This window comes from Cricetulus griseus (assembly GCF_003668045.3).
Source record: "Cricetulus griseus strain 17A/GY chromosome 1 unlocalized genomic scaffold, alternate assembly CriGri-PICRH-1.0 chr1_1, whole genome shotgun sequence".
Classification (NCBI taxonomy): Eukaryota; Metazoa; Chordata; class Mammalia; order Rodentia; family Cricetidae; genus Cricetulus; species Cricetulus griseus.
This window is the reverse complement of record NW_023276807.1, coordinates 201,325,104-201,396,547: the sequence shown is the minus strand read 5'-3', so window position 1 is coordinate 201,396,547 and position 71,444 is coordinate 201,325,104. Positions and strand designations below refer to the sequence as shown.

Below are 71,444 nucleotides of genomic sequence, written 5' to 3'. Positions count from 1 at the left end.
CATGTGGAAGTTCAATCCCAGGGATTGAACTCAAGTTGTCAGACTTAGCAGCATGTGCCTTAACCCACTGAGCCATCTCACCGGCCATGATTTTGGCATCTTAGGTGTGTACTGGAACCAGTGCCCCTTGGCTACCACAGGTTTTTTGAGGCAGGGCCTCATTATATAACCCAGGCTGGCCTCACAGTTGTGATCATCTGCCTCAGCCTCTCTAGTGCAAGGCTTACAGCTCTTCACTGCTGTGTTGCGCTGCTGCATCTCTGACTGCACAGGTTTAAATCTAGAGGCACGAAGCCTCCTGGTTTGATCATCACTTTCAATATCATTCTGTCTTTTTTCATTTTTTCAATGTCTGTTTGTTCATTTTTTTTCAAGACAGGGTTCCTCTGTGTAACAGTCCTGGCTGTCCTAGAACTTGCTTTGTAATCTGTCTTTTGATTTATACTGATGGTGCACACCTGTAACCACAACCTTGGGAGGCTGAGGAGTAAGAACTTTAGTATGAGGTGGTTGTGTGCTGCACAAGGAATCTGAGACCAACCTGGGCTGTGTAGTGATACTATCTCAAAAAAAAAAAATTCCTGTCTGACTCCAATGCCATATTTTCCGTGTGTGTGTGTGTGTGTGTGTGTGTGTGTGTGTGTGTGTGTGTGCGTGTGTGTGGTTAATTACTTGGCTAGCTAATGATTTTGGAAATTCAAGGGCCTAGCATTGATGTTGCCTCAGTATTGGTGATGACTGCCCTGTTAGCAGAATTCTAAGGTGGCACATGGCTTCATATTGCAAAAGAAAGGGAGCATGCATGTCTTTGTATCTGGCCTGTCCCTCTTTTAAAGTTACCAGGACTCAGCCATGGGACTCTACTAGAGAGGCCCTTTCTAATCTGAATCACTTTCTACAGGCCCCACCTAGAAACGCCAGGGCTGGAGTAGGTTTAGGCCCTCTTGACTCCATTAACTGCAGAAGGTCAAGGGGACACATCATGTCCAGTCCATAGCTGCCGGTTACAAATCAGGGTGGGATCTGTTTGGAGTTCCTACTTTTGTTTGATTATTCCCTTCCTCCTCTCTCCTCTTTCTTTCTCTTCCTCTTCTTCTCTATTCCTGAGCAAGTACCTGGCTCAGCTTTTTTTCCACATTGGGGATTGAGCTTAGGCCATACATTCTACCACTGAGTTACACTCCTGCCCTTCCTTTTACTCATTTTTGCTCTGACCCAACACATGAGTGTATTGCTCACAGAGACCAGAAGAGGGCACTGAATACACTGGAGTTGGAGTTCAGGCAGTTGGGAGTCACCAAATGAGGGTATTGGGCCTTCTGGAATTGCAGTAAATGTTCTTAACCACTATGACATCTCTCCAGCTCTATATGTATGAGTGCTAAGCCCACATGTGTATATGGGCACATGGGCATGCCTGGTCCCCACAGAGGCCAAAAGAGGGAGTTGGACCTCCTGGGACTGGCATTATAGACAGTTGTGAGCTGCCATGTGGGTACTGGGAATCGAGCCTGAGAACAGAGAAAAAAGTATAAAATAAGTACATGTGTGGGCTGGATAGGTGGCTCAGCAGTTAAGAGAACTGGCTGCTCTTCTAGAGGACCCAGGTTTAATTCCCAGCACCCACATAGGTTTATGATTCCAGTCCTAGGGAATCTGACACATTTTTCTGGCCTCTTTGGATACCAGGCATGCACACGGTGCACAGACATAATGCAAACAATTGCCCCCACCAACAGATGAACAGTCGCATCAAGACAAGCAAACAGAAGCTGCAGTGCTTTTTCATTAAGCCCAGAATAAAGACCAACAATCAGTTTTATGAACTCTGGGGGTGAGGACTCTCTACAAGGCAGCTGTGTTGGCTTTTCTTTCAGTACCTCAAAATCAGTTTATATTTGAGCTATTTCCTGTCTAACTACTCTCTCCTCAGCTATGTAAGGAATATCCTTAGCCAGCTCATGTTTTTTGTTTAGTTCTCTCTCTCTCTCTCTCTCTCTCTCTCTCTCTCTCTCTATATATATATATATATATATATTATATATATATATATATATATGCTTTCATACACCTTAGGTTGGCCTGGAATTCACTATGCAGATAACACTAGTTTTGAAAGTCTAACCCTCTGCTTCTACCATCAAAGCACTGGGATTCCAGGCATAAGCCACCAGACCAGGCCTTGAGATCTCTAAATCCTGCTTTGACCCTCCACATATGGTCACATAATACTTTTTTATAGTTCCCATAGCATCTGGTATTCCTCGACATATTTTTATTTTTCCTCCAGTGCTGAGATCAAACCAAGGCCTGACACATGTTAGACCAGCACTCTGCACTAACTCCATTCAGGGTCCCAGTATCTGTGTGTTTGTAGGGACCTACCTATTGCAAAGGACTGGAATTGTGCCTATCTTATTACTTAGAATTATTAGCTTCTAGCCTGGAGTTGGTGGCCTATGCCTTTAATCCCAGCACTCGGGAGGCAGAGGCAGGCAGATCTCTGTGAGTTCGAGGCCAGCCTGGTCTCCAGAGCAAGTGCCAGGATAGGCTCCAAAGCTACAGAGGAACCCTGTCTCAAAAACCAAAAAAAAAGAATTGTTAGCTTCTAGCATTGTCTTTAGCATGAGTTAGGATGAAAGAATAGAAGCATAAGCTGGGATACAGCAGAGCTGTGGATCTCATGTAGACCAGGAAGGAACTCCTCCCCAGGGAGGAGGGCTAGAAGTTGACAGAGTAGCTTATTTCCTTTATTAGTCTTTCTTTCTCTTTTTACTCAGGTTTCTCTTTAGAAAGACTAGGCCTGTGTTCTTGCTGTGAATCTGCCAATACAATACAGAAGGAAGATAGACTGTGTGATGGCTACTCTTGGCTGCCAACTTGACTATATCTAGAATGGACTACAATCCAGAAATGGAGGGCACATCTGTGAGAGATTTTCTGCTTGGTTTGGAGTGGGTGAACTCTTTTCTAGTCCAGACCTTTGAGGTAGGAAGACAGAGATGTTGGGACAGGAAAACATATGCCTTTGATCCAGATCTTAAGTCTAAAAGACACATGCCTTTAATTCAAATCTTGAGGTGGGAAGACCTACCTTTAATCTGGACCATTCCTTCTGCTGCAGGTCTATATAAGGACATAGAAGAAGGAGTCTTTTGCTCTTTGCCTGATTGCCTGCACCTTGCTAGTACATCCATTCCTTCACTGGTATTGGAGCCTACTTCTTTGGAATTCCAGCAGCTGAGACACCCTGTCTTGTGAAACTAAAAACTGCTAGATTCTTGGACTTTCTGTTCACAGCCATTGTTGGATTAGCTGAAAAATAGTCTATAAGTCATTCCAATAAATGTATGTATGTATGTATGTATGTATGTAGAATACATATTTATTCCATAAATTCTGTGACTCTGGAGAATCCTGACTAACACAGACTATATCTCCATTTTTCAAATGGGGGGAAAAATCAAGGTTCAAAGACTAAAAATTGCTGCTTCTCTTCTCAAGGGGGTTTGGATGACTCTGAGTCACCATGAAACCATGTGTTTTCTCTGTTTGACATCAAAGTGTGTCCTGCCAATGAAATTATTTATCCTAAACCCTAAACTGCCCACAGCCAGATGGTAGTTTAGTGCAATTACTGTTCCTTCTTAAGGTGACAACATTCTCCAAGTAGAGATTTTTGTCTCACACAAAACAGATTAGGGTAAACTGTGTAACCAAAACAAAACAGGATTTTAGTGTTACTAGTATCGTCAAGTTCAACCAGGCTGGATCACTTCCACATTCTCCCGGTCCCCTCATGCTGGGGCTGGAGCCCAGGCCCTCACACATGCTAACAGATATTTTTCACTAAGCTACATGCACCTTGCCTGTCACAACTGTTTTAATACTTCAACAAGTGGTATGTTTTCCTTCAGACACTATGTTACTAACTATGACAAACATGTCTGTGACAAGAGTTCTTTCTCACTAAGTGACCATCCTGTTCCACGACACTCCCTGTGCATCTGGGAGTTAACCCCACTGTAATCAGTCCAGTGAGAGCTAAGCCAATGCTTGGGGCTCAGCCCAGGCTGATCTCATTTTCTGTTTCAGTCATCATCATCTAGCTCTTGAACTTCTTAGTCATTTTAGCCAAATATGATGGAAATTATTGAAATGTTTGTGTGATGAAGCTGATTTCTATGACAACGGAAATCAAATAATGTAAGAACTTTTTTTTTTTTTTTTTTTTTTTTTGGTTTTTTGAGACAGGGTTTCTCTGTGTAGCTTTGGAGCCTATCCTGGCACTTGCTCTGGAGACCAGGCTGGCCTTGAACTCACAGAGATAAGCCTGCCTCTGCCTCCCGAGTGCTGGGATTAAAGGCATGCGCCACCAATGCCCGGCTTGTAAGAACATTTTAAAAGTAGAAGAATCAAATATGTGACTAAGAAAAGTTTCTGAGTCAGGCAGTAGTTGGTGCATGCCTTTAATCCTAGCACTCAGGAGGCAGAGGCAGGTAGATCTCTGAGTTCAAGGCTAGCCTGGTTTACAGAGTGAATTCCAGGACAGCCAGGGCTGTTACACAGATAAACCCTGTCTTGAAAAACCAAACCAACCAACCAAACAAACAAATAAATAAGCAAAACAAACAAAAAGAATATAGAATATAGCAAATAGTTAGAAAGCTAAGACCAGCACATATACAATAAGCATGTCCTGAAAAACAGCAAGCTTGGTTGCCAGTTAGCAAGAATTAGAGAAACAAACAAGATAAAGCATTGTTTCTGGGGAGATCAGCTGGTGCCAGATAACCCACTGAGGAATAAATTTGTTCAAGGCCACAAGTTAAATGGAAGCCTGATAAAAGAAACCCAAGAAATCTGAAGAGGTATCTGTGAAGCAGTTCACATAATCCTCACTCTGCAAGTGAAGTTATAGAGACCAATGGCTTCTTATCTTGCATTTCTTTTTCTTTCTTTCTTTCTTTCTTTTTTTTTTTTTTTTTTTTTTGGTTTTTCGAGACAGGGTTTCTCTGTGTAGCTTTGGAGCCTATCCTGGCACTCGCTCTTGTAGACCAGGCTGGTCTTGAACTCACAGAGATCAGCCTGCCTCTGCCTCCCTAGTGCTCGGATTAAAGGCATGCGACACCACCGCACACAACGTTTAATCCCAGTATTTGGAAAGCTGAGGAGGCCGAGCCAGCCTGGTCTATAGAGTAAGTTCCAGAACAGCCACAGATATGTAGAGAGACCCTGTCTTAAAAAAAAAAAAAAAAAAAAAAAAGATACGAGGGAGAATAAAAAAAAAGTCCAGATGTGGTTAGATGAGTGGCCCCAACTCAAGTTTCTAGAGGACAAGAGCCATGTCTCAGATTTTTGGGAATCAGGGGCTGTGATCCCCAGTGAACAACCTAAGTCCTGGTTAATGGACGGCTTGTGAGGGGAGAAGACAGAGCGGAATAATGAGGCAAGAGCCTTAGGGCTCCGAAATATCAGGAATCACAGTGGTCATCGCAATATGCTGCTTATACTCCTAGGAATTTATTTTTAGATAAGGAGTGAGAGTGACAGTGGCACAAGGGCGCAACGATCAAGGGGCACACCTGGAAGGTAAACTGGTGATGCAAGCCTTGCCCTGGTCCTAGTACCACGCCCCAAAGTCGCCTAGGAGCCCCGCCCCGCCCCGAAGCCCCTCCCTTCCCCGGAGCCCCTCCCCGCCCCGGAGCCCGCCCCTCCCCGGAGCCCCGCCCCGCCCCGGAGCCTTGTGCGTGGCTCGACCTCTGCTTGCGCGGCTCATGCGTGAGGGCGGGGCAGGGTGGAGGCGTTAGTTCGGCCACGTTTGGCCCGGCCGTTCCGGCTGCCGCGCGGGGTATAAGAGGGGGTGGAGCTGGCACTGCAGCCGGATCCGGATGCGGCGCCGTGACCCGCTGGGAGACTGACGCGTCTGCAGGAGAGCGTGGATCGCTCCGGTGCGGTGAGGCGACCCGGGGCTGGGACGGAGGAAGGGCGGGTTTGGGACTGCCTTGAGACTGCAGACTGCGGAGGTCGGGACGTCCCTGCCCAGGAGCCTGGTGGCTAACCATGGTGACCCACGGTCCGATTGGGCAGGGTCCTGGAGGGCCTAGGGACCGAGTGCCCGTGGCATGGGACTTGGGGGACAGTCGTCACTTTGCCGCCATTCCTCTCAAAGGGCGCTAACCCTGGGTTCCCCTTTACCTGTCCAGCAGTGAGAGTGGCTGAAGATAAGCTCCAGCTCTGAAGAACCCCACCTGCCTAGAGGGGGACCTGGGACTTGTACCCCTAAAAACACTGTGATTTGTGTTGTGTGTAGGAACTGATGTTTATGTAAGGCAGACACAAAATTTGTTCATGTAAAAACAAATGGGGATTCTTTTTTGTTTGGACAAATAACCTTTAATTAATCCAAGCGTGGGTCTTAGGAAATTGAGATATCTTAAGCAGGCTTCGTATGGTAGAAACAGATACAATGATGCAAAGATGTTATTCTTTTGTTTAAATTAGGATGAGACATAAGATGAGAGTATTAACCAGTTTATTATAGACCCGGGAAAGCTATTGAGAGAGAAATAGAAGAACAGAACAGGACAGAGAGGCAGAGAGAGAAAAGCAGGGAAGTTGGAACTTTTAACATAATGTTATAGAATCCATTTATATATTAACTTTCTCATCAAGCATACTTCTTTACTAATAGACCCTCTTAACATTTGAAATTTTATTTTAGACTTTATTGGAAAGATGAAACCTGATGAAACGCCTATGTTTGACCCAAGTCTGCTTCAAGAAGTGGACTGGAGTCAGAATACAGCCACATTTTCTCCAGCCATTTCTCCAATGAATCCTGGAGAAGGCCTGGTTTTGAGGCCTCTCTGTACTGCCGACTTGAATAAAGGTACGGGCCCAACTTTAGTTTGTGAAAGCCCCTGAAATCGATGCTTGCTTTCTTCATAAGCATGATGGTAACTTAGAACAGCACTTGATGATTTTGTTCTTAAAATAACTGGAGCACTCTGTTGTAAAGGTGTATTATAATGGAGGCCAGATATTGCTATGATGTATTTAAAAATGCGTACAATAGTATTCCTTCCAAAAGGACATTATCATAAACAAAATAAAGTTATAATGTATAAACACACGAAGAGTTTTCTCCAAGAAGCAGATAGGCAGAAATAACAGGGTTTTTATTTAGGCCAATTTAATTATTATTTTTTGTTTTTCGAGACAGGGTTTCTCTGTGTAGCTTTGGAGTCTATCCTGGCACTCACTCTGGAGACCAGGCTGGCCTCGAACTCAGAGAGATCCGCCTGCCTCTGCCTCCCGAGTGCTGGGATTAAAGGTGTGCGCCACCAACATCTGGCTAATGTAATTCTTTAATATCTAAATTATCCAAAATAATTTCTGAAACTTTGGTAATGAAAATCAGCATTTAGCCGGGCATTGGTGGTGCACGCCTTTAATCCCAGCACTGGGGAGGCAGAGGCAGGCTGATCTCTGGGAGTTTGAGGCCAGCCTGGTCTCCAGAGCTACACAGAGAAACCCTGTCTCAAAAAACAAACAAAAATTTATAAAGTCGTTTCAACAGTGTTATATTAGTTACACATTAGCTTACAAATGATATTCTGTGGAGGTGAGAATCTTGCACTTGAAGTGTTTAAGAAGTACACGCTTGTTCTGTAATTATTGATACTAAGGTCTGCATTATTGTAAATTCTGTTTTAATCTTTTGCTTTTCTCTTGTCTTGAAATGTTTTAAAAATAGGTTTTTTTAAGGTACTGGGTCAGTTGACAGAGACTGGTGTCGTCAGCCCCGAGCAGTTCATGAGTAAGTACACAGAGTACCTTGTCTGAATAATCAGAACTGTTCAATACCTGCTCATTCAAAGAGCTGCAATTTAGGAACTAGTCATCCTCACTTAGAGCATCCAGATGTTTGTACAATAACTTGATTATTACTGGAGGACAATAAAAGGAGTTAATGTCCTTCTCTTGTAGTTATCTCCTTCTGTATGGTTATGTTAAACACAGAAATTTCATTACCAAATTAAACTTAAGAGTTTATGTATGTTCTTACTCTCCTTTTGTTCTTAATTAACTTGAAATTTTTGTTACTTTTATATTGTATTTTAAGGTTGGCAGGGATCTTAGAATTAGTCTAAACAGTCCCCTTCCTGGTTTGAGACATGAGAAAATAGGTTCCCAGAGAACTAGTCATTCCCAAGATCACAGTTAATCATTGGCAGGGAGAGCGGGAACCTTCTTTCTTTATCCAGTGTTCTAACAGCCTGTTCCCATTTTCACCAGCGCACTTCCTTTAGTAGGTAACTTCTCCAACCAGGCTGAGTGAAGGTTGGTCTTTACAGTTGTTGACTCTCCTTCATTGGATTTTTTTTTCCTACTTCAGACCTGTATAGAGTGAGACTTTGAAAATAAATAGTATCTGAGAGCTACTGAACTTGGCTTTTAACTCCTGGGTTTGCATACAGATCAGATTAGATGAAAAGTGTAGCTTTTCCAGCAATATAAAGTGCTAAACATTATTTTTGGGAACATATCTTTGCTTTTATTTGTTTAACTTTGGAAAAACTGCTTAAGTTGGGGATGTATCTGTGTCATCTTTGTAACATGCTTTCAAAGCAAACAAAGATCCTGTTTCTAAAAGAACAAATATGTAATCATGAAACATTGGAAAAACAAACGGAAAACTGTTGTCAAAATATTTTGAAACCAAGACTATGGATTGTGGATATAGTAGGCTCTTGTAAAAACTTGCAGTATTGTTCTTTGAGTGTTTTAAATGAGTGTAAATTGGTGGATATTGAAATTTTAACTAGTTTGTCACAAAAATGTCAACATGTACAATATATCTAATACAGTGTTCATCTAAAAGATCCCCGAGTCTTACTTTGCTAACAGATTTGTATGTGTCTGTTTCTGGACACAGAGGCAAGCTCCCCCTTAGGGTTACATCTCCATGCTGTAACAACAGATAACTTTAAAAGTGTGAATCACTCAGTGCTGATTGTTGGTATTTCAGCTCCTTGATATTTTCAAACGCATAGTAGTTGTAGAAGTTCAAACTAGCCAGGTATAGTGGCATGCACACTTTTAATCCCAAAGTTGGGAGGCAGAGGCAGCCGGATCTCTTGAGTTCAAGACTAGTCTAGTCTTCATAGTTTTAGGATAGCCAGAGTGATACAGTGACACCCTGTCTCAATAAACAAGCAAGCAAACAAACAAATAAAAAAGCTTGTGCTCACTCTACTTTATTTGTCTTAAAGTGGGGGTTGGAGAGAGGTTCACAGGTTAATAGCACTACTGGCTGCTCTTCCAGAGGTCCTGAGTTCAATTCCCAGCAACCACATGGTGGCTTACAACGATCTATAATGAGATCTGGTGCCCTCTTCTGGTGTGCAGACATACATGAAGGCAAAACACTATATATCTAATAAATGAATATTTATTTAGTTAGGTTTTTGAGACAGGGTTTCTCTGTGTAGCTTTGGAGCCTGTCCTGGCACTTGCTCTGTAGACCAGGCTGGCCTTGAACTCGCAGGGATCTGCTTGCCTCTGCCTCCCAAGTGCTGGGATTAAAGGTGTGGGCCATCATCACCCAACTGAATATTTTTTTTAAAGTGGAAAATAAAGCCCTGTGGCAATATAGCTCTAGTATTCAAATGAAGTCTGACAAGCCTGGTGCTTTACTTGAACTTAATAAAATAGAATGTCTACCACCTAACACTTTTTTGACATTTCCACAGAAACTTTTGAGCGTATGAAGAAGTCTGGGGATTACTATGTCACAGTTGTGGAAGATGTGACCCTAGGAGAAATTGTTGCTACAGCAACTCTGATAATAGAACATAAATTTATCCACTCATGTGCTAAGGTATGTGCTCACACCAATGCCTATGAATAAAGTGAACAGATGATCTCTAAGGAAACCACCTTGGGAGCTTCATTAGCAAAAGCAGTTTCCCCATGATTTTCCTTGCTGGAATTCCTCAACAGAAGACACTTTTCTCAAGTTTCTAAATTACAATCCAATGAAAATCAAAGATGGCTCAGGGGGTAAAGGTGCTCACCACCTAGCCTAACCACCCAAGTTCCATTCCTGGGACAGGACCCACATGGTGGAAGGAGAAAACTTCTATAAATAGTAATCTGACCTCCAGAGACCCAAGCCATTCACCCCCCTCCCCGCCCACACACACACGAACACAATCTCTGAATGTAGAAATGTACTCTGGCCGTGTGTGGTGGGGCATGGGGCACACCGTTAGTCCTAGCAGCACTTGGGAGGCAAAGGCAGGTGGATCTCTTTAGTTCAAGGCCAGCCTGGTCTACAGAGAATTCCAGGACAGCCAAGGCTACACAGAGAAACCCTGTCCCCCCAAACCATAAATAAACTAAATAAATGGTACTCTGTAAGTTATAGGTTTTGGTTTTTGCACTTGAAATTGGTAAATTGTTTTTAAGCAACAAGTTGGATATACTATGTTTACCAGATTATATTGTGGTGATTGGGATTGGATCTTTAAACAGAGCAGAGGTTTGGGTATAGCTGAAAAATGATGGAGGCACAGTTGGCTTTGTTTCCTCCATAATAAAGACTGTAATTGTAATTGTTACCAGCTGGCTTAGTGGAGAACAGGCTGGAGGCTCATCCTGTCCACTGTGATTGTTTGCAGAGAGGGAGAGTAGAAGACGTGGTTGTTAGTGATGATTGCAGAGGGAAGCAGCTCGGCAAACTGTGAGTAAGCACTCGGAACCTGTACAGCCTGCCCAGTTTGGTCTTTTGCCAAGAAACTTATCGCATAAGGTTTTCCTGATTTAAGTTATTTCTGATCTTTGTTTACTTTGAACTCATTCTCACTCTGTATCTTAAACTGAATTTAATGAAAATTAAGGTCATGTTAGTTTTCCCCAGAGTTTGAGAATTGAAAACCTATTCCATTTACAAGAGTAACAAGTAATTGAACTATGTTCTACCACTGAGTTGTGTCACTAGCAGCCCCCCTCCACACCATTCTGTTTTTCCAGACAGGTTTCTCTGTGTAGCCCTGGCTAACTTGCTTTATAGACCAGATTGATTTTAAACTCAGATTCTGGAGTAATGGAGAATAAGCTTGGCTTATGAAAAGTAACCTCTTTAGCTTAATATTAGCATTTCAGACTTGAGCAACTTAGAGTATCCAACATTTCTGTCAGATTAAAATCTGTATTGGTTTATTGCCAGGTTACAAGCAGAACTTGCATTTAAATATAATCTGAGTTTTAATGAGTCTGCACAATAAACAGACATCAAGTATGTATCAGTATCCTAGGTATTTGGAATACTTGACGATATGAACTATATCAGTTTTTACTATTCTAATCCATTAACTAGTATGCCTAAAATCTTCAGGATAGGAAGTCCCCTCCCCCACTCCACCCCCAATGATAAAAGGATTGTTTATTCAAACATGCAGCTGGATGTGATGGTGGTATCTACTATAAAACTGGCACACAGGAAGCTGAGTCAGGAAGATCACATCTAGTTCAAAGTCATAAGATCTGTCTAAATGTACACACAACAGGGGAAAATCACTCAGCACTCATTTCTTTAATCTCAAACAGTTAAATCACTTTTATATTTTTGGAACAGGGCTTCTCTATAGTAGCCCTGGCTGTCCTGGAACCCACTCTGTAGACCAGGCTGGTCTGAACTCAGTGATCTACCTTCTGGTGCCACCATTGCCCAGCTTAGATCACATATTTCAGGATTTTGATTCCTTGGGCTTTGTAAGATGGTTTCTGAATGATGTATCCACATATTATTCAGACTAATCTAGTTATCAGATCCACATTTTCATGAAAAGTAGCTTTTAAAATGATTAAAGCTTGGCATGGTGGCATGCCTTTAATCCCAGCTCTCAAGAGGCAGAGGCAGGCAAATCTCGGAGTTAACTTGGTCTACAAGGCCAGTTCCAGGCCAGCCATAGCTATATGAGACTGTCTCAAGAATATAGCTATTACCCATTTTATGTGAACATGTCAAGTGTGTAGTTGGAATAGACTTAGAACATAGGTACCTCACCTGCAGCCTTTCAGTGTTAAGATGGGAATTCAGGGCATTCTGCATGTTAGGTGAACCTATCACTGAGTTACATCCCTAGCCTCTGGGACAGGGGTTTGTCTTTTGATTTAAGGTCTCATGTTGCTACAGTAGAAGAAGACCTTCAATTCCAGACCCTCCTACTTCTACCTCTTGGGTACTCTGGTACAGGTGTGTCACCACAGCCAGCTAGAGGCCTTTCATAAAAATAATCCAGGCCATGTTTTCACAATTTGATAGTCATTAGTGTTAAAAAATGGCCTTTTTTTGGTTGTGTTTGGGTTCCCCAAATTTAGTATTGGGGATTGAACCTAGAGCTTCACACACTAGCTTGGCAAGCACTCCACTGCTTTCTCAGCCTTTGGTATTTTTAAAACTAAGTCTTATACTCTGAGCCTATGCTTGTCTCAAACATGCTGTGTAGTTCAGTTGGCCTTGCCTAAATTCAAAGCAATCCTCTTGAGTCTTTTTTAAATTATTTTTACCTGTGCACCACTTGTGTTCCCAGTGCCCTCAGAAGGCAGCATCAGGTGCCCTGAGACAGGAGTTACAGATGGTTGTGAGCCAGCTCTCTAGTCCTGAGTATTTTGTCTGCATGCATGTCTTTGTACCACTTGCATGTCTGGTGCCTGTGGAGGCCAGGAAGCCAAAAGAAGGCACAGATTACCTGGAAGTGGAGATACAGTTAGTAGCTATATGAGTACTGGGGATTGAACCACAGTCCTCTGGAAAATAACCCCTCTAGCCCCTCATAAATTCTTACAATCTTAGAAGGTTTAGAAACTGGTAGATGAGAGGGTGACTTGCAGTGTAAGCCTGAGTTTGATTCCCAGAGCCCATCTAAAGAAAAGAACTACACAAAATTGTCCCCCGACCTCCACTCGTGGACACACTTGTGTGCCGCCTCCCATAATAAAGAGGTGTAAGCCAAGTTAGTTATTAATAGGCTGGGGACTGTTTGAAGCAAAATAAAAATGCTTCAGTAATTGAAATGCTTACCAATACTTAATAAATACTATTTTATTTGTATATAACACTAATCTGTATCATCATCAAGGCCCATTTTGGTTATACTGTCTCCCATACTTCTCTTTTGAAATTTTAGGTTGTTATCAACTCTCACTTTGCTAAGCAAGAAGCTTAACTGTTACAAAATCACCCTTGAATGTCTACCACAAAACGTTGGCTTCTACCAAAAGTTTGGCTATACAGTGTCTGAAGAAAATTACATGTGTCGGAGGTTCCTAAAGTAAAGACAACCACCAAGACAATGAATGCTCCAAGGCTTACTGTTCATTTTTGTTGCTGCAACCCAGTGAGCTCCATACCTACTAGACTGAAAAACTGCTGTAGTATGCAAGTATAAGCGACACAAGAGCATGCCTGTGGCTGCTGGGACTTGCTCTGAGTTAAGAGTACAAATGATCATAAAGGGGATGATTTTTAACCAAAGGAATATATTTTCAACTTGAATCTTTTCTTGCATTGTATTTTTCTAAAGTTTGTCTTCATTTCTTGGTAGGCAAGAGTATGGGTAGTAAAGAGTTACATCTGCTCTGTGCTGCTCATTTTTAAATATATGTATATATATTAAATAAGGCTGTTTTTTATCACATAAAATTATTTTGTTTCATCTCAATAGACTTAAGGGTGCAACATTTCTCACATTACAGGGAGTTAGACACATCTGTTATAACCAGATAGATATTTGCACATCTAAACATTGTTGATCCTAATACTGCACACAAAGTGGACAATCTTTTAAACTATTTTACTAAGTGTTCGTATACTTCTATGCAGACACTGCCCCACCTGTCTCATCCAAGGGCAGACCTAGAGACCTAGGGTTCTTTTCATCAGTGAGTGAGCAGCTCTCAGTGGAGGTACTTTTACCCTGGTTTCTTTATCATGGGCACCTGCATCTCAAAATTCGTGGTACTGCCTTTGTTATACATCCTTAAAACAGCTTTTCTATTCAATGTGATTATAATGGTACTATTACTCTGATCATTGTCCTGTTTTATTTATTTATTTTAATGATTTTGTAAAGTAAAATTACATTGTTAACAATGGTTCTAATCTTTTGCATTCCATGTTACTACATTAAACTTGTTTATATGACTAGTCCTCTGTTTTCCTTGTTGAGACACAGTGATCTGTAACCCAGGCTAGCAGGAACTCACAATGTAGTAGATGTACCTTGAACTCCCCATGCACATTCCAAGAGCTGGTATTACAGGCATGCACCACACCATGATCAGCTTGAGTCTTTTAGATTACATGGCTCACAGCAGCCTAGTTTTATGTATTTTGGGGGTCATTTCAATTGGTTTGGGTTACCCTCTAATTATTAGGTTGACTTTCCAAAATAGAAACTTTTACTGCATGGTGACAGACTTTATCTGACAGTTCAGTTAACAGTTTTGTCTTTAGAATCCTGTAACCTTGGCAGGGCTTCATTAAGTTTTACCCATGCTAAATTAAACTCTGGAGCAAAACCACCTACTATGTTAGTATTTCAAGAATCCCATGGAGTTTTGAGACAGGGTTTCTCTGTATTGTTTTGGAGCCTATCCTGGAACTCGCTCTGTAGGCCAGGCTGGGATTAAAGGCGTGATCCAACAATGCCTGGCTTGAGATCTTTTAAATTCCCCTTTAGGCAAACAGTTGTATGCTAAATATTCACCCTTCCTAGTCTGCGGGAGTAAAGCTGGGTTACTTTTATCTAGAAGGCAAAGAAGTTTTGAGGCATAAGGAGTACGAATGAGTTTCTCAATCATTTGTTGAGGTACAATGGCACAACAGTTTTAATACAACCACCAGTCTTCACAAAATAATTTTAATACTTTGTGCCCCGGCTAGCAGCATCTTGCATCTGTGACATTCCTATACATACAGAAGCATTTTGTCTGAATACAAATGTTAAAAGCAGAGTAACGTAAGCAATTGTCTATACACAGGTAAACAGACACTGTATGTTATTTTTCTTGAATCATTTTTTTGCTGCATAGTAAATTGCAATTACATGTCAGTATGTTACTGATTGAGAAAACACTTTGAGCTGTGAGGTATGGCAGCTCCCTGTGAGAGAGCCTAACATGTAAACCTGAATATTTTGAGTGATTTTTTTTTTTTTTGTTAGCTGCCATGAATGGGAAAGACAAAAAATATCCAGCACTCAAGACTCTAGAAACTTATTTTCCTAATTAAAAAAATAAATAAAATCCTTGAGAAAGTCTCTGCTATTTCCTATCATTTCCTTATTGGAGTGTTGTTGAATGGACAAAGATAACGTAAATACTGAAGTGAAGCTATGCTTTAGGATTATAGATTAAACCAGTTATTTAAAAAAAAATTCCGTCAGGTAACTGCTCATTTACTTTACATCAAGTTGAGATCCTAATATATACATCTCAACTTCATAATTCAAGATTGCACTTAAATACTTGTAATTAATCTGAATTACCATAGTAATTAAACATTTAGGAACTTTATGTTTTCTTACAAAGGACATGCTTAGCATTTTCTGACATAACTTCTAGACTCAGATTAAGCACAACCCCACACCCTGCAAATGAATATTCTGCTCTACAAGTGGTTGAAAAGTTGGTAGCAAAGTCATCACACTTGAACATTCCTATCACAGTTGGTACAAGTCAACACCTAATAGACAAGAAATTAACATGAACCAGTTAAACTAAGAGACGACCCCCCAAGATTTTCAGTATCTGTCTCAAAACTTTCAAAATGTGAAGTAATGAAGTTCCCTATGTTTTGATAAAAACTTACTTTTAATTCTGAACCCAGATTACATATTTAATGTTGAAGCTGGGTGGATATTCATACATCATTCCATTTCCTTAGAGAATAAGACATGATTGGTTAAGTTTATCATAGTTGACTGATAAAAAACACCACTGGGAATGAAACCTAAGACAGCTACTTAGTAAATACAGTGGAAAAAAAAACAAAAAACAACTTGCAGGCTTCTTATGAAAGAACAAACCTTAAACCTTATCTGTTCACATCAACTGTGCTCAACATGATGGCAGTCCCTAGTGTCCGAGACTGTCTCCAGTATATCATGCTGGGTAGGCACTTTACGTGAGAACATAAAAAGACTGGTTAGAAAAATGGAAAATTACCAGCTATAAATGACTATCAACCTACTTTATATTTTTGGCTAGACTCCTAAAGAGTATGTATTTTTAAAGAAACTTAATCGTAGACTATGAGTTGACTCCAAGAGAGATCTTTGTTGACCTGTCCAGTGATAATGTATACAGGATTTGTAATCTTTACTAGCCCACCACACCAGTGACATGATAGAATAGTGGATCACAATGCTAGTTTTAGGGTGGAAAGGTAGGAGATGGGATGAGAAGTCCAAAGAAGAATTAACAGTAATTCTGGTTTCTATTTGGGCTCCCACTGTGCAGGACAAAGAGCCTTCTCTCTACTGTTATGCCATAAGGTGGAGGGCAAAGCAAGTAACTGAGTATAACATGCTACCTCACACAGTCCCTCATGGTACCCTGGAAATGTACAGATACCATTCCCAACAGTAAAGCACCTTGAGAGAGGATTGAGAAATGTGAACTATAAAGGAGCTGTGTTTGTGCTACCCTAAAGTCATCAAATACAAAAAGTTAAAAACACTCCTCTCTTCTGCACATCACACTTAAAATAGCAAAGTTTTTTTGTTTTTGTTTTTTTGTTTTTTTTTTTTAAGAACAACTTTTGTACATATAGATAAAAACATGGAAAACCAAAGAGCCATAAAGTGACTTTGCTAATGCAAATTATGGAATAAATTTGAACTAATTTAAGAAGTTAAAACTGTAATTTACAATACCCTGAAGCCACCCAAAAATTACTTTATCCAATGAATCTTCAAAGCAAAGCTGTCAGCTGAACAACCTCACAGAAGCAAGACAACATGAAATGAAGAAAATGTCTCATATTATTCCAAAAAATTTACATTCTTCAAGCTTCACAGATTCAGTTTAATTTATGGTTTAAAAACAAAAAAAAAATTACAGAAAATGTTAATAGCTTTTCACTGCTCTATGTACTAATTTAGAGGTCATGAGGATTTAATTGTTGGTTGATACAAGGCACTTTTCTGTTGGGGGTTTCATACTGAAGAAACAGTGCTACATTGGTTTGGTTTCTTAAAAGAGTCTACTTTGAACCATTCTGGACTAAGATAAAAAGGGCCAGGCAACTCTGAAAAGACCAAGTCAACATTTGGCTTAAACAAACAGCAAAAAGAAAAGACAGGTGGAAATATAACACTATCCTTATTTTTGAGCATCTGGTTCTAGAAAGTGAGACCTTTTTGATCATTACAACTCTTTTTTTTGTTTAGAATGAGGAAGGCAATTGGAAAGGAAGTGCTAATTGGATTAAATTAGTAAAGTATTATAGTTGGCTAAAGTCATGATTTAAAACTAAGGGACTAAGAAGTTAAAAAAATAAAATGGTTAAGTTACTGAATTGTATTAAAAATGTGAAAGAGTTCTACATTTTGTTAATGTTTCTGGTAAGAGACTCCATCAGAAAACTGAACTGTAAAATTACTTTAAGTGCAATATATATGACACAAAATGAGTTTTTAGGAAACATTAGGAAATTTGTTATAAATTATCCAAAATTTATAAACAAATCCCCCTAACTTGCATTTTGCTTAAAGTAATAACTTCATATCATACAAATAAACTTCAAGTATGAAAAGTGCATTATTGCAATAATACCTCTTTGCAAAGTCCAAAATTCTTGGTTTATGATAAAACCATAAAGTGTTTTTTTTTTTTTTTTTAAGTAAATCCATTACCCATCAGCGCCATCTACTGTAGAAGTCCACCATCTTAAAGTGTTGCTCAACAAGTTGCAGAGAAACATGTCTGGAAGCAACATATAATTGAAAAGAAACTATTTGTGTTTTTCCCACTTTACATTATTACTACGATTTTCTCCTTTTCAAATAGAAATTCATATCCATGTAACAGTTCTCAGAGGTCAGCCATTCTGTGCAGTTGCCACTTGCATGTTTCCAAAATCATCCTCTTCTTCATGTGTTCTCTTCAAACTACCTAAAGGTCATTGATATAAAAGTGAAAGCTTACATAAATTGATGTTAAAATACTACAGGCAGCAAAAATCTATTCTTCCACTAATTGATATTATACAAGTGTTATGAAAATTTCATGATTGAATTCACAGCAAACACTTTAGAGTAAATTCTTTTTTCCCCCAAGACAGGGTTTCTTTGTGTAGCTTTGGAGCCTATCCTGGCACCCACTCTGTAGACCAGGCTGGCCTCGAACTCAGAGATTTGCCTGCCTTTGCCTTCCAAGTGCTAGGATTAAGGGGTGTGCCACCAACGCCTGGCTTACAGTAAATTCTTTATGTTGCATCATGAAATAAAGTTACTTGGGTAACTTAATGTCTTAGGTAGTGAACATAATAAACATTAGGTTTTATTTTGGTTTGGTTTGGTTTTTCGAGACAGGGTTTCTCTGTGTAGCTTTGGAGCTTATCCTGGCACTCGCTCTGGAGACCAGGCTGGCCTCGAACTCACAGAGATCCACTGGCCTCTGCCTCCTGAGTGCTGGGATTAAATGTGTGCGCCACCAATGCCCGGAAATAAACATTAGTTTTAAAATAGCATGAAAAGTAAAACTTCAAGAGTCAGTGGTACACTAAATCTGGTTACCACCAACTTTATGCTTTTTAGGCAACATAAACATGTCATAGAACACCACATCTAGTAGGTGAGTATGTTTGTATGATTTTTAGATACAGTTTTTCTGTTCACACAGATCCTGTTATGATGAACAGCTGAAAATATTTTTCTGCTAAAGCTGTAGCTTTATCACCCAGATCTATGGGTTAGGAACAAAGAAAATATATAACAGATTAAGAGATCTGATTTATTCCTTACATCAGAGTTAACTCTACAAAAACATCCCACAAAGAATCAGGATTATCTTTATGTGCCTGTAGCTACATTCAGAAAGGGGTCTTATGGAGGGGAACCTGAAGAACAGTTAAAATGGCAGTCGTCTGTGCTCTGTGACTAGCAACAGCTTAGCTGTAGAGTTAGAATTGTGCTAAGTCACAATATAATTCAAATTTCAAATTCTAACCAAGTTATTGCTTCAATAGAAGAGTAATAAAGATGTTAGTACCAACAGTAACAGTAGAAAGAAACAGTGTAAAGAAACTCCTCAAGGCCAAATATAGGTGATAAGAGTTTTAGGTTCAGTGAAGCACTTCCCCAGGACTTCATAACTGGTGGTTGCAGAAGAGTGCACTAACCCTGACTTATTTGAGAGGGCATCTAAGTTATGTTTAAGAATAGAGAAGATGGGAGCTAGAGAGATGGCTCAATGGTTAAGAGCACTAGCTGCTCTTCCAGAGGACACAGGTTCAATTCCCAGCACTCACATGGCAGCTTACAACTGTCTAACTCCAGTTCCAGTGGATCTGATATCTTCACACCAATGCACATAAAGTTAAATAAATTAAAGCCGGGTAGTGGTGGCAAACATCTTTAATCCCAACACTCAGGAGGCAGAGGCAGGCGGCTCTCTCTGAGTTTGTTCCTGGAACAAGAGCTAGTTCCAGGACAGCCTCCAAAGCTACACAGAGAAACCCTGTCTCGAAAAACCAAAAACCAAAAAAAAAAAAAAAAAATGACCACAATGTACAGAATATATCAGTATTAATATGGTTAAGGGGCTGTGTTGCTCTAACTAGCCTTTGTTTAAAGTACTATTTAGAAGGAAGTGTGCTTTAAAGATTCTGGCAAACATTATAGTGTTTAAAAAATGATTAGAGAGAGGGTCAAGATTAAAGAGTCAAGGATAACAGGGGAAGCTGAGCACAAGAACGGACCATGTGGCCTGAATGTTGTGTTCTGGACTTGGGCTTTAAATGCCAGCTCAACAGTAGGCACATAACCTGTTCTAATCTAAGAACTGTTAAAAATGAATAGCAAGAACTTGGAAGATGAAAATTTGTGAGTTTGCTTAGACTGTTAACTAGGAAATAAGTAGATTTGAGTGATTCTCGCGTTCACAGTAGAGTAGTTGGGTATGGTGGCACACACCTTTAATTCAAGCACTTGGAAGCAGAGGCAGTTTCTCTCCTATACCATGCGGGTCCAGGATATCAGACAGGTTGTCAGGTTCAGTAGCAAGCACTTTAAGCCACTGAGCCATTTCACCAGGTAAGTTTCAGGTCAGCCTGGTCTACATAGCAGTCCTGTGACAGCCAGTTCGACACAGTGAGACCCAATTTCAAAACAATCACTGAGTAGGAGGGATGGCTTAGCAATTAAGAATACTGGCTGCTCTTGCAGAAGACCTAGGTCTGGTTCCTAGTATTTATTTGGTGGATTACACCAACCTATATATAACTTCAGTTCCAGGGATATCTGCTGCCACCTTCTGATCTCTTCAGAAACCAGGCATGCACATGGTGCATGTAGGTACATACATACAGGCAAAACACTCATACACATAAAATAAAAATAAAGCTTAAAAACAACAAAAACTCAAAATAGTAGAAGTGAAAGATTGAGGTATCTCAAGTTAGTTACACTGTTGAACTTGAAACACAGTTTTATGTATAATCTTTTTTTTTTTTTTTTTTTCATTTTGTTCTGAGGCAAAATATCTTCCTACCTTCATCACCTAGTGCGGGATTATAGGCATATGCCACTACACCTAGCAATCAAACTTTTAGTATCATCCAAGTTATCCAGACTGTATTTATTTATTTAGGTTTTGAACACAGGGTTTCTTTGTGTAGCACTGGAACTAATTCTGTAGACCAGACTGTCCTCAAATGCACAGAGAGATCCACCTGCCTTTGCCGCCTGAGTGCTGAGATTAAAGGTGTGCACCACCACCGCTTGGCCTATTTATTTTAATCTTTACAACAGACTGAAAAATTAAACCAATATTTAAGTGGCTATAATAATTGGCTATGCATTATAGTTTATGTATATCAGAGGTACATTTACTGTTTATTCACTAGACAGCTAATCCTTTTGAAACCGTTCAACTAGTTTTTGGTTTTTAGTTTTTGTAAAGATTTATTTATCATGTATACAGTGTTGTCTGCTAGTATGCCTGCAGGTGAGAAGAGGGCTCCAGATCTCATTACAGGTACTTGTGAGCTACCAAGTAGTTGGTGGGAATTGAACTCAGGACCTCTGGAAGATCATTCAGTGCCGTTAACTGCTAAGTCATCTCTGGAGCCCTGTTTAAACTAGTTTATTCCAAATTTTTAAACAACTTAGATTGCTTAGTAGTACGTGTAATGTGTAACAGATTCTTCTTTTCTACTTCCCCCACTATTTCCTTTCTTTTCAATTTTCCAAAAGAAAACACCCTTACCTGTGGTACCAGAATGAACAGTTAAGGATCTTTCTATCTGGAGTGGTGACATCATCTGTATTGTTAATTTTGCTAAGTAGATGGCTTCATATTCCTAAAATTAAAAAAAAAAGTTTTTTAATTAGTTCAGATACACATTTATATATATATATATATATATATATATATATATATTATATTTTTTTTTTTTTTTTTTTTTTTCTGGTTTTTCGAGACAGCGTTTCTCTGTGGCTTTGGAGCCTATCCTGGAACTAGCTCTAGCTCTTGTAGACCAGGCTGGTCTCGAACTCACAGAGATCTGCCTGCCTCTGCCTCCCAAGTGCTCGGATTAAAGGCGTGCGCCACCACTGCCTGGCTCACATTTATTTTCTTAAATATCTAAAACAATGACTAATGTAGACATTTGTATTCTTAGTTTACAGCCAAGGGCTGGTACCATATTCTTGCAAAAGGACTGAAGATTCAGTTCCTATCTGGTAACTTGTCAGTTACTGATAATTAGAAATTAAGTATTGCCAATCACTGCCAGACAGTATGCATCTTCTGTCACTGGGGCATTAGCTATAATGGTCTAATTCTATGTTAAAATAGTATAAAGGACAGAGCGACCTAAAACTTTAATGTAATCTTATTAAGTGGTTCTAAGAATCAAAACCAAAATTCTCTTTTCCCAGTTTTTTTCTGAACAAACTGCAATCATGACTATCTTCCCCATCCCATAGGGACTTCCAATTTTTTGAAATAGGGGATCACTCCTTCCTTTTGCAGTCTTTGCCTAACATCTCTGGAACCAGAACACCTGGATCTGCTTGGTAGCCATCTTTTTTGCTAGCTTTATTTATTCATCCCCGCACGCCTGAATGCTGTACTTTCTGCTTTTGAAATAGTTTTTGTTTGTTTGTTTTGGAGGCACAATCTCAAAGAAACCAAGCTGGCTTCCACTGTGTCATTTAGTCAAGACTGGCCTTGATCTTCCTTTCTCCTTCCTCTGTAACAATGATGACTATCTTGGAATTGTTCAATCAAAAGGCAGATTCATCTTTATCCCCACCCCCTCAGAACTTATATCCATCAAGTATCAAGTTCTGTCAGCTAGCAATGCTTTCAAATAAACCCTGTACCTAGTCTCTTTTCACTCTGCTACCACTTTTGTTTAAACCAGTCTTTTTTTCATTTATTTTTCTTGTTTGTATGCATGTGCACATGGGGGCATGCCTGCTACAGCACACACATGGAGGAAAGAGTGCAGAAGTGCAGAGCTGGTTCTCTTTTACCTTTACAGGGATTCCAGGGATTAGAATTATATCCTTACATTTGTACTGTCAGGTGGCAAGTGCCTTTACTCACTAAACCATCTCACCAGCTCCCAGTGTTCTCTTTTGACTTCTCTATCTTTTAAACGGGTCTACTTGCTTCTGGCAGCTGCCCTCAATTTTCTCCACAGTCTGCACTAAAGATAGTAGCCACAATGACCTCATAAGAAACCACTCCTCCACCTGAGTGTCAGCTATGGCAGGAAGGTTCCTACCAGCATCACCACAAACCCCAAAGTAACGACTTGTGGGGGCTGAGAGATAGCTCAGCAATTAGGAGCACTGCCCGTTCTTTCAGAGGACCCGGGGTTCAGTTCTTAGCACCAATGCTGTGGCTCACAGCCACCTGTAACCCAGTCCCAAGGCATTCTAAGGCACCAGGCACATACTTGCAACATAGAAAAATATACAAAACAAACAAAATCCCACCAAGAGTAACACACTGCACCGAAATGGTATGGTGACTCCAAGGGCATTATGTAATAAGATAGATGTAAACATTCTGTGACCAATGGCTGTGCATTTCAAAAATATGTTCAATATGTCTCACTAACAAATTTATTTAAATGTTTAATTTCTCTATATAATTATTTTATACTATATGCATATATAGTATTATATATATAATTTTTCCAGAGAGTCTTGCTATGCAGCTCTGGACAGCCTGAACTTACTATGTAGACCAGGCTGACCTTGAACCTGCAGTGATCCTCCTGTCTCTGTTTCCTAAATGGGATTATTGCATAGGACACCACACTTGATTTCTTCAAGATATATTATTAAATAAAAGGACTTACTTTACATCTGATTCTTACATACTGCTAAATTTTGATTTTGTTTCTCATATTATATTCTTTTTCAAGTACAAAAATATGCTGTAAAATGAATGTTTTCATACAAGTCAAAAAAAAAAAAAAAAAAAAAAAAAAAGGAGCAAAGAAGCTTATATGTGTCAGGCTCAGCAAGACCGGAGATACACCAGGAGGTGGTGGCGCAAGCCTTTAATCCCAGCTCTTGGGATGCAGAGGCAGGTGGATCTCTGGTCTACAGATTGGTTCCAGAACAGCCAGGGCTACCCAGAGGACTGAGGAGATGGCTTAGTAGGTTAGGGTGCTTATAAGCAAAGAACCAAATTGTCCAGAAAATTTCAAAATTAAAGGTAGTAACTACATGCTAAGTATATCAGCTTTTTCTTCTGTATTAGGGTTTGCTTGTTTGTTTTGTGGGGATCCTCTTACCTTATATTTAATAACGTATGTTTAGCCCATTTTCTTGGTAACTGCAATTGCAGCCCAGGCTTGCCTAGAATTCATGACAATCTTCCTGCCTTTAGTCTCTTGAGTACTAGGATTACAGACATGAGCCACCAGGGCCAGTTTAAGAGAAAAATACTTTTAGGAGCTGGAGAGAAGGCTCAGAGGTTAAGAGCACTAGCTGTTCTTCCAGATATCCTGAGTTCAATTCCCAGCAACCACATGGTGGCTCACAATCATATGTAATGAGATCTGATGTCCTCTTCTGGCATGCAGGCAGAGCACAGTATATATAATAAATAAATCTAAAAAAAAATATTTTTAAGGGCTGGGTGAAGTGGTACATGCTTTTAATCCCAGCTCAGAAGGCAGAGGCAGGAAGATCTGTGAGTTTGAGGATAGCCAGGAATACATATTAGAAAGAACCTATCTCCAAAAAACTCAAACCAAAAACAACAACAAAAAAAATTAAATAAAGAAGCAAATTGGAGGGCTGGAGAGATGGCTCAGAGATTAAGAGCACTGGCTGCTCTTCCAGAGGTCCTGAGTTCAGTTCCCAGCAACCAAATGGCGGCTCACAACCACCCGTTATGAGATCTGGTGCCCTCTTCTGGTGTGCAGATATACATGGAAGCAGAATGTTGTATACATAATAAATAAAATCTTAAAAAAAAAAGCAAACTGGAATAATCATCAGTTTAGTCAGATTATAGTAAGATCAAGTATTTACAAAGTAAATTCTACACCTAAGATGCATAAACAAGTCATTTTAATCTTTAAAGACAGTGGATATATGAGTTCATTACCTGAAGCTGGTGGACAAAACCAGCATTAGGATTAATACAAAATCTCCTTTCTTGGACATAAGCAAACGCATCTCTGAAAACACAGAAAGAAAAATGAATGTAAGGAAACTATTTTATGGAATAATCTAATTTTTTCCCCATTAAAAGTGTTGAATCCCCAGAAACTATTAACAGACAGTTGTAAGCCACCATATAGTGCTAGGTACTGAACCCAGGTCCTCAGCCATTTCTTTCTTTTTTTTTTTTAAGGTTTATTTATTTATTATATATATAGTGTTCTGTCTGCATGTACCTCTGCAGGCTAGAAGAGGGCACCAGATCTTATTACAGAAGGTTGTGAACCATCATGTGGTTGCTGGGAATTGAACTAAGGACCTCTGAAAGACCAGCTAGTGTTTTTAACCACTGAGACATCTCTCCAGCCCATCCTCAGTCATTTCTCTAGCCCAAAGAGGTAAATAAATAATACAGTTATTAAATATGGACAGGATTTCTAGCTTTCATAAGACTAAGTAAGTTTGGGTTTTGTTATGAAGGTCCTAAATCTTACTCTCTATGAAAAGTCTATGTACTTTGAATGTAAAAGATGGTATGAAAAACCATGCTGATTTATAAACAGGTGCTACAGACAATTTCTAATTAATTTTTCATTCAGTTCTTAACAAAACGGTGTGGCTTAAGTTTCTTTTCTTAGACACAGTCTCAATTTGTAGCCTTGAATGGGCAGCCCAGGCTTTGGCTTAAATTTACAGTAATCCTTCTACTTTAGTCTTCTGAGTATTTTGATTATAGGCACATTCTACCACACCTACCTAGTATATACATCAACTGAAATGAAGTAAACACCAAAATTTGTATCCAGACTTTTAACTAATTCCCTACTGGCAAGTAGTTTTCCAGTTTTACCTAGTCAATTATGATTACGTTTTTTTATAAAGATTTTATTTATTTATTATGTATACAACATTCTGCTTCCATGTATATCTGCATACCAGAAGAGGGCACCAGATCTCATAACTGATGGTTGTGAGCCACCATGTGGTTGCTGGGAATTGAACTCAGGACCTCTGGAAGAGCAGGCAGTGCTCTTAACCTCTGAGCCATCTCTCCAGCCCATGATTACATTTTTTAAAAAAAGAATTTTAAGGCTTAAATTTCCAACTAAGCCGGGTGTTGGTGGCACATGCCTTTAATCCCAGCACTCGGGAGGCAGTGGCAGGAGGATCTCTGTGAGTTTGAGGCCAGCCTGGTCTCCAGAGCAAGTGCCAGGATAGGCTCCAAAGCTACACAGAGAAACCCTGTCTTGAAAAACAAAATAAAAAAATCCCAACTATTTCTATTAAGTCCATTTAAGTGACTGTGAAGTGCTACTAGATTTGAGTGTGCTTACTTACCTGTACTTCATCCCAAATGTTTCCATGATGTATGCAATAACGAAGGCAGCACTGAAGATAGAGAAACAATTAGAAAATATAACTCATAACTAAACACAAGAGACAAAGATTGTCTACCTTCATACCTTCTGGAGATGCCTGCATTCCCATGGACAAGAACTTTTCCTGAAAAGGTTTAAAAAACAGTTACTTATCTGAAAATACCACAGTTCAGACATAAAATATACTAAAACCACATTATCAGGTTGCAGTGAGTCTTCCTTAGATATTTTAAATCATGTACATGCCACTTAGCTATTAATTTTCAAGTCTTTATTTTAATTATGTGGGGAATACAACAGATTGAGAGAAATTGAAAGTAGTTCATTGGAAAAAATTTAAAAAGTATAACAGATAAAGTAAGCAGCTGGGAAACACTGAAAATTGTCTACCATACAAAAAATAGAACTTCACTATCCTACATTTAGAAAAACTATAAACTGAAAGATCACTGCAACAAAATAATCTCCTAAAAATAAAACAAAACACTATAGCTTGGAGAAATGGTTCTGTAGTTAAGAGCATTGTGTCTCTTGCAGAAGACCAGGTTTGAGTCTCCACAACCACATGGCAGCTTACAACTGTCTGTACTCCAGTGACCTCTTCTGGCCTCTGCAGACACCTCTGTCGCACATGTTTTTGTAGGCAAAAATTAAATAAATAAATAAATAAATAAATAAATAAATAAAAGAAGTAAATCTTTAGTGACAGAAAAAAATATTTACCTCCATTTTGTAAGCTTCCATCAATAAACTCTTTAGTCTGAGGACAAGAGACAGTTATGTTACAATGTTACAGTAAAACATGTAGAGTAAGATAAAGATACAATAGAGTAAAACAAAAAAGTTCAGCCTGTTGCTCTCAACACCTAATCTTTAAAAATCAAAACTCCTGGGCTGGTAAGATGGCTCAGCAGGTAAAGGCACCTACCATCAAGCCTGAATACCCGAGTTCTATCCTAGGACTCATGGTGGAGAGAACAGACTCCTAAAAACTGTCCTCTGATCTTCCTATGTACACCATGACACACTCAATGGTGTTCATGCTTGAACACAGGCACATAAAATGTAATACAACTAAAAAAAACCCAAAAAAACAAAACCTTAGGGAGGGGGCTAGAGAGATGGCTATCTGGTTAAGAGCACTTGCTGCTCACTGCCCATGCTGAAGACCAGGGCTCAATTCCCAGAACCCATATTGACTCATAACTCCAGTTCTAGGGGGTCCAATGCTTTCTGACTTGAGGGCTTTTGCACACATATGGTACACACAAGTACCATATTCAGTATATTCAGGCAACACATATAAATATAAAAATAAAAATAAAAACTTGGTGATACTTTAAAGTTTAAGTACTTCACTTTCTTTTTAAAGTAAACGTAAACTTTTTTCCAGTCATAATGAAGTAAAAGTAGTTTTAGAATCTAAATACGTCTAAATCATAAATTTTAAGTGATATTAAAATACTGATACCTACCATAGGGAAAAAGCGTATTATGTTTTCAACTGGATTATCTGCAATATCCAAAACTAAGTATCTGTAAACAAAATATTTATAGTAAGTATACTCAGACAAATCACACAAAAATGATGTTTTAAAACCAAAATAACATCCTATCTCTTTATTATAAAAGATAAATTATCATCCTCAATTATATTTCTATTGATCTTCCATGCAAGCAACTCATGTATATGATATCTGTGTATTGACAGTTTGACCTTCCTTTTTTTTTTTTTTTTTTTTTAAGTATTTTATGTGCATTGGTGTTTTGCCATGGGTGTCTGGTCCCCTGGAACTGGAATTACAGTTGTGAGTTGCCATGTGGGAGCTGGGAATTGAACCTAGGTTCTCTGGAAGAGGAGTCAGTGCTCTAAGCCATCTTTCCACTGTCCAGTTTGACTTTTTTGTTTTGTTTTTGTTTTTCAAGACAGGGTTTCTCTGTGTAGCTTTGGAGCCTATCCTGGCACTCGCTCTGGAGACCAGGCTGGCCTCCAACTCACAGAGATCCGCCTGCCTCTGCCTCCCGAGTGCTGGGATTAAAGGCATGCGCCACCAACGCCCAGCTCCAGTTTGACTTTTTAAGATATACTTTACTCTGTGAGCTCCACTTCCCTATATAACTTTAATATGTGAAGATCTGTAATTATTTTTAGTATTCTATTAGTTCTTTGAGAATTTCATACATGCATACAGTATATTTTAAGTATATTCATTTCCCAGTCCCCCTCCTACTCCTCCCAATTAGAGACTCCACATCCTCCTCCCAAACTTTATACCCTTTAAAAAAAAAAGATTATTTCTTAACCCTCACCCCCACCCCTTTTCATTTTCTTTTCTCCCTATGTAGCCCTGGCTGTCCTGGAACTTTGCTTTCCCAGTACTGGGATTAAAGACATGTGCCACTATGCCTGGTCTGATAATTTGGGGGTGGGGGGTGGGGGGGTTGGTTTTTGAGACAGGGTTTCTCTGTGGCTTTAGAGGCTGTCCTGGAACTAGCTCTTGTAGACCAGGTTGGTCTCAACCTCACAGAGATCCGCCTGCCTCTGCCTCCTGAGTGCTGAGACTAAAGGCGTGCACCACCACTACCCAGCATGTATATATGGTACATGTGTGTCTGATACTAGAGAAGGCCAATGAGGGCACTAGATCTCTTCAAAATGGAGTTATGATGGTTTGTTAGCCACCTTGTAGGTGCTGGGAACCAAACCTAGGTCCTCTGCAAGAGCAGTCAAGTGTTCTTAACCACTGAGAGCCATTCTCTCCAGCCTCTGATAATTTTTTTGATATAAAAAGTGAAAATTAATTTTCAAAGTATCACATCTCTAAAGAGATTTATGTTGCCATAGATTTATGTTGCCTTGCAATACAGCATCTGAGATGTCAGTATAATGTGTTTATCCAGTTAAAAAAACCATCAAGTGAAGAGAGCTTCAGAGAGGACCTAGAAAATTAGTACAAAAAGTATATATACTCCTCACTCCTATTTCCCATTTCTATCTGAAGAGCAGAAGATGGTTCTCTAGAGTTCTGAAGGTGTTCCTTGTCTCTGAAGGTTCTAGGACATTTCAAAGGAAACCTAGTGTTTGATTCAGAGAGAGGGAACTAAACAATAAGATGGTGTGGTGGCTCAGTTCTACAGTTTCAGCATTTGGGGGGCCAAGGCAGCAAGACTGCCGAGTTCCAGACCACCCTGAGCTCCTGAGACCCCAGTTTCAAAAAACAAAACAAGGGGGTAGAGAGATGACTTAGCAGTGAAGAGCATATGCTGTTCTTTTGGAGGGCCCAGGAGTTCGATTCCCAGCACTTACATTAGGTAGCCCACAACTGCCTCTATCTTCAGCTCCTGGGAGACTGGATGCCACTGGCCTCCAAGGGTACCCTCACTCACATGCACCTACCCACATATCTACACATAATTGAAAATAATATTTTTTTAAAGTCTGATGAAACACTGAGTCAACCATTCATCTTTAGTAAAGCAAACAAAACAAAAAACAAACAAAACAAAAAAAACATGAGAATTCTCACCCTGGGGTTTTATGCTAGAAAACAAAATATGTTGCCACCACTTAGCATATTTGCAAAAAAATTCTAACTTCATTCATCCTACCCAACATTACTTGTTTAAGGACAAAACTGTAGCTAAATTATTGAATCAGTATTATTGGTTTTATTTATTTATTTATTTTTGGTTTTTCGAGACAGGGTTTCTCTGTGTAGCTTTGGAGCCTATCCTGGCACTCCCTCTGGAGACCAGATCTGCCTGCCTCTGCCTCCCAAGTGCTAGGATTAAAGGTGTGCGCCACCAGCTATTATCTGTTTCTTAAAATATGTTTTTTTGTTTTGTTTTGTTTTGTTTTTTAAATAAAGTGGGGCTTGGTGTTGGTGGTACACACCTTTTTTTTTTTTTAAGATTTTATTTATTTATTATGTATACAACATTCTGCTTCCATGTATATCTGCACACCAGAAGAGGGCACCAGATCTCATAACTGATGGTTGTGAGCCACCATGTGGTTGCTGGGAATTGAACTTAGGACCTCTGGAAGAGCAGTCGTGCTCTTAACCTCTGAGCCATTTCTCCAGCCCAAATATGGGTTTTTAATGACCCTTTTAGAGGTAACAACTTAAAAACATCCAGGTATTAACAGAGATGTTAAAGCTCTGGATCAAGGGAAGATCAAGTACAAACCACAAGGATCTATCAATGGCGGTGACCTACAGTACTCAGATAGGTCTATGGTACCATCTCAAACATCAGCAAACAGTACAACTATCAACCTCCTAGGACCCCATGAAAAGTCTGGGGGGGGGGGAAATGTCTAATTTCTGAAGTATTTCCCCCAATTGTAGAGGACAGATGACTGAACAACAGCCTTCCTCTTGCTGTTCTGTACTTCCCAGGCTCCTCCCAAATTTAACACAATTACCCCTGAAAAGAGGAGGAAGGCAGCACCATCAACACCCAAGTTGCAGCCCAGTGCATATCAGGACAAAAGCCTTTACAGGAACAGAGTCAGCTCGAAGCCAGTACCTTCTACCATCCCTAACCCAGGTCAAAACCCACACATCATTTTAGTTTCCTGCCTCCTTTTCGGATCTTGCCATCAACACCTTCTACGCTAAAACTGTAATAAGTCAAACATTTCCTGCATGCCTACAAAATTTAAGAGGCAAACATTCCTCGAAGTTGAAAACAATTCTAAAATAAAATAAGAAAAAAACCAAAACATTAAAATATTAAAAAACTGGAGCTAGAGAGATGACTCAGTGGTTATTAAAAGCACTGACTGTTCTTCCACAAGTCCTGAGTTCAATTCCCAGCACCCACATAGTGGCTCACAATCACCTATAATGAGGTCTTGTGCCCTCTTCGGGCCTCCAGGGATAATGCAGGCAGAACAATGCGTACATAATAAATAAGTAAATAAATAAAATTTTTAAAAATATTTAAAAACTTGGCTGGGTATGGTGACCCATGTCTTTATTATTCAACACCCTGAGACAAAGGAAGGCAGATCTCTGAGTTCAAGGAGAGCAAGAGGTACACAAAGAAACCTAAACTTTGGGCCGGAGAGATAGCTCAGAGGTTAAGAGCACTGACTGCTCTTCCAGAGGTCCTGAGTTTAATTCCCAGCTACCACATGGTGGCTCACAGCTATGTATAAAGAGATCTTGTGCCCTCTTCTGGCAGACAGGCATCCATGCATGCAGAAGACTATATACAGAATAAATCTAAAAAACCTAAACCTTGTCTTGAGGGAGATTTTTAAAATTTTATTTTATAGTACAGCACAATGCAGCAATAACCAGTGATACTTCTAGCTCCCTGGGAGGCTGAGGCAGGGAAATAAATTTGAGTCCAGTCTAGGCAGCTTATTGACTTACAGAAAGAAAAAAAAAAGAATTCTAACAATAGAAAAGTTGTATAGGATGAAAAACTGATTCCTTACCATTCCCTTCTCAGAAGCAAGTACTCAAGCTTCAAGTGTACATATAAGAATATGTAAACTTGGGGCAAGAGATGGCTCAGCAGTTAGAGCACTCACTGCCTGCTCTTGCAGAGGATCTGGGTTTCATTCCCAGCACCAAGGCAGCTCACAACTGTAACTCTAGTTCCAGGGGATCTAATGCCCTCTGACCTCTACAGGTGCACACATGCTATACATGCAGGTAAAATACCTATATACATAGAGTATAAATATTTTAAATACTGAGAATATACATCTACATGTATTCTTCTAAGTTCTTGTAATCACTAAGATCAACAGACATATCTATTTCATTCCTACTTAGTTACATAATATTCCTTTTTTTGTATTGTTTTGTTTTTTTGTTTTTCAAGACAGGCTGTTCTGGAACAAGCTCTGTAGACCAGGCTGGCCTTGAACCCATAGAGATCTGCCTGCCTTTGTCTCCTGAGTCCTGGGATAGATTAAAGGAGAGCCCTGCTGCCGCTGCCACCACCACTGCCTGGCAAAAAAAGATATTTTTAACAAATACTTTTATATAGACACAGAGTATCTCTACAGACATTAGAAAACACTGTTAATAGTTATCTCCCAATAATCTGGGGGGCTCATTTGCTCTTACTACTGTTATACTACTTACTTAAGAGTTAGTCTCTGGGCTGGAGAGATGGCTCAGAGATTAAGAGCACTGACTACTCTCCCAGAGGACCCGAGTTCAGTTCCCAGCAACCACATGGTGGCTCACAACCATCTGTATGCAAGCATGCATGCAGATAACTGTATACACAATAAATAGATAAATAAATAATTAAAAAAAAGTCTCAGTATGAGCCCAGGCTGGCACTGAATTTATAATCCTTCTGCCTCAGTCTCTGAGTAGGATTATAGGCATGTACCATTAAGCCAAACTTTATTTTTAAAATGAATCCAAATTAACAAATATTAAGATCATTAATTATTCAACTGTACTTATCAGAAGATAAATGAGAAGCTGGGTGGTGGTGATGGTGGTAGTGGTGGTGCAGCACACCTTTAATCCCAGGAAGCAAAGAAAGGTAGGTCTCTGTGAGACTGAGATCAGCCTGGTCTACAGAGCTAGTTCCAGGACAGCTAGGGCTGTTATATAAAGAGAAACCTTGTCACCAAAAACAGAAGAAAAAAGAAAAATGAGAAAGTTAAAATTATATGAAGTATTTAATTCCATTAGACTGGAAACAAATTTCCACATTTTATAACTTTGTCTTGGAGAAGTACTAAGAGAACAGTTACTCATCCTTGAGATTAAATGTAAACTGATATATTACACTGGAGGGTAATTTGCAACCTATAAATGTAACATGCTCATATTCTTAGATATGACAACTCTACAAATTTATCCTATCAGTATATTCACATATAAATTAAATGACATGCACAGGACAGTCATTACATGTTTTACAGACATACAAATATATAAGAAAATCTGTAAATATAGAAATATCCAATATGACAATGACTAAAGTTGGTCATAGTATGCATACACATAATCCCAGCCCTTAGGAAGCTGAGGCAAGAGGATCACTCATTTAAGATCAGCCTAGGCTACAAAAGACCCTGTCTCAAAAAATTAAAAAAAAAAAAAAAATGGGGGAAGACTGGGGAGATGGCTCTGTGGGTAGTGCACAAGCCATGCCAAGTGTGAGAACCTGAATTTAAGCTCCTAGAACCATATAAAAAGTTGGTTGTGGGGGCTAGAGAAACAGCTCAGTAGTTAAGTGAACTGGCTGCTCTTACAGAGGACAGATGTTTGATTCCCAGTATTTACACAAAAGCTCACAACTGCTTTTGTTTTTCGAGACAGGGTTTCTCTGTAGCTTTGGAGACTGTCCTGGAACTAGCTCTGTAGACCAGGCTAGCCTTGAACTCACAGAGATCCACCTGTCTCTCCCTCCCAGTGCTGGGATTAAAGGCATGTGCCACCACTGCTTGGCGTCAGCTCACAACTGTAGTTTCAGTTCCAGGGGCTTTGATGTCTTCAAGCCTCCATGGGCACCAATCACACAACTGGTATACATGTAGACACACATGCAGGCTAAACACCGATACACATAAAAGTGTTTTCTTTAAAGACGACAGACAGACAGACACACACACCCCTCCCACATACACAAAACAAGTAATCAAAAACCAACAAGACAAAATATACCAAAGCAAAACAAAAAGCACATACAAATCATGGAGTTTATTTTGTGTTGGCATGGGGCCTACCCTGAAGTGTAAATAAACATTTTTAAAAAGCTAGGTATGGGGGCTAGAGTGATGATTCAGTGGTTAAGAGAACAGACTGCCCTGGAAGATGACTTCAATTTGATTCCTACACTATGGCAAGATGGGAGGAATACAGGCAACTAACTCCCCACAGACTGTGGGCCAACTAAGCTGGCATATGCTGCTGTGAACAAAAGACCAAGTCTCAACTCAGTTATTCCTTGACCTCCATGTGTAAGCAGGGGTAGGGAGTGGGGTAAGCAGCAGACTTAAGAAACTATTAAAACAACCTTCTACCTATAGAAATTAGCTTGTATGCTCCTGAATGGACATACAATGAAGAGATAACTGATGACTTTGGGGAAGAGGACTGAATAGGACATGAGTACAGAAACATACGTTTAAGTATACATTCTTTAAGACCTCTAGAATTATGAACATGATTTAAATATTTTAAATAAATTATACTAAAATATGTATCATATACCTGAATTTTGCAAAATAGGTGGGTACACAGGAAAGTTATATTGTGTAACAAACTGGAAACATGTATATTACAGGACAAGCAGAATGCTTACCTAGCACTCTTGAGGCTCTGGGTTCAATCCTAAACACTTCAAAGATCAGTAATAATAATAAAACATTACATATTTGACCTTAACATTTTTCTATAAATCACAGCAATAATTCTTACCTAAACAATTGCTGAAAGTTTGGTTTAATGAAGTTTGCTTCAATATTTTGCCGTATGCAAATTATATGAGTTATCCCATGTTTCTGTAATATAGGTAGCTATAAAAAAAATGAGGAGAAATAATAGTTTAAAGTACAAAGCATCCCTTTACAATAATATATAAGTTTGAAAACAAAACAGACAAGACTCATATCTAATCCTTAAGTATAGATAATTAAAGCTAATTTAATGGTAATTGACGGATGTGATCCACAAGACAATTCAATGATTCAAGGTTAACACACAAAATGTTCTTCAAAGTTTAATATGCACACTATTTATGTTTAATTCTAGAACTTGATGAGGACTTAAAGATAACTTGTCAAGAAGCCAGTACTATTAACAATCATGGCTAAAACCATTGAGTGTTAGAATCATGAGAACCTAAGCTAGAAATCCCAGCTCTGCCAATGACCCTTGGCTCTGTGGCTCAATTCTGTTATGTGAGAATGGGAAAAAACATTACCCTTATCTGAGCAGTTATAATTATACAAGAAAACATATGTGTACTATACTTAGTTTAAAAGGCCATGAGATGGAAATCCCATGTCAGAGCATGACCTTCATATGAGAAAAAGAACCTGCTCACTCTGTCCTCATGACTATAAAGCAAAATCAGGTTCCCAGGAGCATACTGTGTGATGCAGGCACCACAATTGTAGGAGGCAAGTCATCCATGCCATGGTATTTTATCAGGGGTGTCCAAATTGACTAAGACAACAATATGGTTTTCAAAGTCTTTTTTTTTTTTTTTTTTTTTTTTTAGATTTATTTATTTGCCAGGTGTTGGTGGCGCATGCCTTTAATCCCAGAACTTGGGAGGCAGAGGCAGGCAGAACTCTGAGTTCGAGACCAGCATTGTCTACATATCGAGTTCCAGGACAGGACTCAAAACAATACAGAGAAACTATGTCTTGAAAACCAAAAAAAAAAAAAAAAAAAAAAAAAAAAGATTGATTTATTTATTATTTTTTCTGTCTGCATGTATGCCTTCAGGTGATAAGAGGGCACCAGATCTCATTACAGATAGTTGTGTGCCACCATGTGGTTGCTGGGAATTGAACTCAGGACCTCTTGAAAGACCAGCTAGTATTCTTAACCATTCTAGACCTGGTTTTCATAGTCTTAAATGTTAACTTTGACAGCAAATTTTCTTGTGAGTATAGAGTTCAGTTATCTTTTATTTTCTGAGTATATCCTGTAATATAAGCAGGAGGAGTGTTTAATAGATTACTCAGAAGTGTTTGAAAGGATTAATAATAACCCAAGTTGTATATTCACAGGTATTCGACCTCCTATATTAATTCAACATTCATTCCTTAATTTACACTTAATGATCAAGACGGGGTTTCTGCATCTATTCAATTTTGCTAATTTGAAAAACTATAAGAGAACAAAGAAATCTGCTGTAACTGGGCATGGAGGCAGAAACCTTTAATTTCAGTCAGCACCTGGGAGGCAAAAGCAGACTGTACTGGGTGGTTGTATGTATCAACTGGATACAAGCTAAAGAGGAAGGAGCCTCAGATGAGGAAAGGCCTCCTTGAGATCCAGCTGTAAGGCATTTTCATATTTAGTGATCTACGAGGAAGGACCCAGCCAATGGTGAGTAGTACCATTCCTAGGCTACTGGTCCTGGGTTCTATAAAGTGGGCTAAGCAAGCCATGGAAATCAAGCCAGTAAGCAGCTCCCCTCCATGGCCTCTGCATCAGCTCTTGCCTCTAGGATCCTGCCCTGTTGGGAGTTCCTGTCCTGACTTCCTTCAGTGATAAACAGCAACTGAAGTGTAAGCCCTTTCCTCCCCAACTTGCCTTTTTGTCATGGTGCTACATCAGAACAATAGAAACCCTAACTAAAACACAGGTAGTGGATCGGAGTGGGTCAGCCTGGTCTACATAGCAAGTTCCAGGCCAGCTAGAGTTACATAGTGAGACCCTGTCTCAAACAACAACAAAAAGCAAAGCAAAGCAAAAAAATCTCCCTTAAAAGCTCTGAAGGCACATTCAACTAAGTAAGGCAAACCTTATCAGAAAGAAATTCTAATATAACAGCAAAAAAAAAATTATCTGTACCTTTCAGCATCATAAAAAGAAATAGATAACTGGATACCAAAGCACCTGAATTTATCTTTTATTTCAATGGTGTCTGAATGCAGTAAATAAATCTTGAAAAAGGAATTTATCTCTCTAGGTTTCTTTATCTTCATTATTACTTTTTACTGTTGAAAGGTACTTTTTGGGGGCTGGAGAGATGGCTCAGAGGTTAAGAGCACCGACTGCTATTCCAGAGATCCTGAGTTCAATTCCCAGCAACCACATGGTGGCTCATAACCATCTGTAATGAGATCTGATGCCCTCTTCTGGTGTGCAGATATACATGGAAGCAGAATGCTGTATACATAATAAATAAATAAAATCTTTAAAAAAAGAAAGGTACTTTTTGGGGAGGTGGTATGAGAAGAAATTTGGGCTATATTAAGCAAAAACACAAGACATCATGAGAAAAATAAATTATAAAAACTCGCTTATAATTTGTGGTGAAACACTCCAAAACTTTTTTTTTTTTTTTTTTTTTTTTTTGAGACAGGGTTTCTTTATGTAGTCTTGGCTGTCGTGGAACTTGCTCTGTAGACCAGGCTGGCCTTGAACTCACAGAGATCCACCTGTCTCTGTATCCCAGTGCTGGGATTAAAGGTGTGCACTATCACTGCCCTGCTCACATCAAAACTATAAATGGTCCAGAAAATTTGGAAGTAGGTACAAGTAGTATGAACACAGTTGTATATAATAGTCCCCAGTATAAAACTCTATTAAAAACGTTCCAAATAAAAAGTTGGTTTACTAAAGCCTCTTGGAGAGCCTAAGCTAAAGTTCATACCTTGCTTTTCATAGCAGAAGAGTATGGGCCTAAGAACAATCCAGGCAAAACTTCCTAGAGAAAAAAAATATATATATGTAAAGTTTAAGCCTACAGCAAATACATACCATATAACTGTGTGTGAAGGGGTTTTGCAATATTCTGTTTAAAACTTTATTCAGGGAGCATTTTGTTGTAGTTTAAAAAATGCCTTGAATAGAAGTCACACCATACAACAGGACTCACAAAGGAGGTTTATTGGAAGAGGAGAAGGGGCAGAAAAAGGAGCATAGGTGGGAGCAGAGACTGGTCCCTGGGGACAGGAGTGGTGGAAGAGAGAGAGAAAGAGAGAAGAGATAAAGATGGGAGGTGGTCAGGGCCCTTTTAAAAGGAAACCATAGTGAATGTGCAACAGGTAGTGGTCCTTAGTGGCTGCAGGTGAGGGCATATCCTGTCAGAATCCCCAGGGCAGGCCAGTACAGATGCCTGAATACTAACACATTTCCCAGCCACATTTAGCAAACTGGTATGAGAAACACAGGTGTGCCTTTATAAATTCAAGTGAGATGTTACAAATTTAAATTTTATTCTAAAAAGTCAGGTATCTGAGATCCTATAGTGCTTTTTGTAAGTAGGCTGGACAGAATCAGCACATTGTATTATTGATGTTCACATTAACAAAACCTTTCTAGGTTCTACCCTGCTACAGCTTAAAAATAAAACAGGAATAAAGAAAATCCTCCCTTTAGAATTATACTTCCACTAACTTTTTATTTGGTGAAAACAAAAGTAATACAAGAGCCAGGTATAGTGGGATATATCTATAATCCCAGCACACAGGAGACTTTGACAGTCTGGGTTACATAGTAAGTTCTAGGCCAGCATTTTACAAACATGAATTACATTTTACTTATATTTACATTCCCCATAGCATCAAGTTAGTTCTCATTTGTACTCACATTTAGTTAAAAGTTTAAAAGGGAGGTTTATTTTCTCTCTCTCCTTTTTATGAGGCAGAGTTGGGGTTTGATAAATCATGAGGGTTGGGAGAAACTCAGAAGGAAAGCTAAGACACTTGAGCAGCCAGTGCTTTTAAGCACAGAGCCATCTCTCCAGCCTCAAGCATTTCATCTTTTTAAGTGAAAAAAGCAGTGTCTCCTTAAGCACATCCATATATTGTTCTGACCTTGAATCTAATCCAAGAGAGATAAAGAATTCACTTCACATACTAAAAATGTTATTGACACAAATAGCATGTATTTACCATGTGATATTCTAATGCATATTTGTTATATAATATTCATAACTAGATAAGTATGACAAATCTATAGATCATGAGCCAGCAGGTCTCCTTTGTGAAGTGTTATTTAATAAAAGGGGGGCGGGGTTGTCTTGAATAAATTAAAAGCTGTCCTACCTGCATCTCCCGTCTCATAGGATAAGTCCACTCCTTGAAAAGGAAAACAAAAAAATAAAAATAAATATGAAAAATATCATGGTCTAGTAAGATGACTCAAGTCAGATAATCTAAATTTGATCCTTGGAAACCAGGTGATAAGAGACCGAAATCCTGAAAATTATTCTCTAACCTCCAAATGCTTCCTAAGCATTCCAGGACACAACTCAAGCACACATACACACAAAATATAAAAATAAACACAAACTTTATATAACAATAAAACACAAAGATGTGACCAAAAAATTAGATTCACAGCCAGCAAATAGCAAGCCTGTATGTAAAAGGTGCTTGCCACATACGAGCCTGACTGAGGGAAGTCAAGGCAGGAACTCAAACCAGATGGGAACTGGGAAGCAGGAGCTGATGCAGAGCCTGTTGAGGAGTGCTGCTTATTGGCTTGCTCCTCACAGTTTGCTCACTGTGCTTTCTCAGATAAGTATGGCTTGTGTCAAGCTGATATAAAATTAGCAGCAAAGTACCTTAACTATCAGTGCTACAAGCTCAGAAAATCCATGTTTTTCAAGCACAAAAAAACAGAAGGCAATGCCATATAAAAGCATCTCTGGAAAGGTGGCTCAACCATCAGGACCTGAGCTCTGATTCCAGTGCTCGTGTCACAGGCCAGGAAACCCAAAATCCATGTAACTCCAGCTCTGAGGTAGGCAGACACAGAAAGACTGCTTGGGTTTCCTGGTTTCCAGCTTTGCCAAGAAAACATGAGCCCCAGACTCAGGCAGAGACTGTGTGCATACACATGCATATCCATTTATGCACACAGGTAAGATTTTATAAATTATAAAGATTTCTTCCAAGATGGGCATAGTAATGCACACCTTTAATCCCAGCACTCTGGAGACAGAGGCAGGTGGATCTCAATGAGTTCGAGGCCAGCCAGGACTGCATAGTAAGATCCTGTCTCAAAAAAAAAAACCCAAACAAAAAATCCCCAAACTGCCCCCCAACATATTATTTTTAACTCAAACTCCCAGTGGCCAACAGCAACACAGGCCAAAACATCAACATGGCCTCTGGGGCAATATAGGTCAAGAACAACAACATACAGAACCCAGCCTAATGAACAGCAACATGGCCCACTGACATCAACAGCACAGGCATGGACATCTGCATGGCCTTTGGTAAGTCCCTGCACATCCAGACTCCCCCCTCATTGGCAGCACAGACAACAGACATCTGTATGGCCCTCAGTGGTAACACGAAGTCTTCTGTCACACCTGTCATCACTATAGAATCTCTAGTTAGCCTCTTTCTACTGCACGTGCACCTCTCTGTCTCTCCATCTTACATTTCTTCCTCATAATGACACTGGAAACTACAGTGTGTCACACAGCACATCATTTTGCCCCAACAGCTTTACATGCAAATATGACTACAAGTCCTTGGTCTGGTTCAAGGTCTCTGGTTTCTGTTACACCATAAATATTGGACCATTGCCAGAACTCATTATGGATACTCTGCTGTTGCCCAGAGTCAAGGCAATCCTACTCTACTTTTGTGCTTATAGCCTGCAAGCAATACCACTGTCTCCCCTCACATCTCTAAAAAGGGCAGGCTGCTCTAAGCTGGGGACAGCCAGAAGGCCCAGGACCACACCATTCAGTGATGACATCTGGTTCTGTAGGACTGGCTCCTCCATGTGCTCCAGAAGCTTGTAGATGGAGATGTTGAGGTGAACCAACTCAAAGTGCTGGATCTGGGTCTTCATGGCAGCAGAGTTGGGTCAGCCTTTGAGGGGCTTCCACCACCCTTAAGGGCCTCCAAAAAAATTCATTTATTTATTTATTTACTTTTTTGTTTTGTTTTGAGACAAGGTTTCTCTGTGTGGCCCTGGTTATCCTGGAACCCACTCTATAGACCAGGCTGGCCTGGAATGCAGAGACCCACCTGAGCCTGCCTCTCCATTGAGGGGATTAAAGACATGTGTTACCAGGCCTGGCTATGGAGATAAATCTCGAAGATGTATTTATCAACTTTATGTATAAGGGTGTCTTGTCTGTGTGTATACTTGCACACCAGAAGAAGGCATCAGATTCCATGGGACTATAGTTATAAATGGCTGTGAGCCACCATGAGGGTGTTGGGAATTGAACTCAGGCCCTCTGAAAGAGCAGCCAGTGTTCTGAACTGCTGCTGAGCCATCCCTCCAGCCCCAAAGACCAATTTTATAAGCAGACCCTTATTAAAAAAAACCTTGAAAGAATGTTTGCACTGTGGTGGTGGCTCAAGCCTTTAATCCCAGCACTCAGGAGGCAAAGGCAGGCCGATCTCTATAAGTTCAAAAGAGAACAGCTTGGTCTACAAGAGCTAGTTCTAGGACAGCCTCCAAAGCCACAGAGAAAGCCTGCCTAAGAGAACAGTTGCTGTATAAACAAAACAAAACAACCTGGAGGTGGTGGCGCATATTTCCAATCCCAGCATTTGGGAGGTAGAGGCAAGCAGGGCTCTACGAGTTCCAGGCCAGCCTGGTCTACGGAACTAGTTCCAGACTGCCAATGCTTACACTGAGATACCCTCGAAGAACAAAATCAAGACAAACAAAAATCACTATCATTGTGTCTTTTTCATTTACATTTCTATTTTAGACAGATTTTTTGTTACCATCCAGGTAAATGAAAACCTGACCCCACCCCTTTGGGACCTGGCAGAATACTACACCCTTGCACGCATGGCAGTCACCCCTGACTCTCTAAGCAGCCACAAAAGGTCTGTTTGAAAGACAAGCTCCACCTACTTTCTCTTCTTTCTTTAGTTTCTCTGAAGAGGCAAGTTACTATCTCTCTTTCACACCCCCCCTCCTCTTTGATTATTCGAGACAGGGTTTCTCTGTATTGCTTTGAAGGGTTGCCCTGGCACTGGCTCTGTAGACCAGGTTGGCCTTGAACTCACAGAGATCCACCTGCCTCTGCCTCCCAAGTGCTGGGATTAAAAATGTGAGCCACCAATGCTTGGCCCCTTTCCCACTCTTTTGCCTTTCCCCCAAAAAAAGTTCTGCTGCAGCAGGGTGGTGGTGGCATACACTTTTAGTTCCAGCACTGGGGAGGCAGAGGCAGGTAGATCTCTGTGAGTTCCAGCCTGGTCTACAAGAGCTAGTTCCAGGGCAGCTTCCAAAGCCAGAGAAACCCTTTCTCAACATGTGCCCCCCTCAAAAACAAAAAAGCTCTGCCGCATTTTTTTTTTCAAGACAAGTTTCAGGCCACTCTGGCTACACAAGACCTTGTCTTAAAATTAAAAATCGTTTTTAAAAAAGTAGCCAGGTTTGATGGTGCACACCTTTAATACCAGTACTCAGGAGACTGAGACTAGTGGACCTCTTTGAGTTTAAGGCCAGACTGCTGCACACACATACAGTGTTCCAGGACAGTCAGAGCAACAAAGAAACCACCTCTCAAAAAACAACCACAACAAAACAAACACAAAAAAGTAAACGTTAAATGAAGACATTAAATAGAACTGAGTATTTGGTATAAACTCAATCCAAAATAGGGCAATTACCTTTTTGAGACAGGGTCTCATGGAACTCAACCTGGCTGAAAACTTGCTATACAATCGAGACTGTCTTGAACTACACATCTTTCTCCTTCCACCTCCCAAGTATTGGAAATATATGAGTTTGGCAGCCATGCCCTGGCCCAAATACCTTAGGTGGGACTAAAGAGTGCACACGTTTAATCCCATTACTTGGGATGTGGAGGCATCTTTGTGAGTTTGAGGCCAGCCTGGTCTACATAGTGAGTTCCAGGGCAGCCAGGGCAATGTAGACAGACCTAGTTTCAGAACACAAACAAAACTCTACAAAGTGTCACAGCTAAGAATCCTTGTCTTGTTCCCAACAACATCTAGTGAACGCCAAGTTTATTGTTTTTGATACCATAAAATATTTAAAGCAGAGGAAAAAATAAATGTCTGCAAATGTCAGGTAAAGAAAAATCAAGGTGAGTTGAAAGAACCCTGAATTACGGAATCCGGAGGTCAAGGTATTTTGCTCTCAACAGTAACTTTCCTCTAAGGGCAAGATTTATGATTAAAAGTTTTCAAATTCAAAGAAGCTAGCTTTGTGACTTGTTTTTTTCTGTTGGATTTTTTTTTTTTTTTTTGACTTGGGGAACTATTAAGAGGGTGCAATTCCAGAGTTCACGCCTCCGGTCTATTCCACACGTGGGGCCAGGTGTCTCGCATGTAAAGCCCAGATTAAAAACAACTCCACAGCGTGTTGCTTTGGCAATCAAAAACGAGGCTGTCTTCAATAGATCCTCAACACCGAGGCGAGAGGCCAGGGGTACTCTTCAGGTTAGGTTCGCCACCAGGACCTCACGGATGCCCCCCAGGGGAAAGGGAAGCGTCTACGACGGTTGGGCCAGGGTCGCGGCACGGCCGAAGTCCTGGGGGCGGCCTTCGGCGGGGCGGGCACTCACCTCGGCGTAGTCTTTGCACTGTGGGAGCGAAGGAAACTCCAGCTTCACGTCCTCCATGGTCCCAGGGCCCCGGCGGGTGGGCGCGGCGCGAGAGACAGGCGTGCGCCCGACCGCCCCCCGGGCTGGCGGAGGCGGCGAGGGAAGGAGGGAAGGCGGGCTGACGCGCGGCGGGCTCACAGCGAGCACTCGGAGACCACGGGGTCCTGGCAGCTGCAACAGGAAGGCGGAGGGCAGGACGGGGCACCGCCGGCCGCCATGCTGCGGCCGTCTCCCTCCCGCAGGTCTTCGCGCCCCTCAGACAGCCGGGATCCGGCCCAGGCACGAGCCCATAACCGTCTCCTCCCGCCCCCACCCACGCGCCACAGCCAATCCCAGCCCACGCTCGCCGACGGCCCGCCCCCGCCGCCGCCAGGTGTCAGCGCGCCTCCGCCCTGCCCGTCCGCGAGCGCGCAGACGCGGGGGGAGGGGCCTCCTGCGGGGCGGGGCCGCGGCCGGAGGAAGGGAGGCGAGGTCCCGGGTGGAGGCCGCTTGCTGTCAGGCCAGCTAGGCCTTCCCGGGGATGAGTCCCTTCTCGGTGCCCTCCAGGAACGCTGCCCAATCCGTGGGGAAAGTTATAACCCAAAACGGAAGAGCTCAGTTTAAATTCATGTTAGACTGCGCAGAAAACGAGATACCCATTTCCTTAAAACAATTTAAAGTGGTCTCTTAGGAATACTCCGGAGCGCTTACTCAGAAAATGATAAATAGAAAAAGTCATCACAAATGATAGCTTAACTAAGATTTCTTGCTTTGAGTTAGATTTCAATATATAACATGATAGTGTATGTGTATGGGAGCTTCTGTTGGAGTTTTGTTTTTTCCAGACAGGGTTTTTTCATTGTTTTTGGTTTTCCGAGACAGGGTTTCTTTTCGGCTTTGGAGGCTGTCCTGGCACTAGCTCTTGTAGACCAAGCTGATCTCTGCCTGCCTCTGACCCCCAAGTGCTGGGATTAAAGCCACCACCTCCCGGCTTTTTCATTGTATTTTTAAGAGTACTTTCTAGAGACCTTGAGACTTAACTATTATTAAAAATCATCCTTTTAAAAAAAGTATCAGGCCTATATGGGTATTTAACTTAGACTTCCTCTCATCTTCTCATGTATGATAGATGGTCAACAAACAGAAGTAGAATTGTTCAATAATTAAGTAGGTGGCCAGTCTGAGTGTTCCCTGTTCTCTAGTACTACATAAACTAATACTCAGCTTTAAAGATTATAAAACACTGGGGGCTGGAGAGATGGCTCAGCTGTTAAGAGCAGTGACTGCTCTTCCAGAGGTCCTGAGTTCAATTCCCAGTAACCACATGGTGGCTCACAACCATCTGTAATGAGATATGGTACTCTCTTCTGGCCTGCAGGCAGAACACTGTATACATAATAAATAAATCTTTAAAAACAAAAAAAGATTATAAAACACATGGAATACCCTGCTAGAAATTTTTCATAAATGTAATCCGATGGTAGGTATGGTGGTGAATGTCTTTAATGTCAGCACTTAGGAGGCAGAGGCTGGAGATTGTGAGTTGAGGCAAAGTCTAATCCACACAGTGAAAGAAAGGGAAAAATAATTAGGTAGCTACCCAGGTCACTTATGGTTGGTTTTTTGGTATTTATGAAACTGAAGTTTGATGCCCTTTATTTAAATATTCTAACTATAAATAATCTCAATCTTTAGGCAATGATGATTTCCCTATATAATTTTGATTGCCACATGAAATCAAAAATAATTGTCTACGGGTTACAGAATTTCTGTTCAACATTTCTGACATTAACATTCCCTAAAGTAAACACATTTATAAAATTTCATTGGTGAGCCTAGAAAATGATACATGTCTGAAAATCATGTATATGCAAAATTACGTATCTATCTATGTAATACAGATCATTCCTAGATCCAGAACACAACAGCCTCTAAAGAAAACTATTTTTTTCACATAAAGCAAATTAACTATAAGCAGTATTTCTAATCATAAACAAGTTAAAATTAACCATCAAATAGCCTAACTGTAGTAGGTGAAGGGTAAGTACTTCTTGGAAGATACAAATGCACATCTAAGACGTATACAAGCAGACAATTTTGTGAACTTTGTGAGTGCTGTTTAATAAAATTCAAAGCCCTATCTTAATTTTCAATTTCATCCAGGCTGTCAAAATATTTACTTACCGAACCAGAAAGACTAGAATAAATGTGCTCTTAGAAAATACAAGAATATATATAGGACAACTAAAACATTTTATTCCATTTTTCCAGGATGAGGAACACAAAGTACAAAATAAGTCATAGTAAATGCTCTCCCGTACTATCTCAAACCATTTGAATGTTGTACAAAATGCTCACAAAGCAAATATGAAAAGCTTCAATATGTCTTTTGTAAATATTGCTGCAATAAATTCAACATTAACATACAACTTTCTTTTGTATCAATTTTAAAAGAATTACTAAATTACATACTATTATGTTGCTCATACATGTTTATTCACTTTTAATGAGATCACTGCCAATACATACATTAGTCTCCTTAACTTTATTTTTATATTAATCCAATGTCTGTCATGCAGCCATCAAAACCCTGATAGTAAATTACACAGGTTTGTAGTCCAGTTTGGACTCCAGCTTCTTAGAGTCAGCCACTTTTCTGACTGCTTTCATGAAGTCTTCCTGAACTACAAAATCATGATCCGCACGAATGGCAAACATACCTGAGGAAAACAAAACAAAATTGCAGTTTATCGGGTGTGAATTCTAGATCATTAGGAAAACCAGACTGGGAACAGTGGCACATGCCAATAATCTCAGCACTTAGGGGATTGCAAGTTTGAAACCAGCCTGGGCAAACATGTCAAGACCTGCTCTCAAAAGAAAAGGTGAAGGAAAACTAATCTTAATTCTGTGAGAATGTATAGTTATTGCTTCTGAGCCAACAGTGCTAGATTATTAAAAGTCACTCCTTTCAAATATTTTTGTAAGCAGAGTAAGTATTATATTTTAAATGAAGCACATAACACAAGTATCTGAATATTTAAATATGGATTGTATAGTGTTTGTGTCCAATGGTAATTCTTTTTTATTTTTTCTTAAAAAAATTTATTATGTATACAGTGTTCTGCCTCCATGTATGCCTGCACACCAGAAGAGGGCACCAAATCTTATTACAGATGATTGTGAGCCACCATGTGGTTGCTGGGAATTGAACTTGGGTCCTCTGAAGAATAGCCAGCACTCTTAACCTTTTCTTTGTGTACCTCTGAGCCCTCTCTCTAGCCCTCTATAGTAATTCTTAATAAAATAACACCCAAAACTGCCGGGCATTGGTGGTGAATGCCTTTAATCCCAGCACTCAGGAGGGAGAGACAGGCGGATCTCTGTGAGTTCGAGGCCAGCCTGGTCTCCAGATCGAGTGCCAGGATAGGCTCCAAAGCTACACAGAGAAACCCTGTCTTGGGGGAAAAAACAAAACAAAACAAAACAAAAAAACAAAGAAGAAGAACGGATTCTAGGTGTTTTCACCATGAATTAAGTTACATGTTTGAGGAGACAGGTAAGTTTAATCTGACCTAAGTATTATACAACATATAAATGTATAAAAATATATGACTCCATTAATGTGAAAATTCTATCAATCAGTTAAAAAAAATCAAAAACCAAAAACATTTTTCAATGTAAGAGAAAAAAGCACTTATCAAAATTTGATAGCATCAGCCTTTAAAAATCACAGTACTTCTTTTGACTCCAATTTTACCAAAGCCATCCTTAATAATAATAATAATAATAATAATAATAATAATAATAATAATAACAATAATAATGCAGTTTGATACAGATTTTGGAATGTGATAAATTATCCTAGATAGTTCAAATCATTTTTAGCTGACTTATTAACACTGAAATAGTAACTACAAAAACTACAAACACAGACATGTCTTGGGTTTGAATATTCTGAATGGAAAGAGAAGACTAAATGATTCTACCTGGGTAGGGCTTCAAAGTCACTTATCACCAAAAATAAAACTAGTATCAAAAAATCCAGAATTAGGATGGGCGGTGGTGGTGGTACACGCTGTTAATCCCAGCACTCGGGAGGCAGAGGCAGGCAGATCTCAGTGAGCTTGAGGCTAGCCTGGTCTGCAAAGCAAGTTCTTGACAGTCAAGACTGTTACACAGAGAAACCCTGAACCCGGTCTCAAAAAAAAGAAAAAAAAAAAATCCAAAATTGTATTTAAAAACTTTATTTTAAACAAATTGCAGGGCTACAAACTTTTAAGGTAAATCTTTCAAATACCCATGGAATTGGTCCTGCAATTCAGTCTTTCCACATCATGCTGTGGGCATCAGAAAGTGCTTAGGAGATAACACCCCCAAGAGCAGATTTCGTCCACTGGGAGAGGAATGCTGGTAAATAAATGTTCTAGGCTCCATCTTTTAGCCCCACAGTTCTCAAAGGAATTTCGTGGGTTTCCCTAAGACCCCTTACAAGAAATCAAAATTGACTACTATAGTGGTACTTTCTCCTCATGCTATTTCATTTTACTTCTTGAAATCAAAATAAAACACAACACAACACTGAAATTCTGCCAGGGTGCAGCTCTGCTTTTAGATAAATTTACAATATTATCGGTGGTAAAAATATGCTTTGTAGTCTCACCTGCTTCAGTACACACATTTCTCAGGTCTGCTCCATTAAAGCCATCTGAAAGCTTTACAATTGCTTCATAATCTGTTTAGGAAAAAAAAATAGAAGTTAATAAGATAAAGTAATACTAAAGACCCAATGTTAATTTTGCCCACAGTGAAAATTTAAATGGACTAGTTCATTTGAATTTGATTAGTATTACCCTTGCTGCTATTTTGCAACATTAACAACTAAAACTAAATAAAAATGCTGCAAAGTAAACCAGAAATCAAGGAGACAGACTTCTGAATTTTTAGTCAAAAAATATCAGCAAGATGTGAAGGCAGTCAGGCATTGGTGGCACACGCCTTTAATCCCAACACTTGGGAGGCAGAGGCAGGCGGATCTCTGTGAGTTTGAGGCCAGCCTGGTCTACAGAGTGAGTGCCAGGACAAGCCTCCAAAGCAATAGAGAAACCCTGTCTTGACCCCCCCCACCCCCCAAAAAAAGATGTGAAGGCAATGAGGTGCACCATCTAATTTGTGATTTATTTCACCTTTTTTTTTTTTTTTGAGACAATGAAAGTTTCCTAAAGGCCAGAATTTGTTTCACTCACTGCCATGTCATTCTTAGCACTAAATGCTACTTCATTCACTATATGCTCAGCAAAAATTTACTCAATTAAAACCATCATGTTTGTTTAATATAAAGCTATGTTCAAGCCAGACATGGTGATGCATGCTTCTAATTCTAGCACTCAGGAGGCAGAGACAGGCAAATGTCTGAGTTCAAGGCCAGCCTGGTCAACAGAACAAGTTTCAAGACAGCCAGGGCAACACAGAGAAAGCCTGTCTCAAAAAAACTATAAACAAACAGCAAACCAAGAGTATTGTCCCATAATGCTGTGCTTTATTCACTAGATGTACACTCGACTTTCTTACCTATTTCACCGTGCTTTGTAATAGGGCCTGCATGGATTTTCAATATATCTAATCTTGCTTGTTCATTTGGTAAATCAATATCTGAAAATAACAAGAAATTATTTTGCGTTCCAGTTGTTGGTTTAAAAAGATGAAAGGAAGGAGGGTAAGAAGAAAAACCTGACAGAGAGAAACAGAGTAGATAAGAAAGCAACTCACGTATTTTTCTATCTAATCTTCCTGGACGAAGCAAAGCAGGATCCAGTGTATCTGGTCTGTTTGTAGCCATGATCATTTTAACTCTATGCAGAGTATCAAAACCATCCATTTGATTTAGTAACTAAATAAAAAATTAAGACACAGACTTTACCAAACACATGCATGTATGTGTATACACACAAAATTTAATGAATAAATAAAATTATTAAGATAACTAGCTAACAGATGATGACTGCTAGTTGAAAACATTATTGGTTATATGAATAACACTAATATTGTGTTGTTCTAAAATACATCTTATGGTTTGGGGTTTGGTTTGAGACAGGGTCTCATGTACCCCAGGCTTGCTCCAAATTTCCTATGTAGCTTCTGGTTTTCCGAAACTTCTGGTTTTCCGAAGTCTACCTTCACAGAACTGGATTACAGCCATGGGTCACATAAACTGGTTATTTGGAGCTGGGACGAAACCCAGAGCTTCATGTTTATTTAGAGCTAGGGACCACACCCAATATGATAGCCAAGAACTCTACCAATTGCACTATACTCCCAGGACCCCAATTTAAGGTTTCAAAGACTATATTTTAAGTTTAAAGTACTGTATATAGTTCATGGTCAGACTGGTCCTTAGAAGCTCCAAGCTAGTGAGGCTACACAGAAGACAGCTTAGCCTGCCTGTCTAAAAATGCAAAAGCAAAACTACTCATCTTCTGAATGGATCAATATAATTTGTGAAAAGTGATTTTAAAGTTGGGCAGTGTTGGCAAATGTCCTTAATCCCAGCACTCGGGAGGCGGAGGCAGGCAGATATCTGTGAGTTTGAGACCAGACTGGTCTACAAGAGCTACTTCCCGGACAACCTCCAAAGCCACAGAGAAACCCTGTCTCGAAAAAACAAAAAAAACAGAAAAAAGGAGAAAAAAAATGATTTTCAAACACTACAATAAAAAAAAGAATTAAAATTGAATGATCTGTGCTACCTAGTTCCTATTGTGCACGAGTCATAAGGTTACCCAAAGAGACCAGGGAGACAGACCACCACCAATGCAAATGCACGAGGTTTATTAAATTGTTTATCCTTCCGTGGGAGGGACCCCGTCTAGCAAGCTGACACAGCAGCCTCCAGAGGGAGTGAAGTTCCCTGTCTACTGCTAGGTTTTAAAGACAAAAGTTACAGGATTACATCAGTAGGTACAGGTTGGTTTCTGATTGGTTGACATTTGGGAACAATCAGGAAAATTTCTCAAAGTCATATTTTGGCCATGAAATACCCGTGTACCAGGTATTCTCATTGGTCAGTACTGAGAGGGAACATTCTGTGGTCTCTATGGCTTTTTCTTGTTACTTGCAGGTGGCCTGTTGTTCATAGATACCAATAGTTTTCAGAACGGTATCCTGGAGACTATAGGGGAGGTTTTGGTCTCCCCTGGAGTTTCTTTTGTGGCCAAACAGTTCCCAGGAACCAAGTACCTAGAAGGCTGGGGATGGGGGAGTCTGGAGTTTCTTTGTGTTCAATTTTGGCCCTAGGCTCTGGGAGGCCAGAGGATCTGGAGTTTCCTTGTGTCAGAGGCCTACGTGTCTTTTCTGTAGCCTGTCATGGCTGCTAAAGCAGGGGCTGAGTGAGGGTCTGGTTCCTTTATTTCTAAATTATTAGAAGTGAAGGCTTTGTGTTTAGTTTTCCCCTTTCAGTTTTCATTTGTAGCAAATGGGATCTTGCTTTATGAACCTTCTTCATTTTATCACCTATCGTCTCCATTATTCAAACTAGTCCACCATACCAGGCTCAGACACCATTGTGAAAGATGGGGTGAAAAGAAGAGCCAGAAAATGGGATCTTCTGGGTGTGAAATGGAATTGCAGTCATGAGCTCACAGTGGCTGTGATTACCTGCCCAAGATCAAGCCAGTCAATAATTCCAACACAACTAGTGGGCTCATGAGGAGTTAAAGGTAATTGATAAAGACAGCTGGGAAAAAAGTTTTTCTTCAAGGGTGTGGCCCCTAGTAGGTTGCCAATGCTCAAGCAGGAAACACTAACTGGATTCCGTGATTTATTAAAAAGAAAGAGAATACTAAGGTGGAATGGTGTCAGGAGTGTCTGGAAGAAGTGGGGATGAAAAAGTAAGGGTAGATGTGAAGATACACCGTTATGTATGAAGTTGTCAAAGAATAAAAAACTTTTTTTTTTTCGAAACAGGGTTTCTCTGTGTAGCTTTGGAGCCTTTCCTGGTACTTGCTCTGTAGACCAGGCTGGCCTCAAACTCAGTGATCTGCCTGCCTCTGCGTCCTTAGTGCTGGGATTAAAGGTGTGTGCTACCACCAATGTCCAGCTCCAAAAAATATTTTTAAAAATCTATTTTAGTTACCAGTCTTAGCAAAAAAGAGCAAGGAAGTTTTTAGAGTAACCACAAGCATAACTGTAATTTACTCATGCCATCCATCACCAAACTAGTACAAAACCATATGCTTAAGATGGATTAATTTGTACATCTGAATAGTTAACTATTAAAAAAAATCTATAGAATAGTGCAATCTTACCAAGTAGAATTTTGCAGATAACTTTACTGGACTTTTCAAGACAAGGCTTCTGTGTAACACCCCCGACTGTTCTGGAATTCGTTTTGTAGACCAGTCTGGCCTCAAACTCAAATAGATTGTCCTGTCTCTACCTCCTGAGTGATGGATTAAAGGTGTGTGCCACAAAGCCCAGACTAACAACTTAATTTTTTAGTATCCATTTTTCTCTTCATTTTCCCTCTTTAACACTAAAACTGCACATTTAGATGGTACTGTATGTTTTAATACATGCATACATGTATAACATTTAAATCAGGTGAAACATACATATTCCTCACTTATTTCTTTAAGGTGAAAATATTTTTTTCTTTCTGTTCAGAAATACACACATTACTTGATTTTTATAGAGATCCTCCAGTACCCTAACAGACAATACAACTGTTCTTTCTTGCCCATTATCAACCTTTCCCATCTTTTCTTGTTCCTCAGCAACAGTTACTTCCTTCTTTGGTGTATGTGTGTAGATGTAATATGTGTGTGTGTAGGGGGGGGGGGTTTGTCATTTTGGAGGCCACCAGTGGAAGGATGCCAGTGTACTACTCTGCCTCTCTGCCTTATTCCCTGGAAACGTCTCTTATTGAACCTGGAGTTACTCTGACAGTAATCAAATAAGCAAGTCCCAGAAATTCTATCTCCACCCCTCATTATGCTGGCGTTATAGGTGTACAACTGCCAAGCAAAGTTTTTTACCTGAGTGCTGGGGATTTTATCTCAGGTCATCATACTTGCAAAGCAATCACTCTTATCCACTGAGCCATCATCCCAAACAACAGACTAGTAATTTTTTCTTATTAGGGATAATGATACATGGATGTGTTTATTCCTGGCAATATTTCAAATTTCATGTTTAATTCTTCATCTAAACTGCTATATACACTTTCAATTTCAAATATGCAATCTTCACTGTTTCATTAATAAGTAACTGCATATATATATATATATATATATATATATATATATATCCTCTTTACCAAATATTACCTCCATTAAAGTTCTCTGAATCTCTCTGTCAGCTGATGTACCCTCAGAAAACCGACGGCCACCTAAAGTAATAAATTTGAAAATATATACATATTACTCCTTTTGCTTTGTGCCCATCATTTAATAAAACAATGTAATAGTACCCATGTTAAAAATACTAAGTAGAAATTAAACAGAATTACACTAAGTGAGAAATGACTTTGGAATAGTTTTTGTTGCTGCTCAAGGTTATTTACTAAAACTGGTCACACTTTCCAGCCTCTGAAAGTCCTATCCAGGCAGGTACCCTGAGAATGCACACTCACTGTGCTGTTGACTTCATGAAAGTCATAACTACTGGTCAGGCAGGAGGTTCTTTGAGTTTTGGAGGGGAGAGCAGGGGTTTCGAATTCACTTTGTAGGCCAGGCTGGCCTCAAACTCACAGAGATCCAGCTGCCTCTGCCTCCCGAGTTCTGGGATTACAGGCGTGCACCACCACCAGCTGGCAATATTCTCCTTTTGGTTCTTTCCATTTTTAAATAACTTCCCCTAACACTTACAAAAAACATTGATGATAAAATTTAAAAGGTATCATTCTTACCAATAGCATCTATTTCATCCATAAAAATGATGCATGGCTGGTGGTCCCTGGCATAATTAAACATTTCTCTAATCAAACGAGCACTTTCACCAATGTACTTGTCTACAATAGAACTAGATACAACCTGATTAAAAGAAAAATAGTAATATAAATTAGACAGTTCAAATAAATTTCATTTCAATAATTACAAAAGAATTTCCTCTTACCTTTAGGAAGTTGCAGTCCAGCTGACTAGCAACAGCTCGTGCCAAAAGTGTTTTCCCAGTGCCTAGAAATATCAAATGTCATTAGGTTAAAAGCAGAACCATTTCTAAAAGCCTTTCAACAACATCATCTTGGAGCTGGAGAGATGGCTCAGTGGTAAAGAGTGCTTGCCGGTCTTCCCAAGGCCCAGACTCCACTTCCTAGCACCTTGTTAGACAGCTCAGAATCAATCACTTGCAACTCGAGTTCAGAACTGGCCTCATGGGTACTCACCCACCTATGGCATTCACATACCCAGATACACACAGACATATAAAGCAACAGCCTAATTCTATTGGTAATAAGTTTTCTAAAATTGAAGCTAAATCCTAAATCGAATTTGTTTAAAAATCTAAAGTAATTTACTTTCAATATTAAAAATTTAATTTGAATTTGAAATATCCTTCCTGATTTTAATTGGGAAATAACTGTAAAAAATAAAAATATGACACTGGTGTATGTACATATTGTAGAATGATTAAGTTAAGCTAATTAATGTATCTATCAACTCTTATGCTTATTATTTGAGGTGAGAATACAGCAGCAGTTAATATTTTTTGTAATCTTCTGTAAACTCAACTCATCTATCTTTCCTTAACCACTCTTAAATAAACCATTCTCTACAAGTTTAACTTTCAAGAATCTCCACACAAGTGAGATCATGGATCATGTGGTATTGTCTTTCTGGGCCTGCTCACTTCACTTAGTGTCATTGCAAGATTCATCCATGGTGACACAAATGGCAGAATTTACTTCTTTCTGAAGACTAAACCATACTCTACTGTGTACATAATGCGCATTTTCTTTATCCTTTCATAATGTGAGGGATTTTGAGGTTTTTCTTATCTTGACTATCGTGAATAACACTACAATGAACATGGGGGTACAAATGTCTCTTCAACATAGTGATTTCAGGTACCTTTTGTACACACGCGCACTGCGTGTGCGCGCACACACACACACACGCGCACACACACACACACACACACACACACGTACACAAAAGCAAGACTGCTAAGTTACATAATAGTTTTATTTTCAATTTTCTGAAGCAACCCATACTGTTTTCTAAAATGGCTGCATCAATTTACATTCCTATCAGTAATGCAAAATTTCTCTTTTTTCCATATCTTTGCCAACACCTGTTATCCATTCACTCATTCACTCCTTTTTTTATAAGCGCCATTCTAATTAGGTGTGAGTGCATCTCATCTTGTAATTCAAAGCATAATACATACAGAACTTTAGAAATAAATAAAAAAATTCTTACAATATGGGCTATGCATACTGATTTTTTTCTTTAAAAACTATTTCTGCTGGGTGGTGGTGGTGGCTGGCTGCTGCAGCAGTGCACGCCTTTAATCCCAGCACTCGGGAGGCAGAGGCAGGAGGATCTCTGAGTTGAAAGCCCCCTGGTCTACAGAATGAGCTCCAGGACAGTCAGGGCTATACTGAGATAGCCGTCTCCAAAAAAACCAAAACAGAAGTAAAAAAAAAAAAGGAAGGAAGAGAGAAAGAAGGCAGGCTATGTTAGCTCTATGAAGAGCAAGCCAGTGTAGTACTCCTCCATAGCCTCTGCATCAGCTCCTGCCACCATCATCAGGTTTTTGTTCTGTTTGAGATCCTGTCCCCACTTTCCTCAGAAATGGAGTGTGACCTGAGAGCTGCAATAAGCCCTTTCTTCTCTGAGTTGTGTACAGTCTTGGTGTTTTATCACAGCAGTAGAAACGCTAAGACACACATTCATTAAAATAGTTTCTAAAAATTCTAATTCACTTGCTATCTTAAATTTTATGACAAACTCAAATTTTGAGTTTGTATTGTTCATTTCAATCATTCCATAAAAAATGCAGGCTAAATAATCAATTGCTAGTCTGAATAACCAATATCTAATCATCAGTAAGCAACAAGCAGTCTGTCCTTTCGAGTAAAAGCTTTTCCATGTGAAGCCTCTCACTCAGATGGCACTCAATTGCTTTTCCTAAACACACTATACTTTTCAGCATGCAGTCCTACAGACATACTTTATATATATTTTTCCCATTTTATCATACAAAATGTTCAAGGGTGAAAATTTAATAAAATTAATCTTTATCCCTCTAGTAGCAACACTTCAGAGTAAAACAGCCATTTTGCTTACACTGCAAGTCTGTGGTATTTAAGAACAGTGACTACTAGTACTGTTGCATGCCAGTGTTGAGCAACTTTACCAACAATGCCTTTGTACCATCATGTCAACACTAGAAAAGAGCCCAATAATATATTAGTCTGACGACAGTAGTTCTGACCTCAAAGGCTCCATCCCCCTGTGTTGGGAATATCCATGTCCCTTAACTGCAGTTTAAGGACTATCATAGAGAGTTACATGGACTGGTACAAGGCACAGCGAGGGAGCAGCAGATGCATAACCCTTACCATTCTCACTCTCAATAGAGTGGAGACTGGAATTGCCTACGTTAAATTCCTATCTCACTATTTTTTCATTCCTTCATCTACTCCTTTATTGAAAAGGTAGAGATAATTTCATACCAACCTGGTGGTCCATACAGCAAACAGCCTTTTGGAGGTATTATTCCTACACGCTGGAATAATTCTGGGTTTGTAAGAGGTAATTCTATTACCTGGAAGAGAAATTGCATGTTTCTTAAACAATAAAAAAATTTAATATATTTTAAAATATTTAAAGTCTAATACCATGTTATATAATTTATAAGAGAACTACACTTCCATACTATTAAAAAATGACTTAAATAGTATTGGTTTTAAGATCTTAAAATTAAAGAATTAAAAATGGTTTTAACAAGCTATTTGATTGGGCTGGAGAGATGGCTCAGAGGTTAAGAGCACCGACTGTTCTTCCAGAGGTCCTGAGTTCAATTCCCAGTAACCACATGGTGGCTCACAACCATCTGTTATGAGATCTGGTGCCCTCTCTGGTGTGCAGATATACATGGAAGTAGAATGTTGTATACATAATAAATAAATAAATAAATTCTTAAAAAAAAAAAACAAGCTATTTGATTATACACAAGTATATACTTGTAAAACTGTATTAGAAATGCATACGTAAAACCTGTGCATTTATCAGGTTCACATTTCACTTCAATAAAAATTATACTATAAAGAAATCAGAGGAGCTGATCCTGGTGGCATACGCCTATAATCCACGCTACTCAGAAGGCCAATGCGGGATGATTGCAACTTCAAGTCCAGAATGGGTAATTTACTGAGACACTGACTCAAAAGACAAGGTGAAAAAGAACTAGAGTGCAGCTCAGTGGTGGAGCATCAGCCTGGCATATGTGAAGTACTAAGTTGAACTGCCAGTATTAAAACAATAATAGCCAGGCAGTGGTGGCACACGTCTTTAATTCCAGCACTCAGGAGGCAGAAGCAGGTGAGTCTCTGTGAGTTCGAAGTCATCCTAGTCAACAGAGTGAGTTCCAGGGCAGCCAGGGCTACACAAAGAAACCATGCCTCAATAAATAAACAGATGAAGTAAAATAAGAAAATAATAATAGTAATAAAATAATAATAATCAGCAAAGAATAAAATATTTAATAATTTATAGAACATAATGTAAAATAGTCACAAAAACAAGGAACTTTTTTTTATGTCATAAATTGTCAGTAAAAGATATAAAATTTCCTCTCTTGGTACTGTATCACAGCCTTAAACAAAAACCAGTTCTATTTTCCACTCTTTAATTCACAGAAAGAAAAAAGAAGAGCTGGACATATACTCAGTTGTAGAGTGCATGCCTATCATGGCCAAGGCCTGGGGTCTATCTCTAGCTTTGCATAAGAGTGTGTAGTAAAGAGTTATAACCTCAGTACTAGGAAAGTGGAAGCAGGAGGGTCACACATTCAGGGTCACTTTCAGATACAGTGAATCCAATGCTAGCCCAAGATACATGAAACACTGTATCCAAGGAGAAAAGAGAAAAAAATAGGAGGATCGGGAGGAAAAGGAGGAGGAGGAGGAAGGGAAAGAGAAAAGACGAGGAAGAGGAGGAAGAAAAATAAAAGGAGGAAGAAGAAGAAGTAAGAGGAAGAAGAAAGGGGAAGAGGAAGAAAAGGAAAAGGATGAAAGAGCAAGAGGATCTGGCTGTCCAATTTATTTATAATATCAACTACAAGAGATAACGTCTGTCAGGCGGTGGTGGCACACACCTTTAATCCCAGCACTCAAGAGGCAGAGGCAGAGGCAGAGGCAGGCGGATCTCTGTGAGTTCAAGGCCAGCCTGATCTATAAGAGCTAGTTCCAGGACAGCCTCCAAAGCCACAGAGAAACCCTGTCTCAAAAAACAAAACAAAGAGAGAGAGAGAAAGAGAGAAAGGACGAGAACATCTATGTGACAACTATGCCCATAAGAGCATGAGAAAAACAAAAACCACCAACACTCTAAAATATCTGATAAAAAGCTCTCGCGCGCGCGCGCGCGGGTGTTTGTGTGTCTATGCGCACTTGTACATCCAAGCACGTACATGTGCATTGATGGGGAGTTGGCAGATATGCCACTGCTTACTTGCAGGCATCAGAAGAGAGTTTTATGGAGTCAGTTCTGCTTTTCTCTTTTATCTGTGCCCCAGAGATCAAACTTAGGTTACCGGGCTTGTATGACAAGCACGTTTACTGGCAAGGCTCTCTTAACAGCCCAAGGAGCCTATACTTTTCAGAAAGTTTAATGAGCTTAGGCCTAAAAATTATGAACCACTATGAACTACTCCCAACCCTTCTCAGTCATTCATCATACTTAGGCTATCAACAGGGAAAATAAATCAATACCACAATGTAACTTTCTGGGTTACAAGACCAGGCAATCCTAACCTGATTCCATCCCTTAAAAGCTTAAAAATTAGCCAGGCATTGGTGGCGCAGGCCTTTAATCCCAGCACTCGGGAGACAGAGGCAGGCGAATCGCTGTGAGTTCGAGGCCAGCCTGGTCTCCAGAGCGAGTGAGTGCCAGGATAGGCTCCAAAGGTACACAGAGAAACCTTGTCTCGAAAAAAAAAAAAAAAAAAAAAAAAAAAAAAAAAAGGCTTAAAAATTGAGCAGGATGGTGGTGGTTCTAGACTTGAGAAGCAAAGGCAGCCGGATCTCTGTGAATTTGAGGTTAGCCTAGTCTACAAAGACAGCCAGGGCTACATAGAAAAACCCAAAAAGTTAAATTAAAAAAAAAAAGTCTAAAAACTTTAAGTGACTTCTATAGCCAGTACTTTCCTAAAGTGCAACAAATAGTTTGAAAATAGTTTGAATAAATAAAAACATACACGCCAAAGGTAACAATAATTCCTATTATACTGAGATGTCAATATTACTGTCTTTATGAAAAAAAACCACATAGTGGGTTGCCCTATGTGCTCTGACCTAGGTACACTAAAGACAGTAAAAACTATAAATGGCAAGGGCATTAGATTATATCAATCATTATTCACTTTCCCTTTTCTTCACCTCCTTTTTCTTTTTTGCCACAAGAGGAATTTTCCTAACACTAAACATCTCCAAAATAACAAGTACTAACTAGGTCGATAGTTAAAATTCACTGCTACTCTCAGTCAGAATTTCAAATATATTAATATACACAAACTAAAAAGAAAGATTTTTGCATTGTGTTTCTCTCTTCAGGTATCCAAAAAGCAGTAGTGCAGTAGTCTCAGATAGAGAAATAGAACTCACCTCTCGTAACTCCCGAATCTGCTCTGACAACCCTCCAATCTCAGAATAAGAAACATTTCCAGGGTCCTCATGAGACATGTTGTAAACCAAAGGATCCACCTCTCTTGGCAAATACCTAAAATGAAAAAATCAGGTGTTCTTCTTTCAAAAGACTTATTTCCTCTCAGTTTACATAGTAAGTATAAACAATTTACTTATGCAAGCACCTGTAAGTACTTTCTAAAAATATTTAATTTAGTAAATAAGTAAATGGTAAGAAGTAGTAAAATCTTTGATGACTGCACAAATCCTGTATTTTTAGAAAACTTTCCATCTGAAAATGAAACAAACTAAACAATAAGAAACCCACCTCATTATAGTTAGTGTAGTCATATCCAAAGCAACTCTTGTTCCTGGCTTCAGCTTACTTTTATCAAGCTGGTTTTATAAAACAAAAAGTGTTACACAAACATTTTAAAAGGGAAACACTATACAAGTCATATATATTTTTATACATCATAGAAAACACAAAGATTACATTATAAATGCCCTGTTAATAGAACAGCCAATAAGCTGCACCTTTAATCCCAGCACTCAGGAGGCAAAGGTAGGCCGATCTCTGTGAGTTCGAGGCCAGCCTGGGTCTACAGAGCAAGTTCCAGGACAGCCTCCAAAGCAATGCAGAAAAACCCTGTCTTGAAAAACTAAAAACAAAACAAAACAAAACAAAACAAACAAACAAACAAAAAAACAAGGAAAAAAAAAAGGACAGCCAATAAAGAAGTAACTTCTTTAAAGTTATTTCTATGTGACCCTTATAAGAGTGTTCTTTGTGCAACCTCAGTATGAAATCAGAGATCACTAATATATAAAACTTGAGGTAACAATTGCCCTTTTAGTTTTTTAAACTTTTAACATTTATGTGTGTGTGTGTAACAATAGTGTGCATATATAGTCAGAGGACAATGTGCAGGAATTGGTTCTCTTCTTCTACCATTATCATGGGTTCTTGAGATTGAATTCATGTGGTCAGGCTTGGTAGCAAGTATCTTTATCCATTAAAGTGGCCATGTTTTTGAAGAAGGGATAGACTTTGGAATTTTATTCTCAAGACTCATTATTTAATATAATTTTATTCATTATTTTGATTCAAAAATCTATAGAAAAAAGTTACTTTGGGAACTGGCACCAAAATATTTATGTTGGGGGGGGGTGCAGTTTGTAAGTGTATCCATTAAATATATTTTGAAAATCTTTTAGAAGAAAATATTTATATGCATAATCATAAAAGATAAGGAAACCATTGTTTCCTCTTAAGAGACTTTCATCAAAATAAAAAGGAAGGCAAGCCTATGGTGATGGTGCATGCATTTAATCCCAGTACTGGGGAGGCAGGGCAAGAAGAACTGTTGGAGTTCAAGACCAGTCTGGTCCACAGAATGAGTTTCAGAACAGACATGACTACACAGAGAAACCCTGTGTTGAAAAACCAAAACCAGTCTCAACCAAAACAAAACAAAACCAGAATGCAAAAGACAAAACAAAAAGCTCAAACTACCTTGACTTTTATACAACAGACCTTATATTGAATACCTTAGGTTGAATATTTTTATTATTTTTATTAGCACACCTTTACATAGTAACTTATAGGCTATTGTAGTCAACTTTGATGCATTTGTCAAAAATAAAAAGTTACTTTCCAATGGTTTCAAAATTTGTTTGCCATTACATTTTCAGAATCATAACTTGTATAAGATTCTACAATGAGTTACAAATTTAGGAGAATGTGCTCACTAAAACTGAAATTATAGAGAGATAGATGGCCCAGCAGTTAAGAGCACTGGCTGTTCTTCCAGAGGACCCAAGTTCAATTCCTAACATCTACATGATAGCTCACAACTGTCTGTATCTCCAATGCACAAAAAATAAATTTAAATAAATTATTTTTTAAAAATACCTAAAACAAAAATGAAATGATCCATGCAAGATAGTTACTGATAATGGCACTGACTAAATCAATTAAAGTGCCGAGTCCTTTATTAATGGCTAGACCAAGAATGGGCTCTCATCTCTGCAAAGTTTCTTGGTGCCCAAGCACAGGGGCACAGAATTTTTGCAAGACAAAACATTAATTACATCAGGACTGGAGGAATGGGGAAGATTAGTAAGGGATTTGGAGTTGCCTAGTAACATCTGCTTCTTTTACAGGCCCCATCAGTATCTTCCAGACACTATATAATACCTTTGGAACATGATCAAGGTTGTGGACAGTCCCAGAAGCATTATCAAGGTGAATGTGGTTGTTTGGGTGGAAGGCTGAGAAGTGACCAGGTAGGCACAAAATAACACCAGGAGAGAATGGTGTTACCTTAGTCATCTCAAAATGAAGTAAGGATGTGGCTCAGCTTGTAAGAGCTGTTTTCAAGAGGAAGGACCCAAGCTCACATCTCCCTCACTTCTGAAAAAGCCAAGCCCATTATGAGGGTTGAACCTCAGGTCTTTCACATGCTTGTCACATATTCTGCTACTGTGCTACATCCCCGACCCTAGGTCTACAATATTTTTAAATATTTATGTATGTGGGTGTTTTGTCTGCATGTACATTGTTAACACCTTTGTGCCTGGTGCAGAGACCAGAAGACAATGTCAGATCCCTTGGGAATGGAGTTCCAGATGGTTGTGAGCCCCTTTGTGGGTGCTGGGAATCAAACCTGAGGTCTCTGGAAGAGAAGCCAGTACCCTGAACTGCTAAGCAATCTCTCCAGCCCCCAAACTTGTAATATTTGATTAGAATACTGTCCCGCTATATGCTGAAATCCTAAGATTAGATTTAGTCTCGATGTTAAATATTATTCTAGAGTCATGCTTTATCAATGTTTTAAAACCTGAACTTGGCATAATAGCATATACATGTTACCCTGGCACTCAGGAAGCTGAGGCACCAGTATTGTTAGTTTAAAGTCAATATAGGCTGCATAACAAGATACAGTTGCATAAAACAAAACCAACAACAAAAACATAAACTCAATATGATACTCAGAAAAAGTCTTCCAGTCAATGCTTCTTAAAGCATACAATGGTATATAGACTGCAAAGGCTACTGGGTCATTCTAAGCTACCTGCTGGCACTTTCTGATGTCTACAAAATGAAATTCAAAGGTATTTCAATTTGCCTATTCTGACCTTAATGACCTATAAAATTAACTACTGTAGAGCCTATAAACAGCATATTTTAATATTTAAATGTAAAACACAGGTAACTGATAGCCTAACACTTTTTTTTTTTTTTTTTTTTGGTTTTTCGAGACAGGGTTTCTCTGTGTAGCTTTGGAGGCTATCCTGGCACTCGCTCTGGAGACCAGGCTGGCCTCGAACTCATAGAGATCCGCCTGCCTCTGCCTCCAGAGTGCTGGGATTAAAGGCGTGTGCCACCAACGACCAGCTAGCCTAACACTTTTAACCCTCAAGAAAGGCATTAAATTAAAGCAATCTTTTCCTAGTCCTAAAATGATTTCTAAGTACTCATATCTGACTAAAAAATGTGAGACAGTAAGGATGAAGAAATTTTAGGAGCAAAATCTATGACTTGAATCCAGGCTTTGCTAATCATTTGCTGTGTCTGAACAAACCACTCTTGGCAGTTAGGGGTACAATGCCTATCCAAGAATTAAGTGACTTACATGAGAGTACTCTTTTTTTCAGTTACAAAGCCTACAGAAATGGAAAGTATTACCTGACGACGACAACCTACTACATATCTTGGTCCATTTGTTGCTTTAACAATGACTAGAAGAAAGAACAAATTGAAAAACAAAGTTAGAAAACAAATATATCTCCATCAATGGTTTGTGTAGTTTTATTTCTCACCTCCAAGAATAGTAAGTACAAAATCTAGCCATGGAAAACACAAGCTTCTTGCATTGCTGTCATTACAGGGCTATCCTGATAGCTCATCAAATAAAGGCACTTACAACCAAGCCCATTGACATGATTAAGTCCAGTCCCTGGGTCCCACTTGGTGAAAGGAGAAAGCCAATTCCCACAAGTTGTCCTCTGATTTCCACTTGTGTGCTATAGCACACGAACACACACCCTCACTCACACACATTCACAAACAAAGAAATGTAACAAAATTTAAAACATCTTCCATTGATGCCACACGCCTTTAATCTTGGCACTGGGAAAGCAAAGGCAGGCAGATCTCTTGTGAGTTCAAGAACACCACCATGTTCTACACAATGAGCTGCATCCTGAGCTACACAGTGGCACCTGATCTCAAATCAAACTAAAATAGGCATTCCAAAAGTTGGGAAGGAACTGGGGCTTTTTTTTTTTTTTTTTTTTAACTTACATTTCTCTTCGGTTAACTGTTTAAGCACTTCACCCACAATCTATGAAAGAAAAAAGGCACATTACCTTTTGCCAGCAGCTTAAAAAGAAGGCAAATTATCCACTCACTTGCATACTTTATAGCTTACCTGCCCAACACTTTGTAGTGCCTTCAGATCATTTTCAGACTTTTCATACTGCTTGGTAAGTTCTTTTAACTGTTCCCTTACTGAAATAATAGAATGTCAACAGTTTAAATTAAACAATAACTGCGTTAAAATGCTTACTTTCGTCTTTCACTTTATGCAGGTCCCATACCCACCGTATTAAACCACAAAATATGACATCCTTCCACCTTCGGATTTGCTACAAAACTAATGATAATCTGTGAATCAGATCTTTCAGTGCTACACAAGCTCACTCTCTGGTTGTCTATACTAAATAAAGTCAACCAACGCAATTCTTCAACGAATCATATAGGCTGCGGTCTTTTCTCATCTAATTCAACAATGCAGGCTTTTCAAAACGCAAATGCTCAGGATAGGCGTACTAGGCACCTAGTATGAAGCCTGAGGAAAAACCAGAAAGGTAACTACAGCCACTGGGCCCTTTCTCTTTAAGGCTTCATGACCGCCTTTCTGCTCAGTGAGTCCCACATCCTGCTGGAGCTTCTTTGACCCAAGCGTCTTCCTGTCCCTGGGTCCCGAGACTCCAATGCTGCTTTCCTTGCACCTGGGATATGTCCCCAGCTCACTTGATCCTCACTCCTCTAGTCTTGCCCTCCTCTCCACCTCAGAACTGTGGCTGTTCCCTATGCCATCCAGACAGGGACTGGGCCATTTCCACAGTCGAGGCGGTGCTGCACCCCAGCTCGGGGCAGGATGACAAAGCGCCTTGTCCCTGGACTCAGGCCTTCCCAAGCGGGGCGCTCTGTTTTCGGGCTCAGCCGAAGCCTCTGCTCCATTAGAGACCGAAGCGGGTCTAGGCATGAGAGAGTGTGGAAAGGTTCACTCACGCTCCTTAAGACGGCCGTCAATCTCCTTGTGCTCTAGCAGCTTCTTGCGGTAGTCTTGAAGCGCCTTATCTCTAGGGTCCGCCATGATGAGAAGCCGTCGCTCATAGGGGATGCCGGGAATGGCCATGGCAGCCCGGGCGGGGGAGGGGCGGGGCGAGGGAGCAGAGGCGGTCCGAAGGCGGGATCGCGTCTGGCTCCGCCCCTTCCGGCTGGTCCGTGTGTGGTGTGTGTATGTGTGTGTGTGTGTCTGTGTCTGTGTCTGTGTCTGTGTGTGTCTGTGTCGTGTGTCGTCGTCCCCCCCCCCGTGCTCACAGCCGTGCATTGCACATCAGGTATATATGCTGTGTGGAAATAGAATCCAGGGTCTCTTGCATGCTAAGCAAGCACTCTTCCAGCTTATACAGCCTTTTTATTACCCAAATAATTTATTTTTATTTATGTGTATGTGAGTGCGTCCCTTTGAGTGTATGCCACAGGAGTGCAAGTGCCCACAGAGGACAGTAGATAACATCAGACCACCTGGCACTGGAGTTGCAAGCAGCTGTCATTTTTAAAAAATTCTTATTTATTTTATTTTATGCATATGAATGTTTTGCCTGCATGTATGTGTGTGCCTGGTGCCTGAGGAGATCAGAAGCTACATGATCCTCTGAAACTGGAGCTATAGATGGTTGTGAGCCACTATGTGGGTACTGGGAACTCAACCCAGATCCTCTGCCAAGAGCAACAAGTATGCTGGGTAGCGGTGGTGGCGGCAGGGGAGCACCCCTTTAATCACAGCACCTGGAAGGCAAAGATAGGCGAATCTCTAAGTTTGAGGCCAGCCTGATCTATATAGTAAATTGCAGGACAGCCAGGATCGTTACACAGAGAAACCCTGTCTCAAAAAGCAAAACAGCAACAACAAACAAGGGCAACAAGTATGCTTACTCTCTGAGCTATCTCTATCTTTTGAATTGTTATTTGCCTGCTGGAAGTATAACATTGGTAGAGTACTTGCCTAACATAGGCCCTGAGTTTAACTCTCAGCACCCTAAAAATAAATGAATACACTCTACAAATGCATGGTCCTGAGGTCGAGAAGAGCTTGGCTCACTTGTAGCAGTGAAAGGAGGCCAGCAGGACTGGAAGGAGGTGGGGCTAGAGATGAGAAACACAAGATGAGGTTTCTGCAGTGACTGAGGTTGGAACTTTGAAGTCTGCTAGGACCATCTCAGTTTTCTGTAGTGGGGACTGTGATATCTTTGTAAAACTCAGCCAAAGTGACACAGGCCTCCAAATTTATTAGGATATGGTATGGGTATTATGTTGTACTTTTTTTCCTAAATATGGATCTTGAAGTAGACAATAAAGATAACTTAGGCATGGATTATCCTTTTTCCCACCCTGCTATAACTATTCTGATCAAATGAGTAGGTCCATACCAATATATGTCAATTCTAACTTCAAGAAGAAGAAAAACAAGGCAGAGTATAAAAGGCAGACCAATTTGGTACAGTTTGACAAAAATATATATACACAGGGCCTGGACAGATACCTCAGTGGTCAAGAGAACCAGCTACTGTTCCAGAGGACTTGGGTTCAATTCCAAGTCCCTACATGGTGGCTCACAACGATCTCCGTAACTCTAGTCCTATCCAATGCTCCACTCTGGCTTCCATGGGCACCAGGCATGCAAGTGGTACACAGACATGCATGGATATACACAGGGCTGGAGAGATGACTCAGCCAATAAGAGCACTGGCTGGCCAGTTCTTCCAGAGGTCCTGAGTTCAATTCCCAGCAACTACATGGTCTGGTGCCCTCTTCTGTGATGAGATTTGGTGCCCTCTTCTGTTGTGCAGGCATACATGCAGACAAAACGCTGCATACATAATAAATCTTAAAAAAAATCCATACACATAAGATACAGAAGTATATTCCCTGAATTTAAAAAAAAATACATGAGGATAAATTGGAATGTATTTTTAATATCACTCTCTTCAACCTTTTCAATCCTTGTTTCCCTTTTCTCTTATTCACTTGGCAAAATGAATTGATGTATATTTATATAGAGAAATTGTAAATGAATATGTCAAACACTGTGGGTGGTGGTGCATGCCTTTAGTCCCAGCACTCTGGAGGCAGAGGCAGGTGAATCTCTGAGTTCAAGGCAGGCCTGGTCTACAATGTGAGTTCCAGGACAGCCAGCACTGTTACACAAAGAGACCCTGTCTTGAAAAACCAAAAAGCAAAAAAAAAAAAAAAAAAAAAAAGAAAAAAGAAAAGAAAAGAAAAAAAGGTGAAAACAAAATCAAAATAAAAAATTAAGTAACAAATTTAAGGGCTGGAGAAATGGCTCAGTGGTTAAGACCACTGGCTTCTCTTCCAGAGGACCCAGGTTCAATTCCCAGCTCCCATATGGCAGCTCACAAGTGTCTATAATTCCTGTTCCAGGAGATCTGACACCCTCACACAGACATACATGCAGGCAAAACATCAATGTAAATAAAATACAAATAATAAATATATTTTTTTTAAAGTAACAGGTTTAAGCAGTCATAAATAAAGCACACATAGTGTTCTAATCTACATTCCTATAATTTAGTACTGATGGGTATGGTGATTTTAAACTGTGCATAGCCTTGACTCACCACTTTAGGAAATGGAGCCTAATTCCTCTTCCTGAGACTAGTGACTTCCTCCTGACGATTAGAGTGCATTGAAGCATACACCTGCTGAGACTGGGTCATTATAAAAACCTGAAGCTCCCTCTCTACTCTCCCTTGGATCACTCCCTCTGGGGGAAGTCAGCTGCCATACCATGAGGATACATCAGCAGAAAGTCCCACATGGGAAAGAACAGTCATTAGGGAACCAAGGCCTCCTGCCAACAGTCATGCAAGTGAGTTGTTGTATTGACTGAAGATGTTCAGCCCTAGCATGACTTCAGAGGAATGCAACCTTAGTCTTGATTGCAACAGTGTGAGACTGAGTCATGTAGCTCAGCTCCACCATCAACCTCTAGTTTCTGGCTCAGCAAAACTGTGAGATGAAATGTTTGTGGTTTAAAGCTACTAAATCTCTGGGAGTAAACTGCTACACATTATAGGTACAATAGAAACTGCTTTTTTTTTTTTTCCAAAGAGAGACACGGACAGATAGTACTAGATAGGCAAGTGTCAATTACTTTTGCTTACATACCACATATGACCTCCAGATTTTTTTTTCCCCCTTTGGATGTAGCACTTCTTAGACGCATGGACTCAAATCATTTGTCTTACTTCAGCCACCTGAGTTATCGGGTACTAGCCAGGACTGTAGGCATGTGCCAGGGGTGGCCAGTACACTCTGAAGTGTTTAGAAGTTTTTCATCCCATGCTTGTACTCCATATATCTACCAAACTGCACTTAAGCAGATGTGTCTGTAGCTAAGCAATTTTTTAGGTGGGAATGTGAACTAAGTTCCCAGGCTGTTGAGAAATACCCTTATTTTAATCAGACAAGATGAATTATACGAAGAGCATTAGTATGGCCATAGTTCTTGTTTTCATCAAAGTATTATATACAGATAATCTTTAAAAACACTATAAAGATTCAAATGGAAAAGAAGAGCTGGACATGGTCTTGATATATAGCATAGGTTGGCCTGGAACTTCTTACAATCCTTGAGATTTAGCCTCCTGAATTATAGGGTTCTTGGCATGCACCATGACACCAGGCATAAATACTCTTTTCTTTTGTCAGGAGTGGATGGCAGGTACAGCTAGATGGCCTCAAACTTTCTATCTCAGCCTCCCAAAGCACTACAATTGCATGCCTGCCTACCATGTGTGATCTAAAAATACTGTACATCTTAAATCTACCTTCAAATATGATTAACAGTCTGTCTGGGTATCTAATTCTCCCAAGATTTTGAAGGTCCTGGTTCATTGACCTGTGGCTTCTATGATCTTCTTCTGATTCTTGGCTCTTTATAAGGAAGCAGGCTTTTGGTCTTTCACTCTAAGCCTTGGTCTCCCATAGAGACATTCTCCAATCCCTATGTGGGGTTACTCATTGGTCCCTGAGTCTAGACAGTCATCATATTTCTAGCTTGGTTCTCCTTGTTGATTAGTTCTCAGGTCACTTTGTCTTCACATTATCACTTGGTGCTTAGATTCTGTTCTTTAATCCTTTAAGTTTTTCACCTCTCTCTCCCTCCCTCTCCTGTCCCTCCCTCTCCCTTTCTCTCCCCCCTCTCTCTATCTCTCTATTTTTTTTTTTTAGACAGGGTTTCTCTGTGTAGCCCTGGCTGTCCTGGAACTCAATCTGTAGACCAGGCTGGCCTTGAACTCAGAGATTTGCCTGCCTCTGATGGGATTAAAGGTGTGAATTCCAACCACCCATCTTCATTTCTCTTTTTAAAAATTACATTCTATGTATTTTGTGTGTTAATGTGTGCATGTGTGTGGTGCCCCAGTTGGTTTGTCTTGTGGTTCCTGAACACTCCACTCAGGTCATCAAGTTTGGTGGGAGGAGCCTTTACCCACTGAGCCATCTTGCTGGCTGTTCCATTTCATTTACTCTCCCTCTGTCTTTTTGTATCACTTCTTAAATGTTTTTTCCTTAATGTGTGAAGTCTCCCTCCACCTTTTCCATTGGGATAACTGTTACAAATCCCTCGTTTTAAAGAGAGAGGTGTTAGATATGCTGCTGGAGTATGCTGGGCCAGATCTTGGGAAATTGGGCCAGATCATGTTGAGAGTCTTAAACTTTCAAACAGCTGGGAGCATTGCTGTAGTGTAACCAGGTTTACATATTTGGAGTAGAGTCACAGGCAATGATGAGCCAACAGATGTGGCTGCTTATAACCAAAAGTGGGTCCCCTGCAAAAACAATAAGCTCTCAGTTAAGATGTCCCTTAGGCTTCTAAGTTTGAAGATTTTTATTTCTGTTGCATGTTTAGTTTCTTCTGTTTGTTTTGTTTTGAGTCAGGGTGGCACTCTATAGCCTGGGCTGACTCCAGAACAGAATAAAAGATTAGGTAGGATGGAGGAAGTGCGAAATGAGTGTGTGGTCACTTAAGCTGAACAGTGCAGGTGTTCTGGGTAGAGTTTTATCAGTGTCTCCGCAAAATCCATTTGTGTTTGGTTCAGAACTTGTCCTTTCCCCCCTGAGTTGGTAGTCTTTGGCTGCACAATCCTGGTTTTGACACTCTCTTTGAATGAACTTGAATAGCTCCACATATGAATCAACTGGTAGTTGGAGCCCTAGTTTGCCATCATTTTTCCTACATCCGTACCTCTTTTAATTTTTTTCCTGTCAATTCCAATTTTATTGTGTTCTCACCCTCACAAAAAAATTATTACTGTCCTTAAATGGACTGCAATTGGCTTCTTGTCCTCTAAACTTACAGCATTTGCTTTTTTTTTTTTTTAACAACACATTGCCCTGTGATACCTTACTTAAGCTGCCATTACCCTTTTAGATTTGCTAATTGTACGTTCATCAATTCACCCAGGAGACATCTTGTGAAACACACATTCTACTGAGGAGTAAAGGCCGAGAAGCTAAAAATATCAAGTCAAGGTCTCTACCCTGTGATGAATGCCCAAAAACCTATACACTAACAGGTACATTTCATTCCATATGTAAGGACAATTACGGATGCCTAGGACAAGATGAAAAATATCTCAAGTCTGGAAACTCATTTCAAGTGAGCAAAGATATGGAACCTGAAACAAGACATGTGGGGGAGAGTTGTTAACATCCATCATTTTAAAGAGAGAAATGCTGGAAATAAAGATGGAGTAGGTGGGGCCAGATTATAAGTGACCTTGAATGTCCTGTTAGGAGTATCAAGCTTAACTTTTCAAATGGCCGGGAGCATTGGAAAACTTACATTTATGATATGATCAGAGTTATATACTGGAGACACTGGCCTTGGGTGGAGGATTTTTTTTTTTTTTTTGTGATACAGATCTAAAAGCCAGCTGATGAGTAAGGGAAATGAGGAAATAAATAGGTGAGAAAGAATAAGGGCCAGAGCTTGTTCTTCATGAAGATGGAGAAGGAGAAAAATTGAAGATGAATATAGAGGACAGACAGTGGGGACTTGGTGCAGCAAAAGGTTGTGGGATGTGAAAGATAAACAGAAAGCCAAAGGCATCTTGCTGCTTTCCAGGTGCCTGGCCACAGGCAGTGTGACCAACGGTCTCTCAGAAAAGCAGGCGTGTGTGAAGCTCAAGGGGGAGATCTGAACTAGAAATATACATTTTGGCATCTTGAGTATAGAGAAAGTATTTAAAGTCATGGGACTAAGCAATTTTCTTGAAGAGAATACACTGATACTAAAAGATAGATGGAGTCCCAAGGATTAGTCACTTCTTAAAGGTGGACCGTGAAAGATCATGAAGGCTATAGTTTCAGGAAGATATAAGGAGAGCAGGGTGCAATGTCCTGTAATCCTAGCACTTGGAAGGCTGAGGCAGGGAGATGCTGAGTTAGAGTCTAGCTTGAGCTACGTGGTGAGACAGACAAAAGGGGAGGCCGTCATAAAGAGAACCTCAAGTGTTTCCTACATAGGACATTGAATCAGAAGAGAGGAATCAGTGCTGTCAAAACGCAGCATATATTTCCTGGAAAATGGCCACTGGATTTAGTGTCAATGTCACTTGAAGAGGTGTAGTGGGACTGGTAACCAGGAAACCAGATAGAGTGGTGGATGAGACAGGGATGGGAAATTAAGAAATGAAGTCAGTGACTATAAGGCATAGCTTGCTTGCTCAGGACCTGTATGTAAAGACATC

The 71,444-nt window shown here is 39.9% G+C and overlaps 3 protein-coding genes across 5 annotated transcripts; 1 reads left to right on the top strand and 2 right to left on the bottom strand.

The window, feature by feature from the left end:
* Positions 1–5,729: 5,729 nt before the first annotated feature.
* Positions 5,730–14,218, top strand: Gnpnat1 (glucosamine-phosphate N-acetyltransferase 1). Of its 2 annotated transcripts, none has more exons than XM_027389291.2 (6): positions 5,730–5,956; positions 6,725–6,892; positions 7,760–7,822; positions 9,759–9,886; positions 10,689–10,750; positions 13,200–14,218. In XM_027389291.2, the coding sequence occupies exons 2-6, from the start codon at positions 6,739–6,741 to the stop codon at positions 13,345–13,347; spliced, it is 555 nt and encodes a 184-aa protein (XP_027245092.1). In that variant the 5' UTR covers positions 5,730–5,956; positions 6,725–6,738; the 3' UTR covers positions 13,348–14,218. The 2 variants fall into 2 exon arrangements, with proteins under 2 accessions (XP_027245092.1, XP_027245091.1); XM_027389290.2 differs by having other exon boundaries at positions 5,732–5,951.
* A 999-nt stretch (positions 14,219–15,217) lies between these two features.
* Styx (serine/threonine/tyrosine interacting protein) lies at positions 15,218–43,848 on the bottom strand. Its single transcript, XM_027389289.2, has 11 exons — positions 43,508–43,848; positions 39,036–39,068; positions 37,640–37,693; positions 34,723–34,820; positions 27,787–27,847; positions 27,035–27,071; positions 26,396–26,435; positions 26,271–26,321; positions 24,877–24,949; positions 21,505–21,598; positions 15,218–18,189 (listed from the first exon to the last, which is right to left on the bottom strand). The coding sequence occupies exons 1-11, from the start codon at positions 43,562–43,564 to the stop codon at positions 18,116–18,118; spliced, it is 672 nt and encodes a 223-aa protein (XP_027245090.1). The 5' UTR covers positions 43,565–43,848; the 3' UTR covers positions 15,218–18,115.
* A 1,911-nt stretch (positions 43,849–45,759) lies between these two features.
* Psmc6 (proteasome 26S subunit, ATPase 6) lies at positions 45,760–64,823 on the bottom strand. Of its 2 annotated transcripts, XM_027389293.2 has the most exons (14): positions 64,675–64,823; positions 63,809–63,888; positions 63,682–63,721; positions 63,064–63,116; positions 59,701–59,768; positions 59,352–59,466; positions 56,206–56,293; positions 53,636–53,697; positions 53,430–53,553; positions 52,849–52,910; positions 49,295–49,415; positions 49,097–49,177; positions 48,189–48,260; positions 45,760–46,245 (listed from the first exon to the last, which is right to left on the bottom strand). In XM_027389293.2, exons 1-14 carry the CDS (start codon positions 64,799–64,801, stop codon positions 46,127–46,129), a joined length of 1,212 nt encoding a protein of 403 aa, XP_027245094.1. In that variant the 5' UTR covers positions 64,802–64,823; the 3' UTR covers positions 45,760–46,126. The 2 variants fall into 2 exon arrangements, with proteins under 2 accessions (XP_027245094.1, XP_027245095.1); XM_027389294.2 differs by lacking the exon at positions 49,097–49,177.
* Positions 64,824–71,444: the final 6,621 nt, after the last annotated feature.

Excerpts from the sequence above, each read along its gene's own strand:
- Styx (XM_027389289.2), bottom strand. The coding sequence starts at position 43,564 with ATGGAGGACGTGAAGCTGGAGTTTCCTTCGCTCCCACAGTGCAAAGAC. Across the intron at positions 34,821-37,639 it reads CTTCTGCTATGAAAAGCAAG|CTACCTATATTACAGAAACA; the intron begins GTATGAACTTTA and ends TTTTTTTTATAG. Across the intron at positions 27,072-27,786 it reads TAATACGCTTTTTCCCTATG|ACTAAAGAGTTTATTGATGG; the intron begins GTAGGTATCAGT and ends TCTTGTCCTCAG.
- Psmc6 (XM_027389293.2), bottom strand. The coding sequence starts at position 64,801 with ATGGCCATTCCCGGCATCCCCTATGAGCGACGGCTTCTCATCATGGCG. Across the intron at positions 56,294-59,351 it reads AGATTCGGGAGTTACGAGAG|GTAATAGAATTACCTCTTAC; the intron begins GTGAGTTCTATT and ends TTTCTCTTCCAG. Across the intron at positions 48,261-49,096 it reads TACAAAGCACGGTGAAATAG|ATTATGAAGCAATTGTAAAG; the intron begins GTAAGAAAGTCG and ends TTTCCTAAACAG.
- Gnpnat1 (XM_027389291.2), top strand. The coding sequence starts at position 6,739 with ATGAAACCTGATGAAACGCCTATGTTTGACCCAAGTCTGCTTCAAGAA. Across the intron at positions 7,823-9,758 it reads CAGCCCCGAGCAGTTCATGA|AAACTTTTGAGCGTATGAAG; the intron begins GTAAGTACACAG and ends ACATTTCCACAG. Across the intron at positions 9,887-10,688 it reads TTATCCACTCATGTGCTAAG|AGAGGGAGAGTAGAAGACGT; the intron begins GTATGTGCTCAC and ends GATTGTTTGCAG.